This window comes from Cottoperca gobio, chromosome 16 (genome assembly GCF_900634415.1).
Source record: "Cottoperca gobio chromosome 16, fCotGob3.1, whole genome shotgun sequence".
NCBI classification, from domain to species: Eukaryota; Metazoa; Chordata; class Actinopteri; order Perciformes; family Bovichtidae; genus Cottoperca; species Cottoperca gobio.
This window is the reverse complement of record NC_041370.1, coordinates 23,205,854-23,277,942: the sequence shown is the minus strand read 5'-3', so window position 1 is coordinate 23,277,942 and position 72,089 is coordinate 23,205,854. Positions and strand designations below refer to the sequence as shown.

The following is a 72,089-nucleotide window of genomic DNA, read 5'->3' as shown; positions in this document are numbered from 1 at the left end:
TAGAAATAAACTTTGGTCCCACATATCCAGACTCACAGACTTATGGACTTGGAGGTACGCAGTCGCAAAGTCTGTGAGTGTTTAGGGCTGTCCCGCTGTCATCGTCAAGGGCTGGAGGACATTTTGAGCTATTTATTCTCACTTTCCTTAAGTCCACATTTCTGCAGACTTTGAATGAGAGAATTACCCAGAATGCACAGTGTGGTGATGTTAAACACAGGGTTAACAGAGGAAGCCCAGAGGCGTTAAAAAACAAAGATGAAACATATGTGTTCAGCCTGGCTTACAAAGAAACATTAACATTAGGCGAAGGAACATAAAAAGCATACCTCTCCAGGAACCATCATCTTACCGTGGTGGAGAGGTTTGTGTGTCCCTATGAACCTGAGAGCTGTGTTGTCTGGAGCCTTGTGCTCCTGGTAGGGTCTCCCAAGGCAAATTGGTCTCAGGAGAGGGGCTAGACTAAGAATGGTTCAAAACGACCTCGTGAAAAAAAGGGAAAGAGAAGGAGAGACTCACAAGCCCCCGGCTGAGCGCCGCTACATTGGAGTTCACCCCAGTGGATGAGAGGGTCGCCTCCCTATGCCTTCGGAAAAACTCTGACAGTTTTTTGTGCCTAAACCGCAGTTCGGAGTATTCAGCCTTCTTGGAGACCCTGAATGGTGCCCTGCAGGGGGCTCCAGTAAGGGACTCCGTAGTCTTGCTGGGAGACTTTAACACGCACATGGGAAACGATGGAGACACTTGGAGAGGCGTGATTGGGAGGAACGGCCTCCCTGATTTAAACCCGAACGGTCGTTTGTTGTTGGACTTCTGTGCTAGTCATGGAATGGCCATAACAAGCACCATGTTCGAACATAAGGATGCTCATAAGTGTATGTGGTACCAGAGCACACTAGGCCAAAGGTCAATGATCGATTTTGTGATCATATCATCTGATCTGAGGCCGCATGTTTTGGACACTCGGGTGAAGAGAGGGGCGGAGCTGTCAACTAATCACCATCTGGTGATGAGTTGGATCAAGGGGTGGGGGAAGACTCTGGACAGACCTGGTAAGCCCAAACGGGTAGTGCGGATGAACTGGGAACGTCTCGAGGAAGACCCTGTCCGGGAGATCTTCAACTCACACCTCCAGCAGAGCTTTTCAGACATCCCTGTGGAGATTGGGGGCATTGAACTTGAGTGGGCGATGTTCAAAACCTCTATTGCTGAAGCTGCGGTGAGGAGCTGTGGTCTCAAGGTTTTAGATGCCTCAAGGGGCGGTAACCCTCGAACACCGTGGTCAGGGAAGCCGTTCGACTGAAGAAGGAGTCCTTCCAGGTTATGTTATCTGGGAGTACTCCGGAAACATTTGCAGGGTACCGATGGACTCGAAGGACGGCAGCCTCTGCTGTGGCAGAGGGAAAGCAGCGGGTGTGGGAGAAGTTCGGAGAAGCTATGGAGAAGGATTTTTGGTCGGCACCAAGGTGCTTCTGGAACACCGTCCAGAACCTCAGGAGGAGGAAGCGAGGAACCATCCAAGCTGTGTACAGCAAGGGTGGGACCCTGCTGACTTTGACTGAGAAGGTTATCGGGCGGTGGAAGGAGCACTTTGAGGAACTCCTGAATCCGATTAACATGCCCTCTATGGTAGAGGCAGAGCTGGAAGCTGATGGGGGACCATCGTCAATTTCCCTGTTGGAAGTCACTGAGGTAGTCAAACAACTCCACAGTGGCAAAGTCGCAGGGGTTGATGAGATCCGTCCAGAAATGCTGAAGGCTTTGCGTGTGGAGGGGCTGTCTTGGTTGACACGCCTCGTCAACATTGAGTGGAAGTCTGGGATAGTGCCTAGGGAGTGGCAGACCGGGGTGGTGGTTCCCCTAATCAAAAAGGGGTATCACACTTCTCAGCCTCCCCGATAAAGTCTACTCCAAGGTGCAGGAAAGGAGGGTTCGGCCGATAGTCGAACCTCTGATTGAAGAGGAACAATGCGGATTCCGTCCTGGTCGTGGAACAACGGACCAACTCACTCTTGCAAGGATCCTGGAGGGGGCCTGGGAGTACGCCCAACCGGTCTACATGTGTTTTGTGGATCTGGAGAAGGCGTATGACCAGGTCCCCCGATTGATACTGTGGGAGTTGCTGCAGGAGCATGGGGTGAGGGGGTCACTTCTGAGGGCCATCCAATCCCTATACGCCCAAAGCGAGAGTTGTGTCCGGATACTCAGGAGTAAGTCGGACTCGTTCCCAGTGAATGTTGGCCTCCGCCAGGGCTGTGCTTTACCACCAATCCTGTTTGTCATTTTCATGGACAGGATATCGAGGCGTAGTCGTAGAAGGAGAGGGGTTGTAGTTCGGTGGCCAGAAGATCTCATCGCTGCTCTTTGCAGATGATGCGGTCCTGATGGCGACATCGGTCTGTGACCTTCAGCAGTCACTGGTTCGGTTCGCAGTTGAGTGTGAAGCGGTTGGGATGAGGATCAGCACCTCAAAATCTGAGGCCATGGCTCTCAGTAGGAAACCGATGGATTGCCTACTCCAGGTAGGGAATGAGCCCAAGTGAAGGAGTTCAAGTACCTCGGGGTCTTGTTCGCGAGAGATTGGCCGGAGAATCGGAGCAGCGGGGGCGGTATTACATTCGCTTTTCCGCACTGTTGTGGAAAGAGATCTGAGCCAGAAGGCAAAGCTCTCTATCTTTCGGGTGATCTTCGTTCCTACCCTCACCTATGGTCATGAAGGCTGCTATTTTATTTTTATGCGTTTTCCAGAAAACAACATAACCAAGGGTACCACTTAAATTACAAAATGCTAAAAGATTATTATAGAAGGTTTGGCCAATAATACCAAAAATAAACTGCCTCCCCCAGTTGTCTTGAATTATGTTATTATTCCATGAATGGACTAGAGTGAGCTTTTCCCTTAAAAAGCAAATGCCCCTGGTGGTTAGGGGGCCCATTGCTGTTGCTTATAATGCATGAAGTGAACAACGGCCCTGAATGTGCCACTCCACTGTGTGTGCTCTGACAATGCAGTAGGTTTTGCACATTGTTCCTGTTATTGGAGTTTACCAGTTATTACATTACATTACATTACAGGTAATTTGGTAGATACTCTTACCCAGAGAGACTTACAGTGAACTAACCACAGGGACAGTCTCCCTGGAGCAATTCAGGGTTAAATATCTTGCTCAGGGGTACAACGGTGGTATAGAACTCATAGTTCAATAATTCAACAGCTGTTTCAGAGTTATCAGAAAGGACTCAATGAAGTCTGGTGATACTCTATATTTCTCTTATTGTGAACAAATGCACAGACCTCATCCAGCCCAGGCAGCACCCCGCAGAGCAGTACACCTAGGGGAAACACTCAAGTAAATAAAAAATCATTCATAACCTTGTGTACAGTTAAATGCAATAGGCCTAATTGTTTCAAAATCCCACGGCACACCGGGATTTGTCAGTGCCGTGGCACACCATTTGGGAACCACTGGACTAGAGGAACCACTGGTATTACAAGACAGGACAGGCCGGGACCAGCTGCTGAGTGTGCTCATTTCAGTAGATATCTCTGCAACACAACACGTCTTTGACACACCATCACTGTTACCTCTTCACATTCTGTTGATGGTATAAGTTATTTTTTTGCATGTTATAAAGGAAGATTCTGGCCATATCTTACACATTGCAAATATAAAAGCAGGCACTTAATTCAGAATACACAAAAACAGTATCAAGATAAAATAAATGCATATAGTGATAATAAACTTCTTTTTTCTTCTCCATTATAATTAGACAGATACACTTGGAATATCACCAGGTGTTATTTAATCAAATGTAACAGAATGAGGGAGAAAAGGGAGAGAGTCTGAGAGCAGGTCATTGTCCTTGTGCTGATATCATAAATGAACTGCACTGACAAAAAAGTAAACACAAATAAATGGAGAAAATAACATGCGTCACAGCCTTGGTGAGGTAACCTTTCAAGGCTGCAACAACAGTGTTCCCGTCTTTCCAACACAAACCCAATCCACCGCATAAGAGCCTCTTGAGGTACTTCTGTAGAGATGCTCTGCAAAAATGATGACAGAAAAATGACAAATTATCTTCTAAAGGGCCTCTAAATCAGAAGGTTGTTTCAGAGATGGCAGCACCGTGAGGATCAAGTAAGGCTTTTACATGATTCTTCATTCAATTCAAGCTTTAACATTTACAATGTCTTATCAGGGAAACTCAAGCTAAATTTTTATCTATGTTTCTCTAGGGGTACAGAATTTAGGAGTGCATTATTGTAAGTGCATGCTCACATAGCTGCAAGTACCAGAAACCTGGTGTTCCGAGTGTTTAAAGCCTAATGTAACTTCATAATAAAGTGCTCAGATTAGTATGTCTGACCATGGCTAACTTGGAAGGTTAGAACAAACCAATAAAGGTTACATTTAGAGAATCTATTGCTAAGAAATCTTTCACCATAAATAAAGTACATGCCGAAAATAACAACTAAGATCTACTATAACTGTGTAATGAAAGGACGGCAACCAGAGGTGAATAGGGCTCACACTCCAAGCTTCATCCATTACCACTCTGCTAGCACTGTGTGCAGTTCTGGCTGATAAATGGCTTTAAACATCGTTCAATAGGAGCTCACTGTTGAGTGATGGCGCCTCCATCGACACAGCTCACTTAAGCAACTGTTCTAATAGAAACTAATATGAATTGTGATATATTTCAAGGAAATAGGGACAAAATAGACACATGCTTTTATACTTCAGCCCATTTCTGAGAACTGTACAATGATTCAATTATTTTTGTGCCAGCTGTGTGTTATGCCATATATGCACAGTCTTACCTTTCCCAGGAAATTAGATTCAGTGATTTAATCAAAATTGCTGCTGAGCCCAAAATATATAATTTAAATGCTACAGCTGTGTATACTAATGAATCTATTATTTCCCTCAGTGCGCAGGGTGGGAGGATTGACCATGTCATAAGGCATATCCAATTACATAACCATGTCAGTCCTTGTAAGACAAGCTGTTTGATCAACAGCACCTAAAAAAGAAGAAGGAGAAACTAGGTAGGCAATGAAGTGAAAGACATGTTTGATAAGAGAGAAGGAAGGCAGTGTAGATAAGATGTGTGTGTGTGTGTGTGTGTGTGTGTGTGTGTGTGTGTGTGTGTGTGTGTGTGTGTGTGTGTGTGTGTGTGTGTGTGTGTGTGTGTGTGTGTGTGTGTGTGTTTTGGCTTAGGGAAGAGGACGGGCAGAGAGATGTGGATAACTTGGATGAAGTTCAGAGTAATATCTTTGTAAGAATCAGTACGTATAAAATACTGGTTCTTATTAGTACTTAAATGTAGGTACAGAGGAACAAGGGAGAAACAATCTACAATTTTATAGGAAATAAGAAACAAGTTATACAGTAAGCATTTAAATAAGTACTGGGTACTTACTGGTATTAAATAGAACACCATAAAAGTACTGGGTACCTATGGGGTATTTCAGAGGAAAGAGGAAATTATTTATACTGTAATTATTTTGTAAGTATTGGGCACTTACAAGGCATTTTAGAGGAAAGGAGCAATGACTTATACTTGAAGTACTTTATGAGTACTGGGTACTTATGGAGTTTTGAAAGATATGTTATCCTAATGCCTTCTACTTCATTGTGATTCCAATCACTTAGTATAAAATGGTTTCCTCTTAAATACCTAGTAAGTGCCCAGTTCTAACAGACATATTTGCTGTATAAATAACTCCACCGCTGTTAGACGTAAGTCATGCACATTCAAGCCCCTGTCAGAGCTTTCCTTTGATTTTCAGATTATGTTTTTAACGTTGAAACATAACTATTTAAATTAAGAACTACAAAAAAGTCACCTTGGCAACTATAAAATATTCTTAACATATTTCAGCGGGACTGTGGTAAACAGCTTAGTAAGCATTTTAATAGTATTTAAATGAGGAATAGTTTTCCTCTTACCTGAGCAATCAGTTTGAGATATTTGTTGCAACTGTCTTAAACAAACTTCTCTCTCAGGCTCTCCAAAAACACGCTCACTTTCATGTGTCCACTGAGTGCAACACAATAAATGGCTTTGAGGAGTAATTAACTGAACATTTATTGAGCAAGTAGTCCAAATTGAGGGACAAAATATGTCCTTTGTCCATTCTTTCAAACAACACAATGCTGTTGAAAAATATATTTTTTATGACGTGAAAACACTGTTGTTAAGGCCATATATTTTAATATCTTACAAGTTAAGTATATAATAAGAATAAGCTCACTTTATTTTGCATTTAGCAGACAGTTCAGAGGAAGAAGATCTAGTAATGTGATAGGCTTTTTTGGTTTGTTACTACCAGCATTTCCATACTGAAGACTCAAGAGAGTACAAAGATGTAGATGATGCTTAAATGATTGCTGAGACAAGATTAGCCATTGCATTAGCAGAAGTTATACATGGAATGAAAATGTGTCCAATGCACACAGACTCTAATATGACACAGGCTAAAAGTGGATGTGCAGGAATACATAATAAGTTCAGTTTATTGATGAAGGAGCATACTGGCATGGATATGCAGAAACATGTTTGCAGATGTTTGCCAGTGTTAACAGTTAGAAGTATGACTCAAATGGCATCAATGCTTCCTTTCCTGCTGGGGGTCTCATCAAAATCATTTCATCATATAATCAATAACCTGCAGGGTCCCTGAACAATTTACCCATATCTTACCATAACTCTTAAATCAGTCCCCTAAACATGAACACTAGCACCTGGAAAAAGTCAACTTTATGATTTGTATTATTTATTTGTTTATGTGTCCTTCACTATCACAGAAGTACACACATGTATACAAGTACCCTTGACCAAGCACACACACACACACACACACACACCCCCCCCACACACACACACACACACCCCCCACACACACACACACAACACACACACACACACACACACACACACAACACACACACACACACACACACACACACACAAACACACACACACACACACAACACACACACACACACACACACACACACACACACACACACACACACACACACACACACACACACACACACACACACACACACACACACACACACACACACACACACACACTTTTACATTTCTGCTTTTGCACTCTTATTCCTATAATGGGAATTTAGTTAAAGCCCATGTCAAAGGTGGTGAGGAAATTGCAGAATCACAGAGTAGTTTAATACATCTATTGGATTACTACAGCATCTTTAATTATTCTGAAAACATTTAGACCGCTTTGGAATTTAGGGGTGGCAGGTTATGTCGGCTAAAGAAGACTAAAGCTGCCCTCACATGATCAGCAGTAAAATCGCTCTGCGCTGGCTGTGCCGTTGTTGAGAGCCACCCCACTAGGTGGAAGCTACCCTTGTTGTGGCGCACCGCTCGAAATTGCCACCGAGCGCTGCGCTTAAAGTTACATTTATTTCAACTTTGACCTTGATTGCCATTGACCTTAAAGCGCAACCAATGAGATAACAGCTGTATGAAACATAGCCAGACATGGCACAGGCAAGCACGGGAACCATAGAAACAAAACTAGCTGCCTTCACCGCAAGGCTCTGTGCCCGACCTCTCAGTGAGCACAGAGAACATTTCCTATCATGAGAAGGCATCTTAAGCCTTCCCTAAATTATTGTTCCATATTATTGTGCAACACATTCATTTAGACCAGTGGTGCCCAAAAGGTTGATCAAACGCAAGTGTAGTGCGGGTAGATCACACACCATTAAAAAAAATATATATATATATATATATATATATATATAGCTTACGTTACTGTGGAAACAGTCTGAAAGGAAAGAAGGGATCAGAGGAGTTTGGATAAAAAGTTATTATTATTAGTTATTATAATCATATTCAGTCTGCAGCCTTGCAGGAATTCTGAAACCCAGATCAAAGGGCATTTCCCTCAGTTTGATTGTGATTATGATGATGAGTAATTGTTCCTTTTTAAATGAGTTTCTTACCCCTAAGAACACTTTCCAATTACAAAGGTGGAACTAAACATGCTCAAGTTGAATGGCAGAATAGAATAAAGAGCTGTTCGACCTTGGATAAAAGGCCACAAAAATACAGGTTGACTCCAAACGTACATGAATACCTGTCACGATAGTGAAGCTTGAATTGGTTTCACCTTGTGAATCTGTGTGTGTGTGTGTGTGTGTGTGTGTGTGTGTGTGTGTGTGTGTGTGTGTGTGTGTGTGTGTGTGTGTGTGTGTGTGTGTGTGTGTGTGTGTGTGTGTGTAAACATGGTAAAGCAGGAACTACCACACTTTATGCGTTGCAGCTGGTGTGATCCCATCCCAATTAATTCCAAATTCAGTATGTGAAGCATCGGATGCATCACACATTTAACAGATGCAGGAAGACTATACTTGTGGATTTTAATGAATTTTAATTTGTCTTTCCACAGGTGACGCATCAAGCAAAAATTCTTACCAGGCTTTAAAAGAAAGCAGACAGGTTTCCATCGACACAGTTCAAAAGACCAGCAATCTAAACCACTGCACTGAAATCTAGTTTAACCACTTTGGCAATAATTGAGTGTCTGATTGTAACTCACTGTCTGAACAAAACACCTACAGAAAACAATCAATTGCATGTCCCTTGTGTAAACAGCTAAAGAGAGGCAGATGTGGCTTACAGATGTAGCTACATGGCTGTAGATTATGACTGAGCTGTGACAAAACCACCACCCCCCCCCCACCCCAGCTGAAAATAGGACATACAGTACGCCTATGTGAAAATGACATTTTGTGGAAAGTGACAAACTGGCTGCAGGGAGCAGCTCGTTGCCAGCATTCCTGTGTGTGTGATTACCCAGCGGAGGAAGTAGTCACTGTGCATCTGCTGGTGACATAACCTACACTGAGCACAGAGTAGAAGATTAAGGCAAGATTTAAAATACTTGAGAAGCTGTCATAGTCTACCCAAGCACATGACACCTTATATAATGAGCTGCAGTTTAATCTAGTCCAAAACTGAAGATACAGTAAGACTAAACATCCCATGAGATCATTTTTCTTCAAATGATTCCCCACATCTTGAGAACATAACATTAATATTAATGTCTATTTAGCTGTAGTTTCCATGTTGATCAACTTTTTAATATAGACAGAACACCATCTTGGCTAACTATGAACGCTACCACAGCGAATCAGTCGGACTGCCCTGAGGTGAAGGTCCCTGTCCCTTTCTTCTTTACCATCGGGGTGGTGAGCCTGGCGGAGAATCTGCTGGTTGTGGTGGCCGTCATACGGAACAGGAACCTCCACTCGCCCATGTACTGCTTCATCTGCAGCCTGGCGGCCTTCAACACCATTGCGAGCCTCACTAAAACCTGGGAGACCCTGATGATTGTGTTTACAAATGTGGGACAGCTGGAGAAGAAAGGTTCCTCTGAGATGAACCTGGACGATGTGATGGACTCCCTGCTGTGTATGTCGTTTGTGGGCTCCATTTTCAGTTTCCTGGCTATTGCTGTGGACCGGTATGTACAAAGGGCTTTGATTTGCACACAAAAATGTTTCAGATGAACATTTACAGTATTTCTAAACCATATATTTGACAGTGTGAGGGATGGATTTGAATCTGTGATGATATGAACGTATTTCCCCCCCAGCCCACTAATCCAAAATGATCCCCATTCCAACGCTATTGTTATGAACGTAACACAAAAGGTTGAACTCAAAAGCAACAACTCAAGACAAGGTTACAAAAGTAAAAAGGTCTTTACTCAAGAACGTGCAAGTACAACAAAAGAATCACTCAAACAAGGAAAAAACATGAACTAAACTAAAGGCAAAAATTCTACTATGGTTACTTGATTAAAAAACACTGGCTCTTTTGGTGGCAAAACACAAAACGAACTGTCACAGGACAAAGGGAGACAAGGACTATATACACATACACACACACACAAGGTAATGGAAAACAGGTGGCAACAATCAAAAAGGCGGGAAAAACTCAAACAGGAAGTGCTCTGAAACGAGAAGGAAAGGTAATTACAATATAAAACAGGAAATGTAATGACAGACAGTGCATGACGGGACTAGACATGAGTGACTGTAACTTAAGTGAACAATGAGACAAGACTAAACATATATCTAAACATAGACTATAAACTAAACATATAACATAAATACATTAACACACATGACGGGACGTTACAGCTATTTATTTCCATAGATCTGTTTACTGTTGTGCTGGCTGTTTTAGACTGTTTCTCTGTGGATTGTGCACCCTATAACCAATTAGCCTCTACTCATATTTAAATTCAAAGCAGCAGGTCTTACTAACTAGGACTCTGGGGACAATTTGGAAAAAGTCTGAACTTTTCTCTCTGAGCTCTAACTCATGGATCAGTTCATTAAAAGGCCCACTGCAGTGTTTTATGCCTGCTTTACCACAAGTCACATAGGCTACACTTTCCATTTGTGCCATGTTTACCATATTTCACCTATTATACACCTTCCAAGCAGCCACTAATTTTAGTTCATAACAATAGTACAATTTACCGGTAGAGTTCAGTCTCACGCTGCACGTTTGGCATTTCCTTCTGGTCACCGAGCTGGGAAAAAACACTTTTGGTGGAGTCAGGCCCTTGTACAAAAATATTGTGTAGTTTGCATTTGCCCTAGTTTTGTAGCCTGCCCGACCTACTGCCTGATCCATGTTTTGTTGATCATCTTGTTTGCCTGTTGCAACTGACCTGGTTTTGACCCTTGCCTATTTTCTGATTCAAGAAAACGTGAACTTTAATCTCAACCGGTCTGCCTATGAGTCGTGCTTTGGGGTTCAAGCTTGCTGTTTTTTATGAGCTGTTACAGTGCATGCTTGGGTCAGGTTTGGGTTGTACCAAATTTTTAAAACACTTTTTGTAAATGGCCTCATATTAACCTGTGCCTTTAACCTTATGGATATCAGGTTTTTGACAGCTGAAATGGAACTGCCATGGGCTTGTTTGTACTGCAAAGGTTGGAGGAGATAATAACATCAATACCAGTAAATCATTTAAAATGATATGATATTAATTTAATAATGGTATGGTATAGGTATCTTTATATTATAAACACAGATCAATGAAATAACCATAAGGTAAATGATGCTATATTTATGTATGCTATGTTGTCCTACAGACACATTACCTAACTGATATACTGTATTTCAGCTAGGATTTGATTTAATATGTTTTATTTGAGCAGCTGAAAGTGTATAGAGCCAAAGCTTAGAAAATGTTCCTGGCTACAGCCCTGGATATGCAACTCCATAGAGCAGAGTCGGGCTATAATTCTCTGTGGGTTTTAGTCATTGAATCCTTTGTTGAATTCCAACTGAAAGGAAAAAAGTTTTTATTTGCAATTTTATTTCTGCTCTTTAAATCCCTTGTCCTGTATTCTCCTTTTGCAGTTTTATCATGGCACCTCCTAATTTTGCATTAATTCAATGGAATATCATAGAAACATTATTTCAATATATTCAGAATATCAAATCTTGTGTAAAGCAGCTACATCAGTGTTAAATGTCAACAATACATTTTTAAAAACACACTGACATAATTTAACAAAAAGGTAAAAGTGAGTTCAGTGTAATCCAACACCAAAAGATAATGAAATGATTCGTTTTCACTTCCAGTTACATCACCATCTTCCATGCTCTTCGATACCACAACATCATGACTATGCAGCGCACAAGGATCATCTTGGGTGTCATCTGGATAACATGTGGGGTGTCAGCCGTGCTCATGGTGAGGTTCTTCGCCTCCAAGTTCATCATGATCTGCTTTGTTGTCTTCTTTGTCGTTTCCCTGGCAATTATCTGTTTCCTATACTTCTACATGTTCATGCTGGCACGCATCCATGCCAGGAAGATCGCTGCTCTGCCCACCAGCGGCAGGGGAAACTGTCGCCGTCAGCGGTGGTGGGGCAGCAGCATAAGAGGGGCCCTGACTCTCACCATCCTGTTTGGAGTATTCGTTGTGTGTTGGACGCCGTTTTTCCTCCACCTCATCATCATCATGGTGTGCCCCATGAACCCGTACTGTGAGTGTTATCGATCACTGTTCCAGCTGCATGTTGTGCTGCTGATGAGCCACGCCCTCATCGACCCTGCCATCTACGCTTTCCGCAGTGCCGAGCTTAGACACACCTTCAGAAGGATGCTGCTTTGTTCGGACTGGAAGTGGTGCTCGTAGAGAAAATCTATTTGCTCCTTTTAGTGTAACCTTTTATTTATCCACATTTAGTGCACAGCTGCTCTTTACCTGCAGACTGCTTTACATTCATTGGGTTGCATATATTCGGTGTTGGGGAAGCTACTTCTAATTACTTCTTACTAGAAGAAGTTGAGCTACAGCCAAGCTACACCCCAGGGACAAATGTAGTTTGATAAACTAAAGCGACCTTGAAATTATATTATAACAAAATATTATACAAAAAAGTAAAATGTCAGCAAAAAATGCCACTCAATTGAGTTTATCATAAAACGAGGCCACTTGTTCACAGGTCATACATGAACAAACAATACATACAGTATAGAAGGAAGGGTAAAAAAGAACAAACATTTTATGGCCCAAATGTTTTTGTAGTTTCAGTAGTTAATACAGAAATAATGTCAACATTTAAATGTAACTACTTGAATGACTATCCAAATATGAATGTATTTGAACTACCTATTGATATAAAACAATAGATGTGACGTTTCATAATGCCTTTTTACCTGGTTCCAGTGTTAAACTTGCTGTGATTAGAATCTGTGGTGAAAGAGGATTATGCTTCTTTATAATCCTTGTATTTTTCTACTAATAGATCGATATTGTTTTGTATTCAAAGTAATGAGCATAAGACTACTGTGCATGTCTAGAATGAACCAAAATAATAAATATTCTGGTTGAATTTTGATTAATATAGCTCCAAGACTTTACTCATACAAATAAATAAAAAAACAGAATCTTTGTTATTTTGGTATTCTGGAACAAATCATCAAGATAATCTCATAATTGTTATATATAGCAGACTTTTATTTTTTTATTTTGCCTGAACTTAATTTGTAAGAACTATCTTTGGTAGCCTATTCTGATTGGCTTTTATTCTACATTAAGCAATATCTGTTTTTGGTTCAGCTAGATCAGGGGTCGGGAACCTATGGCTCTTTCGATAACGCGATATGGCTCGCAGACAATTTTGAGCTGACATTTTTTAACTTAACAAGTAATAAATAATTATACTGTGCCATTTTAAAGTAAAACATTTAGCAGCGGATTTGTTTTTAGTTCTCCCCTCTCCTTTCCTCCGCTGTGTGTGTGTGTGTGTGCGTGTGTGTGTGTGTGTGTGTAGGGGGCGGAGCCCCGCCCGTCGCGAGACTGCGCAAAGCAAGCAGTAGACGGGGGGTCAAACTCATTCACAGAGGGCCAACATTAAAAACTGGGACTACGTCGAGGGCCAAACACGGTCCACATGTATTGAACAGGATAAACATAAAGTGCAAAAAGATATGGAACATATTTAAGTCAACTGCAAACGGATTGCTGAGCAGTTCAATTAAAATATCTGAGCTGCAAAGTCGGCAAATGGTCTCAGTTGATCAGCAGAATGCTGTCGGGAACACAGCGGTGGAGATGTTTGTCAGTGTTTGGAAACACATAGTGACCAAAGTTTCCTTCTGCATCAGAGTCTCCCACAGGCAGCTCGGCATCATACATGTCTGTGATCACACGGCCCTGAAGCTGCAGGTTTAACAGTGAGATGCTTCGTTATGTCGCACAAACAGGCCAGCTCACATCGTCACTTTCGTCCCAGAGATCTGTGGTGTCTTTCCCTTTGCTTTCCAAAAACTTTCATTCCATTCACATATTTAGATACTTCCTCAAATGTCTTTTCCCGTAGTTGTGCCATGCATTGATTTAATTACCAAAACTGGCGGGCCAGTTATGACAGACATATGACATTTTCTCGCGGGCCGGATATAATTGCCTTGAGTTTGACACCCGTGCAGTAAACACTGAAACGTGCACATAAATGAGATAAATAACGTAAGCGTTTAGTTTATTTAATAAAAGAGCTCCTGTTCAATGAAACACTGATACCTCTATTAGTACTCGGAGACGTGTTATTCTTAAAAAATGCACGCATAAAGTTGCATTCAAATTTATATATTTTTATATATGGCTCTCAAGGAAATACATAAAAAAAATATTTGGCTTTTATGGCTCTCCCAGCCAAAAAGGTTCCCGACCCCTGAGCTAGATGTTGTGAACATGTAACGCTAATTGCGACCCCTCTGCCTCGTATAACAATATGTTGGTTAGTGTTCAAAGTGTCTGTCACTGTGAGATGTGGTTAACAATACTGTTGTGTTGATTTGTGTGGGCTTCACTTTTTGTATAGATTGTAACGTAGCTGGGTTGCTGGGTTTGTCTTGAGATAATATGAAAAGGGATTTAGGAGTGAAGACGAGCACTTCTCCTTGCTGTTCAGCTGCTTAGTGGCCAAATGTTATGTAATGTTACCGTTAACGTTACCTTTTGAGCTAAGTTAGCGTAACTAACATTAAAACAATGTTTGCTGGTTGTAACTTATCTGTTTAACAAATATATAAGTTATGTTAAGCACTAAGCTCTAGAAAAGCTACTGCAAAACGTAGATAAACTACTAGTTTATTTACATGGAGCTCACTACTCCCCAACACTACATATATTTGCACCTGGGAGTCGACAATACACAGACCTGTCCTGCTAATGAGAATGTGGACGATCAAGGGCATACTGCAGAAAGCAGTAAAAAGTTCACGATATGTCACATTTTTACACCTGTTATTTACAGGTGACTAATTCAAGGCTACATTTAGTTTATGCCATGTTAAATGAGCATATGTGACCTCTTGAGTGTTTCTGTGTATGTTTTTTTTCATTAGATAACCATATTCTCTCCGCCTTGCCATTTAACCCCCCCCCCCCACGCATAGTTTTTCACATGGATCGTACATGGATAACCTTGTGATTTCCATCATTCACAGAAACACAGTGTACCACAGCTACTGATGCAACAACAATATGAAAACAGCTCAGCATTTTACCTTATGTTTTTATTCAGACGCACATAAATAAAATAAATAATTTCAAGCAACATGGCCAACACTGACATCGGTCGTTTCAATTGAAGCTCACATTTATATTTTTTGCATGCCATGAAGTTACCATTAACTAACATGAAATATGTCCCTACAGCTGTTACTGTAATATGGCTATATTACAGTTTATGTGCAATGAGACTTCATTGCACATAAACGTAGGACTGAGCATGCGGTTAGCATGTGTCACTTCCCATTCAGTTTTTGCTGCTGTATCTAAATGTTTTTCTTCTAAAAATAAACCTATAGAGAAAAGAATATTATTGGGTTTTAATAAAAGCACTTTTCTATGTAGGTATGTACATTTGTGTGCGTATTCATATACTCTGAATTCTCGTATACTTTGCAAAGCACTCACAATAAACATTAATAGGAAATACAGTAATACTGTTTTCTTTATGTTTGACCCAAAAACATCTCTTGTCCCACCGTCTATATGTATAAAAAATGTCATGGATCAATCGAAGACAATACAAATGACTTGCTATTTTGTGTAAAAAATATTACAATGTAACACAGGAAAACAAATGTTTAGTATCTACCACCAAGAAATTATGCATAACATTTGTCATGAAAAACAGTTCCAGCAGATGGTTGCATGTGGTGATTCGGTCAAGCTTCTTAGTTGGGAGGTATGCGCCACTAACACACACTTTGCACTGTGAAGCTTTTTTTACATTCATTATTACATTTCAAGCGTAAACTTATGGCATCTTTACATAGTTTAATACAGACCATGTCAGGGATGTGATATGAGGAGATCCCCAGTGGGCACATTGACAGACTAGAGCAGCTATAAATAATATAAAGATACAAGATATATACATCAGAGTGACTCTGTATTTAAATTATAGCAGAAATGGCTGTGCTACTGAGCGTTGGCCTTTTTGAGGAAGTTGCTCATTATCTGTTCACTAATGCAGCAGGCAGGGCATACCGCAGTGGCAGAAGATGAGCTGTTGACAGGTGATACCATCCTTACAGATGACAAACAAGGTTACACACATCTAAGGCCATATAGGCCAAAGTCATGTGTGGTTTGTTGTGTTGGTTGAGTTGTAAACACATAATGATGAAAATGATCTGCTCAAAAGTGAATTGAATAGAATTTAAATGAAATAGAATAGACACTTAATGCAGTTGGCGTAAAGCCACCACCAACCCTAACTCAGATGACATCACTTGAGGCCTCTTACTTACAATTTACAACTTACTTTTAGATATATCCTGCAAAACCTTCTTCCAATAGTGGTTGTCTTCATTCCCCCACCAATGCAAACAGTAGTTAAAAGCACAATAACATTTAAGGTTTACTAATGATAGTGATGGAAATTAAGATATAATTTCAACAAAGTTTGATAAGACCTTATTGATTTATAAAAAGAAGATTAAAGCAGTAGGATAAAATGCTAAAATGCTAAATGAAAGGCAGGACACTTTTAAATTAATCATAATTTCAAATGGTCCTGGCTTTGTGTTCAAATAATGTACCTAATAAACTAGTCACTTTGTGCACATGGTGGATACATTAGATCATAGGTCTTCAACAGGGGGTCCTGCAGGGGGGTCACAAAATAGTTTGTAGATAAAGCAATAAAAAAAAAGAAAAAAGATTTTTAAGTTTTCTTTTTTTTTATTACAATTTGTTTTTTTTGCTTTGCCATTCACATTCCCTCCTCCGCTGTATTTTGCGAAGGGCGGCGACACACACCTACAGTCAGAGACAGAGTGGAGGAAAGGAGAGAGGTAAACTAAAATAAATGCTGGTGCCATACCTGTCAACATTGGAATTTCAAAATAAGGGACATTTTCTATCCTCACTTAATCCCAACTGAGGGAACAGGGCCCCTAGCCTTGTCACTGTAAATAATGTAAACAATGTTGCTAACCATGCAATATTTATTGTTTGTGCTTTTTTGAGTTGTGTGGCTTTTGTTTTCCTCGACGAGGACTTCCTTGCAATGGCAAAGTTGGGAAACATGTCTGCGACACTGCGACTGAAATCATCGCAGAAGCTGAAGGCTACATTATTTTTGGCGCAAAGCATTGACATCTTTCCCTCAGCTTTGGTCACTTGGTCTGCCTCCGAAACAGTTCTTGTCACACATGAAGTCATTGACAGTGTATGTTTTTGTGCCTCTTGGGCGTGCTTGTGCTTGGACGATTTTTCATGCTGGCGAACATCGCTTTTTCCGCCGTGTGCGATGCTAACATCTGAATGGCACACTTTACAAAAAGCACGAGTTTGCCCAACTCTGCTTTTTATTAAATAAGGGAATGTCTCCTCCCATTTGGCCAGGTACTTACATAAAGTTTTAACTTTTTTGGTAGGTACAACATCTCCTGTTCACTGTGACTCTCATCCATATTGTTCCTGTTTTCTTCTTCTGTGTGTTTACTGGTGGATAACGTTTTTCAGCTAAATATAATACTGCCACCTGCTTTACCGGAGGCCACTTTACTACCGTACAAATTTTTAAATTAGGCCTAATTTTGAAACGTTAAAAATACGTGGGGGGTAGTTATAAGTACAGTACAAGTGCTGTCGGAGAAAATAAAGAAAAGAAAAAAAAGAAAAATAAGTTTAACACTAGTGGCACAGTGGTTGAAAATCACTGCAGTAGGGGGTCCCTGCACCACGCTACACCAGTTTGGGGGTCCTTGGCCCGAAAAACGTTGAAGACCCCTACATTAGATAGTAGTTTAACCTTCCTACATACTGTGAGGGTCCCCTCTCCAGTTCATACTGGACAAAAGACAAAAATGTGCTTGACCATACACTGTTCTGGTTAAAAATTGCAATGAACCAGTTCACAAACTGTGTAGTTTTGATAGAGTCTCTTGAGGTTATGCTCCAGTGTCAGATTCAGTCAGTTCATCCTACAAATCCTGTCATTGGTTTTCTTAGTCTGTGTCTCTCAGTACTTACCTGTTAGAGCACAGATGTTGGTGCAGGCGTTTTTCAGGCTGTAACAACAGATGATCTCCTTAAAAGTCTTCCTCATCTCTTGACTCCTAAAGGCATAGATCAGCGGGTCAATCACTGAGTTGCACATGATGAGGATGAGGTACATGTTGAAGTGGGACATGAAGCACACGCAGTAGAGGTTCCGTGGACATGAGATCATCAGGATCAGGTGGAGGAAGAAGGGAGCCCAGCAGACGATGAAGATCCCAAGCAGGATGGTGAGCGTAATGGCCCCCTTCATGCTGGCCCGCTGGTGGATGGAGTTGTAGCCGGGTAGGGCGGCGATGCGTTTGACGTGCGAACGCGCCAGCATGAACATGTGGCTGTAGAGGGAGGCCATGATGAGCAGCATAGCAAAGAACATGGAGACCAGGCAGATGATGACGGGGGTGGTGTCTGAGTAGATGATGAAGACGATCCCGCAGCCTGTGCAGAAGGTCCAGATTCCCCCGATTATACAGCCGGCTCTCCTCACTGTCATGATGTTGTGGTATCTCAGAGCATAGAAGATAGTGACGTACCTGTAGATAATAACATATAAACTAGTAACCTATGATTTTCTAGAAACCAATGAGGGCAGATTCTTTTACATGCTTTATGGTTAATCTGTGACACTTTATTTATGGGCCCTTTGAATTTATGAGCTTAAAAAAAGAAGGAATTGTCAAAATTGAAGCAGCAGAGGTTCACATATTCTGACTTTTAGTCCCTAAACTCAAAACAGGATCCCACATTTCCCATATTGCAACACTTAAAATGTTTTGTCTCCCAAAAGAAGCCAAGTTAACCCTGATGACATCACAATGATGACATCAGGGTTATTTTACTAGACAAAGCTTCTTCAGAGACACGGAAGACATTTTACAACAGTATCACAGGCTGAGTAGCCTAAACTAAACTTTTAGACCCCTTTCAGAAAGAAACAGGAATTTATATGGTAGTTACATATTGGACAGAGATTAGAGAGAGGTTGTTGATTTCCTGAGCATTTTCAGTGACAAAAAACATATCCTAAAATCAAATTACTGGAAAATGTATCCAGAGATCCATGCTGATGTTGTTAGCTAATTACACTGCACAGCTTCTATTGTTCAAAAACCTTAGGTAACCTTTTGTTTTTATGTAACATTTTCATTAGCTGAACTAAAAAAGAGACAGTGTCCCTTGTTTCAGGTCAAACAAAGCAATGTAATTATGCACACTGACTCTTTTGAGAGGATTCTTGTTATACATGAATTTTGGGATAGAGATAAAAGTGCTTGTATCCATCCATCCTTACCTGTCCACAGCGATGGCTAGCAGGCTGCACATTGATGCCACGACAGAGATGCAGATCATAGAGTCAAATACATTGTCCATCTGTCGGATGAAGTGATCTTCCACCACCAGCTGTCTGTTGTTGAGGAGGTAAATGATGATAGTCTCCCAGGCATTGGAAACACTCACCAGCATGTCTGCTACTGCCAGACTGCAACAACCAAACAAGTTAGGTTAAACTTTAATCATAAGCACAGATGTTCATAAATATGTATCAAATATGTTTCTCTTCATGTGATTTTTTTAACATGAATCCAGGAGCCCGCAGAGTAGCTGTCCAAGCCCTCCCACTGCATGGCGACACATTCATGTCATAGTGTAAAACAACAATTAAACTAGAAAATGCATTTACTGCAGAAAATTGCTTGAAAAATATTGAAGCCCAAATGCATTGCACTGACCTCGCGGTTCTCACAAGATGTGTGGACATGTGATCTATGCTCTAACCACGCTGACATGATCTCACAGATTGCATAACAATTGACTGAGCCAAAGAGTTGAATCTGTTCTTTAACAGATTTGATGATGGACCCCTCCCCAAGCTCTTCGATCACCCTTAATCCCCTCCTGTCCGACTGCCCCCCCTCCCCTACCTATTCTCTGCTTCCCTCTCCCCCCACATCAGCTCTCCCTAACAACACTACAGGACCCATCACACCCTGCATACCTGCCTTTACAGCGGAGCAGGTGAAACAGAGCTGTGCAGACTCCTCCCAGACAAGGCAGCTAGTCCTGAAGGTGCCAACCTCAATGGTACTCAAAGCATGTGCTGCCCAGCTGAACATTGGACATTGGGCAAGAGAGTTAGAGAGTTAGAGTTAGTGTGAACAGGTTTGCAATCCAGAGCCACCAATCAGCCTAACCTGTATGTTATTGGACTGTAACCGGGGTGAAACCCACATATGCAGGGGTAGAAGTCCACACAGAAAGGCCCCAGCTGCCCGGCAGAAAGTAACCCTGAAACTTTTCTCTCTAAGGAGACATACCACCCCGCGTTAGCATGCTAACATTTAATAATTTCTATAGGACTAGGAAAAGAAGTTTAGCTAAAAAAGACAGAAGAATGCCGAGGTTAGGATTCATCCATTCTCTGGGGGAAATTAATGTCTGACCTAAATTTAGTTCAAATTCATCCAATATGTGTTGACATATGATGATCTCTGGGAACCATCACCTTATCGTGTTGGAGAGGTTTGTGTGTCCCTATGGCCTGGTGGCCGGGTTTGCGCCGGAGCCCGGTCGGACACAGCCCAAAGAAGGCTGGGGTCGGGTGCGCTGTCACACGGGTGGCAGTGACGGTCACAGACCTCGACGGACCAGACCCAGGCAGCAGAGGCTGGCTCTGGAGACGTGGAACGTCACCTCTCTGTGGGGGAAGGAGCTGAAAGTAGTGCGGGAGGTGGAGCGCTACCAGTTGGATCTGGTGGGGCTTACATCTATGCACAGTCTTGGCTCTGGAACCGTACTCCTGGATAGGGGTTGGACCAGACCTGGGCATTGTACGGCCCGCGGGCCACATCCGGCCCTTTGGCCGGCCCTGTCCGGCCCGCGTGAGGACAATCATAAATTATAACATATATGAAAAAGTATATATATATTTTTTTAACAGCACCCTTTTCAAAATAAAAGCAACACCATTGTATTGCGTGCATGGTGTAAATAACTTTCTAACTGTGTTGCTATTATTTTGAAAAGGGTGCTGTTTTTCTTTATTTACGTATGCGCTCCGCGTGAGTGAACAGCTACAAGTGATGGTGACCGGCTAGCCCTCAAAATGTCCGATCACACCAAAATAAGAAAGATTGATACCGAATGCCGAGTTTTCAAGAAGACATGGACTGCTAAGTATTTATTTACAGAAGTCAAAGGTAAAGCCATGTGCTTAGTTTGTGGTGCGCATGTCGCTGTGTTCAAGGATTACAATTTGAGTCGCCGTTCAAGAACTTGTCTGATGAAGAGCGGGAAAAGGAGTCGGGTGCTTTGCTAGCTAAACGGCAAAACCAACAAAGACTTTTTACAAAACATTGCACATCCAGAGATGCAGCTGTCAAGACAAGATATGTCTTATCCGACAAAATCGCTAGAAAAAGTATACCGTTTTCTGACGGAGAGTTTATGAAGGAGTGCTTGGTGGATTCTGAAGAACTCATATGCCCGGAGAAAAAAGAGGCATTTGAGAATGTGCCCCTGACGCTCTGTAACGAGGACGATTGAGAAATCTGGAGCTTCAGCTGCAGAACAGAGCGGTCAACTTTTACTCTTTTTTTACAAGTTGGGACTGAAATGGGATAAGCTGGCAGGCTTGACAACGGATGGTTGTTCCAATCTGACGGGGAAAAATGTCGGACTTTTGAAGAGAATGCAGTATAAAGTGACAGAAATGAACCCTGAACAGAAATGGGTATTTTTGCATTGTATTATACATCAGGAAGTGTTGTGTAAGTCAGTTCTAAAAATGAACCATGTTGTTGATGTTGTAACTAAAATAGTTAACTTCATCAGGGCAAGAGCATTGAATCACAGACATTTTGTGGCACTTTTGGAGGAAAATGAGACTGAATATCGTGACATAGGCTACCACGCCGCTGTCAGGTGGCTCAGCCTGGGCAAATAGTATGGGAGCTGAGATTCAAGACTTCTGTGTGAAGAAAGGAAAAGACGTCCCACAGCTTTCAGATGCAGACTGGATGGCAGATCTTGGTTTTGCTGTAGATGTAAGATTCTGGTCCTCTTTGGATCTAGCTACATATGTGAACAGACATTCTCAGTGATGAAGTTCAACAAATCCAGATACAGATCCTCTATCACTGATGATCACCTGTCAGCTGTCCTGCACGTATCCACCTCAGACATTCAACTAGATTTCAGTGCACTTGTTCAAGCTCAAGACAGACTGGATCTTTCTCACTGAACAATTAAAGTGAACTGAAAAACATCAAAAGCACTTATTGCTTTTTGTATAAAGTTGATTCATTGCTTATCTTTAACATACTGTAAAACACCTTTTCAGTATTGGTTTGTGAAGATTAACATGTTAAAAATAAAATACTGATGTAATGATTGTTTTTACTGTTTATTACTTCTCTAGGAGTATTTTCCTATTTGACCCACTCCACAATTTCTTATATTTATTGGAAGAGATTATCCTTATTCTTTTGATTACCAGTAGCAACTAATCAAAATATATAATTTACTGATTTTTACAATGGGAGAAAATTAATGTTGAGCAGAATTAAGTTCAATTTATTGTTGATTTGGCCCTCCAACACAGCTCGGGTTTCTCATATGGGCCCTTGTAAAAATGAATTGCCCACCCTTGGGTTGGACTCTATTTTTCTCCGGAGTTGCCCACGGTGTGAGGCGTCGGGCAACTGATCACCATCTGGTGGTGAGTTGGATCAAGGGGTTGGGGAAGACTCTGGACAGACCTGGTAAGCCCAAAGGGGTAGTGAACTGAACCTCTGGCGGAGCTTTTGAGACATCCCTGTGGAGGTTGGGGGCATTGAACCTGAGTGGGTGATGTTCAAAACCTCTATTGCTGAAGCTGCGGTGATGAGCTGTGGTCTCAAGGTCTTAGGTGCCTCAAGGGGCGGTAACCCTCGAACACCGTGGTGGACCCCGGTGGTCAGGGAAGCCGTCCGACTGAAGAAGGAGTCCTTCCGGGTTATGTTATCCGGGAGTACTCCGTAAACATTTGCAGGGTACAGAAGGACTAGAAGAGCGGCACCCTCTGCCGTGTCAGAGACAAAGCAGCGGGTGTGGGAGAAGTTCGGAGAAGCTATGGAGAAGGACTTTCGGTCGGCACCAAGGTGCTTCTGGAAAACCATCTGGCACCTCAGGAGGGGGAAGCGGGGAACCATCCAAGCTGTGTACAGCAAGGGTGGGACCCTGCTGACTTTGACTGAGAAGGTTATCGGGCGGTGGAAGGAGCACTTTGAGGAACTTCTGAATCCGACTAACATGCCCTCTATGGTAGAGGCAGAGCTGGAAGCTGATGGGGGATCATCTTCAATTTCCCTGACGGAAGTCACTGAGGTAGTCAAACAACTCCACAGTGGCAAAGCCACAGGGGTTGATGAGATCCGTCCAGAAATACTGAAGGCTTTGGGTGTTGAGGGGCTGTCTTAATTGACATGCCTCGTCAACATTGCGTGGAAGTCTGGGACAGTGCCTAGGGGGTGGTAGACCGGTGTTGTGGGTCCCCTTATTTAAAAAGGTGGACCAGAGAGTGTGTGCCAACTACAGGGGTATCACACTTCTCAGCCTCCCTGGTAAAGTCTACTCCAAGGTACTGGAAGGAGGGTTCGGCTGATTGTCAAACCTCTGATTGAAGAGGAACAATGCGGATTCCGTCCTGGTCATGGAACAACGGACCAACTCTTCACACTCGCAAGGATCCTGGAGGGGGCCTGGGAGTATGCCCATCCGGTCTACATGTGTTTTGTGGATCTGGAGAAGGCGTATGACCGGGTCCCCCGGGTGATACTGTGGGAGGTGCTGCGGGAGTATGGGGTGAGGGGGTCACTTCTGAGGGCCATCTAATCTCTGTACGCCCAATGCGAGAGTTGTGTCCGAATACTCGCCAGTAAATCGGATTCGTTCCCAGTGAATGTTGGCCTCCGACAGGGCTGCGCTTTATCACCAATCCTGTTTGTGATTTTCATGGACAGGATATCGAGGCGTAGTCGTGGAGGAGAGGGGTTGCAGGTCGGTGGCCTGAGGATCTCATTGCTGCTCTTTGCAGAGGATGTGGTCCTTATGGCATCATCGGTCTGTGACCTTCAGCAGTCACTGGTTCGATTCGCAGCCGAGTGTGAAGCGGTTGGGATGAGGATCAGCACCTCAAAATCTGATGCCATGGCTCTCAGCAGGAAACCGGTGGATTGCCTACTCCAGGTAGGGAATGAGCCCTTACCCCAAGTGAAGGAGTTCAAGTACCTCAGGGTCTTGTTCGCGAGTGAGGGGACGAAGGAGCAAGAGATTGGCCGGAGAATCAGAGCATTGGGGGCGGTACTGCAGTCGCTTTAATGCACCGTTGTGACGAAAACAGAGCTGAGCCAGAAGGCAAAGCTTTCAATCTACCGGTCGATCTTCGTTCCTACCCTCACCTATGGTCATGAAGGCTGGGTCATGACCGAAAGAACGAGATCACGGGTACAAGCGGCCGAAATGGGTTTTCTTAGACAGGTGGCTGTTGTCTCCCTTAGAGATAGGGTGAGAAGCTCAGCCATCCGTGAGAGACTCGGAGTAGAGCCGCCGTTCCTTTACGTTGAAAGGAGCCAGTTGAGGTGGTTCGGGCCTCCCTAGGGAGGTGTTCCAGGCACGTCCAGCTGGGAGGAGACCCCGGGGAAGACCCAGGACTCGGTGGAGAGATTATATCTCTTCACTGGCCTGGGAACGCCTCGGGATCCCCCAGTCGGAGCTGGAGGATGTGGCCCGGAGAAGGGAAGTTTGGGGTTCCTTACTGGAGCTGCTGCCCCCGCGACCCGACCCCGGATAAGCGGTAGACGATGGATGGATGGATATGATGACATATCTCTAGAGCCACACTGCTAGCTTGGCTGAAAACAACAAAGCAAGTAGAGACTTATCTATTTTCCATTAAATAAAATGCATTTTCAAATAAAAGATAGCAATGCTCTCACCCCACAGTAACCCTCTCTGCCTCTCCTCTGTTCCTCCCACTAGAGATACATTCTAGACAAAATCATCACAGCAAGCGCTACCTTCTTATTGACCGATAACTTGTACAGTGACCTAAACTGCCTCTGATTATGCTACTGGCATCAGCTGAGACTCTTTTGCCCAAATATAGTCACAAATTCGTCAAGTTATGTAATCAGATTTGTGACCTTTGACACCATATCCATTTATGTCATATGTCATGAGTCCACATGTCTGCCGAAAGGAAGTGCAATCACATATAGAGTAGAACAAGTATAATCCCACAAAACAGTATCCCTCAACCCCCCTTCACCCCTCTCCTCAACCCTCATCACTCCACCAAACGCGATCCTTATACCATCTTTCCCGCATCCTCTAGGCCAGGGATGGGCAACTTTGAGGATAGGGAGGGCCACAAAAAAGTGTGTCCTCACTGTGAGGGCAAGGCCCTATGTGGGCCGCGGGCCGCCATTTGCCCATCCCTGCTCTAGCCATTCACAATAAAACTACTTTCATTAGTTTTGTAGTAAATTGGTAATAAATAAACGATGTTGGACACATTTGAATTTGACCTGTTGGTGGCGATAGAGGAAAAGCCAGTGGCTCACCAAAGTTATTAGTATAAATCCTATGTGGACTATGAATGTGAAAGACAATCTATCAAACAATTATTGAAACATTTCAGTCCTGACCAAAGTGATTGACTGACTTATAAACATTGCCATCCATATAGACATATAGCTAGATATACGTCCACTGGAAAGTAGTCACAATAAATTAAAAAGATGCACTTGCACAAACAGTTACCGTGTAAATAAAAGACAGTATATACTTCAACACCAACCAGGCAACTGACAAAAGGCCCCAGACCCTAAGAAAGGCTAAAGGCTCATGGGTTCAATGTGCTAAAGTTGTGGTTAAATAAATGACTGTATAACATAAACAATGCAAAAGGAGTGGGAGAAACAGGGGTTCACTCGGGGTCCACAGCTAATCTTTCTGCTTTGGCCCCAATCATGCCAGGCACCAGGATGAAATGAATGAGCTTTTTCATAACATAAAATTAATTGATAAAACCATGCAATAGCTTCTTAAAAGCTAAAAAACAACAACAAAAGGCTGCTGCTTCAAAATCAAAGAATACATGTAATAATCAGAGCACTCTCATAAAAATGTATCAGTGCAGAGTGCAGCGCTATCTCTGTCTCTCTTTCACTCTGTCTCTCTCTCACTCTTTTGCTATTTTTCTATAGATACAAAAAGCTTAAACTGAGGGGGCTAAAAATAAAAAATCAGGGGTCTAAACCTCCTTAAGACTGAGCCTGGTCCCAATCCAGCCCTGCATGTATTACTACAAGGTTGAGGATAAACACTTAAGAACGGCACACTCTTAATAAAATACTACTTTGCTTATTATGTTGTTGTGAGTCTATTATGATAACATCATATTTTATGGTCTGTGTTCAACAGCTGAACCATTCACCTGCAGACGAAGAAGTACATGGGTGAGTGGAGGTTCTTGTTCTTTACTATGGCTGTGATGACCAGTATGTTTTCCAGCAGGGAGATGATACCCAGAATCAGAAAGACCTGATGAGAGAAGAATACAGTGTGACAGAGAAGAATGGAAAAGCAAAGATGAGCAGAACAGTAGGTTGGTCTAAAATGAAGACAATGACAGGTAGTAAGACAGGAAAGAGGAAGAAACATTTCTACTACACAAAGTTTTTTTTTTTTTCCCTCTTAGAAATCCTGGGGAACCACCACAATAAAAATATTTTAAAACAGAATAATAGTTTAAATAGTTTAATTTACGGAAAAAAAAGAAAAAAAGAAAATGCATTTTGGTGTTCAGTGCCACACATAATGTTCATACCTCGATAGCGATGTGCACCTGCTCGCATGCTGCAGGTTTGAGATTGCTGGTCTTGTCTGGTAGAAGCGGAGGGGGCAGGGTGTAGTTCTGGGGATAGTAGTTGTAAGCCCAGGTGGAGTTACCCAACAGCTCCTTCTCTTGGTAGGAGGACTCATCAGACAGATTCATCCCTGCTGTGGCTCTGCTCCAAATCATTGCTGCTCTTTTGTGGGGGCCATTTTTCAAGCAGGCTGCAAAGGAAAACAGATGTCGAAGTGAGACGGTGTCATAATTCACATTATATTCAACTCCAACTTCAATTAACCTTTTTTTGTGATAAAAGGCCAAAACACCTAGTGAAGTCGAGGTACACAACTGAAGATGTGTCAGGGAAGCAACATTATCGAGAGGTCATCTCCAAGATCAACCTCAATTGTAATTCAGAAACTTCAGGGACTAACACCCAGTCCTACTAATCAATCAAATACACATACAGGATACAAACTTTATTCACACCAAGATTGGGGACTTCCATAAAACTTTACTGGTTACCAAATCAAATGACTGTTAACACAGAAAAACAGCCGGTGATGAGTTATGATCCCATTTAATGATGATTGGATACCCGTGTACAATGACTATTCCGAGGATGACACATTTTCTTAATTTCATTGTTTTCCTGCTTAAGCTAATCACACATGAAATGTCAATGTTTCACAAAAATATAGACTGATTTATCAATTCATGATGTATTTACATAAAGCTTTTGGATAGTATTCACTGATGGTATGATAAATTGGATTGGATTGGATTTTTATTCATGGCCATAGTATGGCTAAAGGGGGAATTGTTATAGCAATTTATCTTATTTAGTCTCATTGAACAATTTTTATGAAAGCCTCGACTTTGTGTATTTTGACCCTGTAGTGAATTTCCACTGTGAGGCAGTAAATTTCCATGACAACTTTACTTCTTTGTTACTTGTTCTCTGTCTGTTGTTTTTCGTTGTTTTACTTGACCTTTTACTTGACCTCTCCTACTACATATACTTGCATCTTCATGTCTGTGAGAATGCCTCTTGTTTATATATGTTGACTGTTCACTTCCCTTCCATACCTGTTCAGATAGAGCCATGGGAAGAATATGCACAGAACTAAGTGTGCCTAGCACGCGCACATTCCTTGTGTGTGTATAAGTAATATTTATTTTCTATTGTTCCTGGTCTGACTTGGCAGCACTTGCTGCTGTGAGAACTCTATAGTTTGACTCTCTTTGACAATTGATTAATAAACTATCAAAGACAATTTGGTTGTAACTTCATTATTTACTGTTCTCTCACTGAGAGATTCACGTTGAATTTCCACCACATTAATTAGCGTGCTTCAGAGGTGCTAGTGGTCAGATTTTGTTGCTGTCAAACAGAGCCAGGCTAGCTATTTCCCACTGCTTCCAGTCTTTCATGCTAAGCTAAGCTAAACTACTGCTGTTGGTACATTTACCATACAGACCTGTCTAGTTTTAAAGGAATAGACCAATAGGCAAGAGGTCAATCTTCTCATCTGCTGCTCACCTATAGTAGATAAGTCCTGTTATAAAAATATTCTTAATAACGCCACGAAGTCAGGATCCAAATCAAATAAAAGGTTTAATCAATATTCTTGCAAGAAGGAACAAGTTTATACATACGAAGATGATCAAACTCACACACATACAGGTTTGTAAGATCTGCTGTGTTGCTCAGAGAAACAACTGTCTCTGCTTCTACATATATACACAAACATCAAATGACAAATTTATTCAGATTGGAGGGGTCAAAAGGAATGAATTTACAGAGATCAAAAGGAACACATCTATTCAGAGAGATCATATTTGATGTTTATTACTTGTTTACAGTAAATAACAGATGTACTGATCCATCACCTGATGACTGTTCTTGTATGGCTCTACAGTTCCTCAGCAGTTTGTCTCCTGTCCCCTACTGTGCTTAGCCCCCAGTTTCACCTCTTGCCTTTTGCTGTGTTAATTACTTAGTTACTGGATTTTTCCCATCAGTCCTGTGTTACTTTTACGTTGATTTACAATAGTTTACTGTAATTAATCAGAATGTTGTTCGGGATTAGCTCAGTGAGTTTCATTACCAGTGGTTAGTGGTTTGGGTGGTGACCTGGGGAAAAAAAATTATTCTGGGTAAATCACTTCATAGAATTATGTCAAACAGTCACAATCATCAAAAGACTGCATTCATATTATATCCCATTATACATCAGTTAGACACATTTTGTCTGAAATTTCCCATTTGGTTATGAAAGAAAAGAGATGATGTCCCCTGATAAAACACTGTGAATGGGACACAAGAAAGCCTCAGTGTTAAGATCCTGTTCTCAGCTGATGATAAGTAATGAGATCAGACTGGAAAGCTTAAACTCTCCCCTGCAGGCAAGTCCCCCCCCCTGTTTGAACAGCATGACTAATGGACCCTACGGTGATGTCAAATGAAAGTATTAGAGTTGCTTATACATTTGTACTATGGCAGGGGTCGGGAACCTATGGCTCGCGAGCCATATATGGCTCTTTCGATAACGCAATATGGCTCGCAGACAATTTTGAGCTGACATTTTTTAACTTAACAAGTAATAAATAATTATACTGTGTCATTTTAAAGTAAAACATTTAGCAGCGGATTTGTTTTTAGTTCTCCCCTCTCCTTTCCTCCGCTGTGTGTGTGTGTGTGTGTGTGTGTGTGTGTGTGTGTGTGTGTGTGTGTGTGTGTGTGTGTGTGTGTGTAGGGGCCCGTCGCGAGACTGCGCAAAGCAAGCAGTAGACCGGGGGGGTCAAACTCATTCACAGAGGGCCAACATTAAAAACTGGGACTACGTCGAGGGCCAAACACGGTCCACATGAATTGAACAGGATACACATAAAGTGCAAAAAGATATGGAACATATTTAAGTCAACTGCAAACGGATTGCTGAGCAGTTCAATTAAAATATCTGAGCAGCAAAGTCGGCAAATGGTCTCAGTTGATCAGCAGAATGCTGTCGAGAACACAGCGGTGGAGATGTTTGTCAGTGTTTGGAAACACGTAGTGACCAAAGTTTCCTTCTGCATCCGAGTCTCCCACAGGCAGCTCGGCTTGGAAAGCTCTCACTGCATCACACATGTCTGTGATCACACGGCCCTGAAGCTGCAGGTTTAACAGTGAGATGCTTCGTTATGTCGCACAAACAGTCCAGCTCACATCGTCCCAGAGATCTGTGGTGTCTTTCCCTTTGCTTTCCAAAAACTTTCATTCCATTCACATATTTAGATACTTCCTCAAATGTATTTTCCCGTGGTTGTGCCATGCATTGATTTAATTACCAAAACCTGGCGGGCCAGTTATGACACACATATGATATTTTCTCGCGGGCCGGATATAATTGCCTTGAGTTTGACACCCGTGCAGTAAACACTGAAACGTGCACATAAATTAGATAAATAACGTAAGCGTTTAGTTTATTTAATAAAAGAGCTCCTGTTCAATGCAACACTGATACCTCTATTAGTACTACGAGACGTGTTATTCTTAAAAAATGCACGCATAAAGTTGCATTCAAATTTATATATTTTTATATATGGCTCTCAAGGAAATACATAAAAAAAATATTTGGCTTTTATGGCTCTCCCAGCCAAAAAGGTTCCCGACCCCTGCAATAATTGAAGGAAATGTGAATTTTATCAGCATTATTGGAATAAAATGTTTCCAGTACTAATTGACACGGAAGTTATATTAAGCTGTTCAAAGAGGAAAAGCAATTAATGTGACTAAAAGGATCAGGATCAGAATTTGGTTAATTGCCAATTAGGTTTTCACAAACAATGATGTGATGTATAATGGTTCATACATAAAGACAGAAAGAGAAATCAAAATGTAAAATAATCAAATATAAAAATATTCTAAAAACTATTCTAAAATAAACAAATGAAGAAATATGAATATACAAAACAGAGAATATGACAAATAGTATATCTGAATTATAAAGTGGAAGAACTGTGCAGTTTTGAAAGTGGAAGTATTGAACAGAAATGTGCAAAGGTTCACAGTACTGAGTGTGTTGTTTATATAGTACAGATATATGAAGATCACAAAGATGTGCGTTAATGTAACACATAGTGTCTATTAGAGGAGAACAGTCTGTGTCAGTCAGTCCAGTAGCAGACGGGAAGAAATAGATTTTGTGATGTGAGGTTTTGGACCTGAAATTATATTTCATAATAGTTTACAGTTTCTCACGATTTTTTATTATCTATTAATACCAATATCATATGATATTCTTACCAACTATGCCGAACATGTAATAAGATCTGTCTATCCTGATTTCATGACTAAAAATATATATTTAATATCCAGCTTGTTGTTGTTTCCCATATATGATCCTGCATGACATAAGGAAATAATGTTAATGACCGTTTGTCAAGCATAGAAATTAAAATCATTTCATACTTTTTGTTTCACAAAAAGGTGAAAATGAAAGAAGTGTTAACATTGTGCTGTAGTTCGGACTGGATTAGATACCTACTGAGACGTTAAACACAAGTTCAAAACTACTTTGGAAAATTGAGATCAAATGTTTCTTTGTGTGTTAAAAACTACTCTGTTTGTTTTGTTTACTGTGAGCTTTGAACTAACAAACAGGTTAATTATTATGTTTATTAATATTACTATTATTATGTATTTTATACAGATGTTTGTATTGTCCAAATTGCTTTTAGGAGTAGAAAGATTTGTTCAAACGCTACCTTAGTATATCAGTATACCTCAATATATCCTCTTTCGGTTAAGTATTTTTTTTAAAAACCTTTCAAGAGATTCTTCTAAATATCATAATAAAGACTAATTGTCAGCCTGAGATGGAGCTATATGTAGCATATGTAGCATATGTAGCAGAGAACGTGTTGCATTAACAGCACTGTATGTGACTGTATGTGATGGATGTGAAATTCTAGGGGCATGGATTAAAGAAAGGGCCTGAGTTCCAGGGGAGACCTTTGTTTTTATTTTAATTTTTTTTGAGAGACCGGTATTAGCATTTCTTTTTAGAATGTCACAGCGCTCGGTCAAACTTAAAGAACCCTCTATCCCTTATTTTTTGATCCTGGGCTTCCTATAATATTTTGCATAGTACCCTATAGCAGTAATTTCCAATCACACGTTACATTTTCTATCAATATAATGAGGAAATGTTGTGAATTAAGGTTAATTTTGTAAGCTGCAGAATGTTGATACTGAACCATTGGCTGTATAAATAGTACTGAACATATCTGTATATAAATATTCACTCACAACTAATTTACGACAAAATACACAATCTTGAAATAGCCTACAATCTGCTCAAAAGTACTACAGCATTATTACATTGTTTTAAAGGTTTAGACACACAGCACTGGGGAAGCATTGTGGTCTTAATTTAATACAGAAACAATTCTGTAGTGCACAAGACGTGACGTGGTCACACACATATATATATATATATATATATATATATATATATATATAGGTATATATAGGTTAAATAACTTTTACTTAAAAATGCATTCAAAAGAACAAATAGAAAATTATGGGTGCTGTCCATGAAGAAGTACTCTTACTCCTATGGAAAGAAAGGGTCAGTGTGGATCTGTGGTGGCAGCAAGCTTTAGTGAGTCTTTAGACAGCCTCTCTTCGTCTCAAGCATTGAAAAAATATATACAAGTTTACGTGTAATACTTGCAAAATCTTAAAAATAATGATGAGAACTAACCAAGAGCAACATAGCTCTGCCTGCGGGAGGCCTTTGCTGTCTTTTATGCATCTGTACCCAGGGTCCCATTGTCCTATGGTTCATCCATGCTTGGTTGATGCAAAAAATAGAAGCAATGCCTGCAAGTAATGACACTATAAAGCCCACTCTCTGAAGTAGCAACTGTGACAAACTGTAGGGACATCAGCTAAAAAGAAAATATATAAAGGACACTTTTTTCTTCAATGGACTGCTTTGTTTTTTGTCAGTGTAAATCCATGAACCCCCTCCAGTAACATTATAAAGCATTTCACTTGCACATGATTTAACACATCATGGTGGCAGATGTCAAAGCCATTTTTATAAAAGAAATGTTTTCCACACCAGATCAAAGTTCTGCAAGCAAACATCTTGACGAAACCAATGATAGATTTTGTAATGTTTTGTTTCAAATGTTGTTTGTTTGCTCCCGAATGCACAGCCATAGGTGTGTGAGTGTGTGTGAATGTGCATCATATTTAATGATGAGCTGGTCGACACCTTGTACAGCAGCCCTGCCATCAGAGTATGAATGTGTGTGTGAATGGGTAGATGTTGTCATGTAGTGTAAAAACGTGTAAAAAAAAGTGCTATATAAATGCAAGCCCATTTACCATTACTGTAAAAATTACGCTCTCAGTTATGATGAATGCACAATTATGTACCTAACCACCCTGCACTCTAGTACTAGTCACAATTTCTAGTGCTCATTTGAAAGAAAAGATATATCTTCTATATCTTGTGTGACTCATTGTGTGTTCGTGTCAACACACCTCCTGCTATAATCCCACCTCCTCTGTGAATTCAGATGCTGTAATTCATCAATCCCTTTGTTTTTTCTCAGGTCCATTCCAACCTGTTTTGATCCCTCCTCTCTCTGAAGTGATAGTCCCAGGGGGTTGGTTATTGACAGGGATTTTGGGCCACTGCCACGAAAAATAATGTAATACCCACACCTTGATCACAACATCAAGAGAGACATTTTGAAGCTAAATCACACCATGGGTGCTCACTACCAACACGCTTTCTAAAAGGAACACGTGAACATGGTTTTCAGTTCTTAACTGTTGAATTGTGAGACCAAATGAAGCTTATTTGGATGTAAAAGCGAATATAAACGCATTCTCAACTCAAACTTTTTCTTACTGTGAATGGAAAGGTTCACATTGTGGGATACAATAGAACACATGAATGGCTATTACATTTCTTTGCATATTTTGGGTTTGAAAGTTATTTCAATATTCATATGGGAAATGTTGTATCTCAAGTGGAAGTTTAAGTAACTTTAGATGTGCTCTACATTATTAATCAAGAGAGCAGGACAACATCAATTATCCACAGTGCAACACTTGTAATTAAATCTGATCACTTGGAAAACAGCAACCTTTGAGCCTGCACTGTCTCTATATATCACAATACAGTATATGAAAGGAAATAATGTAATTGCTGTATATTTCCACGACAATCAGGCTGGTTAGCACAGTTAACATGTGTAGTTCAAATTAGCCATTAAACATCATATCATAATGATGTTAGTAATGTGTCCTAGTTTACCTAAAACTTATATTCAAAATATCATTAATCATATGAATTACAATGAGTGAATGATCTATCTTCTCATGATATTGTTATGTTGTGACATACAGTACAGTACATACATACAGTACAGTACATACAGTACTCTGATGGACCCCCAACCTGACAAAATGTAATAATAGGTTATCAGATAAGTCAAACATATAACTGAAAGAAATATACATAACAGCTATATTTATAAGCTATTTAAAGATATAGCTTTATTTTTTAACATTATCAACAGAATGTGAAGAGGTAACAGTGTGGACGTTATGTGTTGTGTTGCAGAGATATCTACTGAAGTTAGCATTCTAACTGACTAGCCCCGGCACGTCCAGTATGTAATACCACTTGTTCCTCTAGAGGCGATATAGAATCAATGTAGTGCCAGTCTGACCTCAAACCACAGGAAGAAGAAGAATTGCGGCGCCGACTGGCTTGTCAATAATACAGCCATGGTTTGTGTCTGTTTTATAGTTGTTTATTGAATTACATTCAAAGTGGCAGAAACAAGAAAACGACCTGCATCCTTGCCTCATCCTAACAGCCACTGAGCGGCTGTTTTGCCTGGTGTAGAGCAGTCGGCAGCCCTTGTAGACGCGACATTAGCAGTTAGCAATTAGCTCGAGTTCAGCCACAACACCGATGGTCTCGGGGAACTGAAAACTTTTTGTTGCTGCCGTTACACATGTTAGACCCAGTGCTCCATCAGCCTGCTGTTACTCCCGGTGATCGTTTTTTCGCAATCCGAATCCGAACTGAAGTTCCTTCCACCGGAGCCACTGCACACTCCCCTCCCGGCAAACTCAAAACTGCACAAAACCTTCTATTTTCCCCATGCAGGATATATAATTTTCCTCACCATATTTCCTGCTATTTGCTGATATGATAAGGAGCTGGGCATAACCTTGAATGGCCAGGGTAACGATTGGTCCAGGGTTGGAGTGTGTATTTGTATGTGTTAGTGGAGCAATCAACAAGACTGAGGCTATAGGCTTAACTGAAAAAATATACACTGACCACCAGCCTTTTCAGCTAGCTACAATGTTGATCATATCAATGTTGTGGAAAAGAGACATATGACAGACATGTACAAAGTGTCAAGAACGTCACAATAACGTCCAAGTCGTATTTCTTCAGCACTCAGAAATTCAAATAATGCTCTGAAGATTAATGCATATAGGTTTGTCAACATTTAAAGTCGGCTAAGTAAGTAAGCTAAATTCGTTAATGTTAGCTTGCAGACTTTTGCTACTGTTACAATACTTTATTCAGTGATGCTACAACAATATGCAGGATGTTTCATTTTAACAAACTAGCTAGCCACACATTCCCCTCAATCACTCCACTGATGTTACACACACAGACGCAGGTTTTAATTTACTGGTGCGGTGCCCATTCAAAATGTACCTGTTTGGAACGGGCTAATTGCTTGTCCTAGCCGAGAGTGAACTGTACCCAGCATGCCGTTTATATTGAGTTAATAGTGGTTCCCTCTGAATACACTACACAATGTGTACATAATGCACTACCAATAAATATGTTCTTTAGATCTTACTACGCAGATGCACTTCCCACACCCAAGTGTAAAATCGTTTGGAATGTCAAGAAAATTTAAGAACAGACATACATTTGGGTGGAACGGTACGTATATTCGCCCCGAACCGCTCAGTTCTACAGGCCATTCCATTAGTTTTGGTATCCAACGAAAGAGTCTATTAATGTCTATTACTCCCAGAATTATTTTTTCAAGAGTGTGAGTTTGACTGGGAAAGTTTTGAAAGAGCACCCGTTGATGTCTATCAGCTGTAGCATGCTAGTTGGCTTAGCCCGGTCAGCCCAGTTAGTCAAGCTCAATGGACAACAACTTTTGTCAAACTGTATGCCGACATTGTTCAACTGAAGTCAGGTATATCTGTGGATATACTTCAAACATTTAATTTACGATGGCATGTATATGTCTATTACTCCAACAAGACAAAAACAGACTGGAGGGCAACACATTCTCCCCACAGCATTCAGACAGCCTCCCAAAGCAATGACTAATGCTACAAGAGTGTGAAAATGTGACCACACTCAATCATACACAATACAGAATTAAAGCATAAGTTTTGAGCCCCGCTACAATGTGCCTTCATATGTGCATTTCACTCTGTTTTGCCTGCCCTGTGTAAACGCGCGCAAGCCGCAATTCAGGAATTTTCTTCAGGGCAGAGTTTTACGGTTAAGCATTACATTTACATTTCAGACATTTGTGATATTGATTTTTGTTTTTAATGTTTTCTTATTGCCAATATGCCAGTATTTCAGTCAATGACCAATGATTGTATACAGTTTCACCCCTAACATAAATACATACATACATACATACATACATACATACATACATACATACATATATACATACATACATACATACATACTCACAAACATACATACAAACAAACACCCTCACGACCTACTTACCATTCAAACTCTTCTCTCTTCTTTCTCTTCTTCCATTTCAGAAGTGAATAGCACTTTCTTCCAACAAAAAATTAAATCCTCTTTCTCCAATCCCAAAAAACTTTTCTCTATCTTCTCCACCCTCCTTGACCCTGCCAGTCCCCCACCTGCTTCTTCCCTCCTACCGTCCCACTTTGTCAACTACTTTGTAAAAAAGATAGATGACTTCGAATGAAGCTCTATCTCTCATTACCTTTGCCCGTCCTACCACCTGCCCTCTGGACCCTATCCCCTCTCACCTTCTCCAGTCTATTGCTCCTGATCTCCTTCCTTTTCTCACCCATCTCATCAACACCTCCTTAACATCTGGTTGCTTTCCTAACAATCTTAAGGAGGCAAGAGTGAACCCTCTCTTAAAGAAACCCTCACTCGATCCTTCTAAAGTCAACAACTACAGACCAGTCTCTCTTCTTTCTTTTCTTTCCAAAACACTTGAGCGTGCAGTCTTTAATCAACTCTCGTCTTACCTTCACCAGAACAACCTTCTTGATCCGCACCAATCTGGTTTCAAGGCAGGCCACTCAACTGAGACTGCCCTCCTCGCTGTCACTGAGGAACTTCACGCTGCTAGAGTTGCCTCCCTCTCCTCTGTTGTCATCCTTCTGGACCTCTCTGCTGCGTTTGACACAGTGAACCACCAGATCCTCCTCTACACCCTCCAAGAACTTGGAGTCTCAGGCTCTGCTTTCTCCCTGCTCGAATCCTACCTAAAGGACCGCACCTATAGGGTAACTTGGAGAGGGGCTCTGTCGGACCCTTGTCAATTCACCACCGGGGTACCTCAGGGCTCCGTCCTGGGTCCCCTCCTCTTTTCACTGTACACCAACTCAATTGGCTCTGTCATTCACTCTCACGGTTTCTCCTACCACAGCTACGCAGATGACACTCAACTGATTCTGTCTTTTCCCAGATCTGAAACCAAGGTGGAGGCACGGATCTCGGCTTGTCTGGCTGATATCTCTCGGTGGATGGCCGCACATCACTTAAAACTCAACCTTGATAAGACTGAGATCCTTTTCCTTCCGGGTAAGGGCTGTCCCATCCAAGACCTTACCATCAACATCGGCACCTCTGTTGTTTCCCCGACTCCGACTGCAAGGAATCTGGGTGTGACGCTGAACGACCAACTGTCCTTTGGTCCCAACATCGCTGCAACAACTCGCTCCTGCAGATACACTCTGTACAACATCAGGAGTATACGTCCCCTACTGACTCAGAAGGCGACGCAGGTTCTTGTTCAGGCTCTAGTCATCTCACGCCTTGACTACTGCAACTCCCTCCTCACTGGACTGCCTGCATGTGCCATTCGACCTCTACAGCTGATCCAGAATGCAGCAGCCCAACTGGTCTTCAATCTAACCAAGTTCTCCCACACTACACCGCTTCTCCGCTCCCTTCACTGGCTACCAGTGGCGGCCCGAATCTGCTTCAAGACTCTGGTGCTGGCCTACCGTGCTGTGAATGGATCAGTCCCTTCCTACATCCAGGCCATGGTCGAACCATACACCCCAGCGCGTTCACTTCGCTCTGCATCGACCAATCGGCTCGCCACTCCTTCACTACGAGTGGAACCCAGATTCCCCTCAAACAAAACCCGCCTGTTTGCTTTCCTGGCTCCAAATTGGTGGAACGACCTTTAATGTACTTACATACATACAAACATACATACTTACTTACATACTTACTTACTTACTTACTTACATACATATATACATACGTATGTACGTACATACATACATACATACATACATACATACATACATACATACATACATACATACATACAAACATGCATACATACGTACGTACGTACATACATACATACATACATACACACAAACATACATACATACAAACATACATACATACATACATACATACATACATACATACATACATACGTACGTACGTACATACATACATACATACATACAAACATACATACATACATACATACATACATACATACATACATACAAACATACATACTTACTTACATACTTACTTACTTACTTACATACGTATGTACGTACATACATACATACATACATACATACAAACATACATACATACGTACGTACATACATACACACAAACATACATACATACGTACGTACATACATACATACATACATACATACATACATACATACATACATACATACATACATACATACATACATACATACATACATACACTCCCTGTAAAAATCTTTAGATTTCTAATTACACTCCTTTTTACTTGTTTAACTAATAGTTTTATTTGCTGTATTCAGTTATATTATTATAATCTTTGATACATTTTGTCAGTTTCAGGGTCTACTACATCCATAAAAACCTGTATAATTTCAGATTCATTTAATTGCGACATTCTACTCTACAATTTACAGACCTGTTGAATGCTTCGTCTGTCAGGACTTGAATGCCAACAGCAGAGCAGAGAATACTCCTGCTGAGCCTCCTCTCACTCTTATCTGTGCCCATCAGATCTCAATCTGCAGCTGATCTCATGATGTGACTGACTCCAATGAAATGACATGGACGATAGCAAAACATTGTGGTCATTAGCGCCTCTTCAAAGGTTGCCTTGACTACACTATCACAAAAACAGTGATAGATGGCATTTTCTTTTTCTCCCAGACGTCACCAAAAACAACACCATTATCATCATTTAAGTCATGGTTAAGCCTTTCTTGGCTTGTGATAGTTTGCAATATTTCACTGGAAAATCATTATACCAGCTTTTGATATTGTTATGACTTGTAGTAGGCCTATGTCTGTGATACTCAACCATCAAATAATGCAATCAGGCATGAAACAGAAATATTTTAATAATTTTATAATAGCTACATTTTAGCTTATGATTTATATACATATATTGTACATAGAGATGTATATGAACATGATCACATTCATTCTTTTTGACACGGGTGGGACATTAAAAAACTGAGACAGGCTGCTGGACATTTAAAGACATGACTATTTCAAATCAGATTTAAATATCCGATATTAAACAACTTGAATTGTAAATCTAGCAGCAAATATTATATATAGATATACTGTCCAAATTTCAACAAAAATAAATCCACTAGAGACGAGGAGTCCACAATATTGACACTTTTTATGTAATCTTATGTCATGATATTTATATATATATATATATATATATATATATATATATATATATATATATATATACATATCGTGATATAGTGGGACTGTATATTGATGAACAGATGTCAGATCCATTCAATTAAATACCTGACAAATTAAAGGTGCTGGGGACCCACACATAGAACGAATGTTGTTGTGTGTGGAACCTGCATGAAATATTGTGCAGCTGTTCTTCAATTATGTTCTGTTAAAGCAGAAACAGATGACTTTTTCCGTCTAGTATTTCCAAGTGGTATTATTGTTGGTGCCTGTCGGATAGCTTTTTGTTTTCCTCAGAGCAACCAACAACACGGGACATATTGCGGTTCTTTCCAAACAAACTGCGCAACAGAGACAACAATCTGTCTGTTGATGTTCTTATGAACATGAAGATCAATCTACTTGTAGAGCTTCCACAGTTCACATTACTTGTTGTTCCGCTACCCTGGGAAAACTACTATAAGCTCATTGTTGAGTTGTAAAACATTTCCCCTTAGTGAAATTCTCTTTGTTAGGCAGTGATGCAGCGTACATATCTAAGGCTTTTATCGTGAAAGAGGCTTATAGGGATCCAATCTAAATGCTGATGGTGTCATTATTCTACAGCTATAACAGTGTGCAGTCAACTTCTTAATCAAGCAAAATGTTGTCTATTGCCACTTTAATGTTCCCCAGCAGGTGGTGTGTTTACCAGGAACCAGATTCAGGTCAGTCTGTAACAAGGCTGCTCCTCATCTCACAATGAATGGAAATGGAGGACTTGAATCCTCTTTAATGGTCATACACACAGTGAATTTTAGACTCTGCATTTAACCCCTCCAAGTATCAGCTATTATATTATCAGCACCCAGGGAACAGTGTCCAGTACATTGCTCATGGGCACCTCGGCAGTGCCCAGGCAGTGTCCATACTTGGTCCGTTCAGGGACTTGAACCGGCAACCGTCCGGTTCCCAAGCACAAGGGACTAATGCTACAATGCTACAATGCTACTGCCGCCCACTGCTGTTGCTATGCCACTGTGGTGACTAATCCAGGCAATTATTACATTACATTATTAGTGACAATTAGACTGAACATGAAGAGCATTTTCTGCACAACTAGGCTGACATCTATCAAATATGTGATCTCTCAGCTTTCACTGTGTTGCTTTTTGCTCCGTTTTTGTGCCACATAGTGTGCAAAATGAAACATGCAGCATCTGGAATTCTCTGTGTTTGTGTTTCCATAGGAAGTAGCAGAGCAGCTCAAAGGGAGTCTTTATCTGATTGGGTCTCTATCTGCACTGTGAAATCATAGCTACAGTACAGTAAATCATAGCTACAGAAATATAATGGATGCATATTACCATGGTGACCTAATTTCTCAACAGACATCAGGACTGTTGACAAAGTTGATTGGAGGATAATGTATTAATTAATTTTTAATACACAGCTTTGAGTCAATAATAGACAAGGGTTATCAAAACAGTTTGATACCACAAGGGAAATATCCTTTCATTGTGTGTGGCCATTATTAGTTATGAGTTATGTTTAGAATAAAAGTAATATTAATATAATATGATTTAGACTTTTATATGAAGCTGTTTGTAGTTGAATCTTCACATATTATTATGGTCAACCAGATTCCCCCTTACAAAAAGTAGAAAATACCACCTAAATATCACCAAAAAAACATATCATGCAGCTGCAACATATTCAGTCATGTAACTCTGACACTCTGTTAATTCACTGCAATATAATACCAGAAACAAACATGAAGTTTCAATACAAATATCATGGTGACAAAAATAATAATCAAGTATGTTAATGTCACTATAAAATCACACACACTTGAAGTCTAGCCATGGTAATTCCATCTTTTCTATAAATTACAAATTAAACAATGAATGTATAAAGTGCAAAGAGGTGCTAACATTCTGATATTCAGCATGAGTGGGGAGACAGAGATAAAGAATGACTCACCTCTTGCAGGAGGTGTGACTCAAATTCTCTCGACAAGTGGCTCACATGGACTGGATGGTGCCTCTGTGGAGCATTAGACTAGTACATTCACGCATCTTGAGAGAGAGAGAGAGAGAGAGAGAGAGAGAGAGAGAGAGAGAGAGCTACAGAGGGTGAGAGAGGGAGAGGGAGAGACAGAGAGAGGGATAGAGGGAGGGAGGGAGAGGAACTCCCCCTTCAGACATGACAGTATGGACACGACATGCAGCTACTGCGAGCAATTTTTAACCACCCCCTCGTAGGGGTTTGAAGGAAGCAGCAGCCAAAAGCACAGAGCTTCCTCCATGTTGAAAACATTCCTTCTGCGAGCAGCTCCATCTTATAAAATGAATTCTCAGATGTGACATTTGTGCAGAATTCCAACCTGCAGGAGCCTACAGTGAACAATAGACTGAGCAGCAATAGGAATAACTGATATTTTAATACAACTTTACTCCCTTTAGTGTGTTTGTTTGCTTTAACTCTAACATTCTAAAATGGCATACTTATACATTTGTTCAAGTAGAATTGCACTGATAGACACGTATTGGACACGTATTGACTGGCTGTTATCGCTGTCATTGGGATTGTGTAACCACACATATCCTGCAGTAACACACCAAAACTGCAGCTAAGCTACATGACTGAAGACAACATGACCCGTCATAGTACTTTGCATCATCATGGTATCAAAGACTGATTTGGAAGAGAATAAAAACTAATAAATACATCTTTAGAATTTTTGGACATTCACTAACAATCGTAAAGTAATGCTGTTGTTCATTGCATGTTTTTTCTTTTTTTTTAAACCAGCTCTTCTCTCAATACGGAGCTCAGAGCCAAGGGATTACTTTAGGGATGACTTTAAACAAAATCAATTTCAGCTCGATGAATGGGATTATGTTGATTCAACTAGAAAACATTGAGTGGGAACCATTAGTTGAGTCAATGTTAAAAATGTTTCTGTATACCTGGTCAGCCATATTTTACAAATAAGCCAAACCAATATAAGTGCAACATACATAGGTTTTTTTTTTTCTCTCTCTCTCTTCGTCGAGGTGCAGCCGAAACAGGTGAGGTGAGGTGTGCAGACTGTCTGCTGTCCTGACATCAATGGGGAGGTCGTTCCACCATTTTGGAGCCAGGATAGCAAACAGGCGGGTTTTGTTTGAGAGGTATCTGGGTCCCACTCGCAGTGAGGCAGTAGCGAGCCGATTGGCCGATGCAGAGTGAAGTGAATGTCCTGTGGTGTATGGTTTGACCATGGCTTGGATGCAGGAAGGGGCTGATCCATTCACAGCACCAGAGTCTTGAAGCAGATTCGGGCCGCCACTGGTAGCCAGTGAAGGGAGCAGAGAAGCGGTGTAGTGTGGGAGAACTTGGGTAGATTGAAGAGCATTATTATTATTAAAATGATTATGTATATATTATACAATTCCTGTGATGCAATTTGATAGCATCTTTCAATTCAACCCTCCCTCCATATTAACCACTCTGTCTATCAAACTGCACACACTCAGTTTGTGATTTATAAATGTGTAGTCTCTAAACCCAAGCCAAGATCTGATGAAATCACTATGACATCACTCAGGTTATTTTCTCAGCTCCGACACAGCCAATGAGGACATTTTGCAACTGCTGAGGCTGAGTAGTACTTCTTGTGACTAGTAAAATAACTCTCGTGTTTAAAACAAATGGAGTAACCCTTTAATACAAAATCAGAGCAGCAGTGTTTTGTGCTATCTTAATACAACACGTACATAACCAGCATGTTTTCCATGTTTTTGTTGCCTGTTTTTCTATGAGCTTGTGCGTGATCAACAGGAACAAGAAATATTCCAACAGTAATTCAAGGTGGCAAAACTATACTATATGTCCCTATCTAAATACACAAGAGACCTGTTACCCTTTTAAAGATTGTGGAATAATTAGCTAATCTTAACATGTTGTATTTCACAGCGATAATATCTTCTCTCCCCTGAGAACTGATCTTCTGTACAGATACGGTCAATACTTAAATTGAAGAAAATTTATATTTAAGAGAAATATCTTTTTTAGTGTTTTGCACTACAAACAATTGAACCGAAAAATGCATGTCGCAGAGGCAATTGGCTTGATTGTGGTTTTGCTTTTTTTACCGTCCACACACACTAAAGAGGGAGCCTATTTTTTAATCTTCTATGTGCAGCAAAGGAGGCGTTAAATATAAGCACAAAGAGGCAAGGATGTTAATTACGAGTCTGCACAAATACGGTTCTATACGTGCTGCCTTTATTGTGCACAATTTTCTAACTTTGTCCACTGAAAGTGAAGCAAAACAGTTTTGTTCTTTACCAGTCCAGAACACTGAGTTCCTTTAGAAGCTCAATATATCATGTTTTTTTCTGCTTCTCCTTCCTCTTTGTTTCCTTCAATCTTTGATCCATTTGTGCTAGCTATAATTGCTTAAAACGTGACAGTCAGGGTCTGAAGTACATGTTTGCATTGCCGGGAGGATGACCTGTTGGACACAGACTTTATAGTGAGATGAAAAAATGCTCTGTCCTCAGATTGAAAACAGTTCCTACACACATATCTTTAAAGAGCAGCCTGAGGTTGGCTTTAAGTCAGAATATGCAGTCTTATTTTCTTTAACAAAAAGTCCCTTGAAGATGTACAAATGTCACACTGTTACAGAAAAAAACCAAGAAGAATTTCCCGGTGGCTTGCGGGATGCTAAGTAGCAGGATGATAAAGGATGACATTGACTTTTTAATAGCGTGTGTTGCTTAATCGCTTTGAGTGCTCTCTTCATAATGACTTCCCCTACATTGACTTTAGAGACATTGTTCATTGTATCTAGGTGAAATTTACTCAAATTTTGCTCCCTTTTGTTTTCACACCAGTAAATGTATTTCTATTTCCACCCATAAAAATAGTATTTATGGCAAGACATCGATTTCTCTTGGAATTATGTGCAAAATGTCTGTTGAACAACAGAATCCATTGAAAAAGAAAGTGGCTGCACCCACACGCTCCTTTCTTTTTGTATTCACAGTTTTAGCAAGAGACGAGGCGGGCCAACTGTATAGTGTGCACTTAGATAAGAACCCTCCAGTGACATAACAAGCCAAAATGATGTTTAACAGTTGGTCAATAATAGTGTAATATTATGTGAGTTTTCTTTCTCAATCTCTTCGATTCATTACACCAAATGAAAGATGCATTTAAGAGGTTCTCTTTGGATGCTACATTAACCACGTCTAAGCGTCCTGAGTGACAATTAGAGACAGGAAATGTGAAAGCAATCTCCAGCTAAACCTCCCACTAATCTGTTTATTTTTCAAATTACTATGCTCCAAAGAACCACTGGAGCAATTGCATAATCTATTAGCAGAGGAGACATGTTTATGTTTATTTTCTTCTGGCGTTTTAGGAAGTGGTCAAAAATATAAAAGAAATTTATAGCAACAAAGCTAATGTCAGCACCTCTGCCATGTGTTGCAGTTACCAGTAATGAAAAGTTCAATCTTATTTATCCTTCTTTCAAATGTTCTCTTTACTTCCTTTTCATCCTTGAAATTCTTTTCTTGCTTCACTTCTAATAGAAAATCCTTCTTCCTCATGCTGTTGCCCGTCTTCAGCTCCAAAGCACAGATGAAAGCATTGCTTTTCTATAAACAATGGCTGAGCAGTGAATAGGTAGCAGAGAAAAGGTTCATTCAGCTATTAGACAATTCTATTGATATTTTCCATTGTGAAAACTTCTCTCTATTATAATCACAGCTTTCTGTGAAGAGGTCTTTTAAAAGGCAAGCTTGGGGAGAACTGTTCGATATTTAGACAGAAAATGAATTTAAAGATATCGTTCAACATTTTGTAATATGCTTATTTTTCTTTATTTCCCAGAGTTACGAGAAGAGGTTGATTCCACTGTATTTGAAAATGGTGCACAGAATCTACCAGAGGCATTTCCCTGCTAAAACAGCTCAACGCACTCAAAATGTGCAGGAATGGGAGGCTCAGTTAACAGCACATCAGTCCATTTTTACCAGGCCCAATACAAAGGCTAAGGCTGCAACGATAGCATCTTTTCATGTCAATGTAGCTAATGAGAAACTTAATAGATGACACATTAAGAGCAGAGCTGTCAGCCAGCAATGTACAACAAACTAAGCTTTTAATGATACATCCATGGCAACCAACAAATAAACCACTTACTTACAGTAGTACGGGTAAAACACTAGAAATGTACAGAGGGTTATGATCCCTTATACTATCACTAATTAAAGGGATAAAAGAGACAACACCTGAGGCTTACCAATGATAAGTTGATAGCCAGATATGATTATCCTATATGCTTACTGATGGATCACTGTTTCCCGCTATGGTTAAATACAGAACGCTCTTCATCAGTGTCTCTCCCAAGCACTGCGTCTATGCCCAAAGTCATTCATGTGGGCCATCAAATGAGGCTTAAAATCAGGCCTCTGCAGCACAGCATATGAATGAACACAGATGTTGCTGAGGTTCTACAAAAGCCCTCGCAAATTCCCCTTCACAGGACTGCTGGTCAGCTTCCCTTTGAAGTTGGTAAAACGAGCTCTGTGAAAACCGAGGACAGAAGCTGTGATAGAATCCACCTGAGCCAAAGAAAGACTTCACCTTAGTCTTGGAATGAAGACTGCGGCTGTTTAGGATGTTTTCCACCTTGTCCACTCAAGGCTTCACCTTTCCTTAGTTGGTATTCCAGTGGTCCCATGTCTCCCACTCAATTCAGTGTGACTCTTCAGGACAACGCTTGGCTGAGCACTTACTCCTCCAGCCTTTGGCTGTAAATGACCACACTGACTATAAGTTCCTTTGGCAGTTTTACAGTTCTAAACGGTGATCGGTATGGAAAATATTCTGAAATCTGATGTCCTAATCACAAACAGCACGTATCTATTGGTAACCTGGACTGCATTTCTTAATTAGGCCTTATTGCAATCTGATTAATTATGGTAATAATTACTAATATTGACTGTAGAGGCACTCGGGTTGACTGGCTGACAGTGCTGTTTATCTGACATGTTCTATATAACATTTAGATTCTCCGGAAAATCAAAAGGAGGAGAACCTGCATGTTCCTCCAAACACTGCTGTAAACATGCAGGACTACAGAGGAGAGGAGCATTAGTAGTATTCAGGGATTTAATGCTCCAGGGCATCATTTACTGAAGTCAAAGTTTATGAGGTCAGGATAACTCATGACTGTGTTTGCCTTAGGTCACCGGCTCACTATGTGTACTATCATCCTCCAAAATAACCAGTGTATACTTTAGAGCCTTCAGCATTCATGGATGCCACGAGTTTCGGACTTTCCCAGATAGGGATGTCAGAAACTAGTGGCCTCCCGCTTAATCCAGTTTGATTATGCTAGCACATCCAGGTACGGTCGTCTTCGTCAGTGTAGCAAATTTGACATTGGTAAGAATCAATAGCCTGATGGGTTAAAGTTATTTCAGATACTTGGATGCACATTAATGGAATAAGGTACCTAATAGCATTAAACAGACTACACACCCAATTACGTTTAAGGCAAGACTTAAACACTGGCTTTTAGATAACAAACCACTATAAAACAGTTGTGTAGGCAGAGTGCATTTAATGGACCAGTTTCAGTATAATAGTACAAGGTACGCACACACACACTTCGTCAACATCTATTTACATCAAGGATTACAATGGAAATAAGTCGAGAGACATCCTTGATGTTCTTTTTAACATGTATATGTACGTGCATGTACATTGGTGTAGTGTAATTTAAAATGAATTGTCAAATAAACAAAATCAAAACTCCTAGAATCCACTGAATGCTGATTGCTTAGTTGCACTAATACAGTCTTGCTTTTTTCCAGAGGTTTGCCTTTAGGTGGTCATGAGTTTCTAGTAAGTACATCACATGAACTGAAAGCCACTGTATGATGTACATAATGGAAAACTAGGCAGTTGTACATGAGATGTGAGTGGTCCCAACTTGTGCTTCAAATTGAATTGAACTTAAGTCGATTGAGGACCATTTGTTGTTGTTGACTCAGCCAGCAGCGCCTCCTCCCGTGTTTTCTCCACCTGCTTCCGCACACACGGCCATCATTTGTTTTGCTCTCTATGAGGCAGGAAAACACAGGGAGACTAATGAGCAAGAGACTGACAGAGGAAGACAGAGAGAGCTGGAGCCAGAGACTCAGCTGTGACAACTAGATGTTTGCATGTCACATCCATATCCAAGAGGCTTTAGTTAGAAAACCGCTCTATGCATCTTTTAAATAAATGTTTCATTCATTGCATCACTCAGCAAAATAACCATGAAAACAAAAAACTTTCAAGGGGATTCAGTAATTGGTGCTACATCCTTCTGTTTCCCCTCAGTTTCTAAACTGGATGTCAACTTGGTTATCTAAAAAAGATTACCTTTCCATTCACATTGAATTTTACTACAGGATGAAAAGGCGTAACAGCTGCAGTCTTTACTGGCAACGAGTTTAGAGACAAAGAAGAACAGAGGACAGTGTGTGGGAAAGAAAACAGTAATTACCGCACACTACTGCTCTTCTTACACTAAATAAAGCCTTTCACCTTTCACCTTTCAGAGCCTGGCTGACTGGTCACTTTCATAGTGTGAAGAAATAAATCAGAGTAGTTGGGGTTCTGGTATGAGCAAGTCTGGTTATTAACAAATATTAATATTGATAAAATTATTAATAATAGGGGTTGATAACTGACACTGCAATAAAGTTGGTGTATTTACAGAGAAGGGCATTAAAATGGCTATCAGTAAATAACATTAAACAAAGTAAAATAACATTAACTATAATATTTATAAATGATATCAATTAATATGACTTAATTTACAGAACAGAGCATAAAGAGAGAAAACACATGAAAGGAAAACTACGTATTTTTTTGAAAGGGATGGTAAGGCCTTCTTCATCTTACAAAATAAAAATTGCTGAATTAATTAACAAAATGTGCACAATTAATATAATTAATCAACCTTACTTGCCCATATTTTAAACAACAAGAATTCATAGTGGTGCTCAGAGAATAATTCCCTGCTCAACTTTCACTTTTATTTGTTGCTTTCATCAATTCATTTGAATATACATTTAATGCAAGTAAATAGTTTTTAGCCTATTTGCCACTTAATACTAACTGAATAGAACTAAGTTGTATCAGTATTGTTCAAATAATAAAATAAAATATATCAAATTTGGACATTTCGTTTTTATTTTTCTTAGTGTTTGTGTTTTATGTTATTTTACTATTCATATGTGGCTCATCTGCCTATTATCATAAAAACAATGGTTCACTTGTTTAATCTAAGACATGATGACCTCTAGTGGAAGTATATGTGATTTCTAAAAGAAACACAACTGGGTTCACAGCAGCTCATTGCACACCAGTCTCTGAGGATGTCCCAGTTTTAAACTCGCCTTAACTGCATCTAAACCATGCACAGTAACAGTCCCTCATTATTTGGGCCTTATTTAAGCCAAGCCCACCTTTTGCCATACATTACTTAACCTTTTATTGTTTCTCTTTTCAGTAAAACAAAGTTATAATATAATTAATTTGTGTTTCAGCATGACATGGCGTTTGCCAGATCAATTTACTGAAAAGATAAATCATCAAAATATGCTACTGAATAGAGATAAGACACATAAACAACACATCGTGGGTAAAAAACTATAATGGAACCAAATAAATTACAAATTACAACATGAGAAGTGATCCAGTTTCATTAGTTGCATCAGAAATATGATATTCATTAAATGGCATGCATAATGCATAATAGCTCTTGTGACTAAATAGAAACCAGAGAAGAAACAAGGAAGCATTGAGTCTTTTTTTCACAGAACAATTTGTTACACTGTGAAATGACTCATCTGTTTTCAGCTGACATGAGAAACTAATGAACATGAAATGAAAATTATGCTCCCATGATGCATGATGATTTGTGTGTGTGAAAAAAACTGCAATCGCCCTCATATCACAAGGTTTTTAAAAGGACACAAGGGTAATTTATTGTTATTGTATGACACAGTGTATGACAGAATGCAGTCATAGTCCCATTCTGGTACGTAAGGAAAAAAGGGATGAGGTCAGGATTTTCAAAGCCTGGGGCAAGAAGCTGCCCTGAAGTCTGGTGGTACGACAACGGATACATTTGTATCGCTTGCCAGATGGCAGCAATGTGAATAGTCTGTGGCTAGGTTGGGTATTGTCCTTTTGCACCTTTTCTTAACAATATCACTGATTCTCTGTAGATGGTCACCAATGATGTTCCTTGACTTTATGCAAGCTTTCTTTCGGCTTGATTTATGTACGTATTATGGTTTTTGTTTGAAACAAGCTATACTAAATGGTTTTTGAGTCCGTTTATTGCTTGGTTTTGGGGTTTTGTTTCGGGTGCTTGGTTATCACTGCTTTGTATTAGTTATTTCAGACAGTTTGTCCCCCTTGTGTTGCCGTAGAATTGTTCAGCCTAATTTTCACTTGCACACCTGTCTTGTATTAGTCTTGTTTGCGCTGGCCTAGTGTTTTTGCCTGCCGCACCCTCGTTGTCCTAATCGTTAGCCAATCCTTGTGTTTCCCTCCTATACCTGAACCTAGCACAAGAGAGAATTGTAACCTGAGCCGCTGCGTTACTGAGTCTTAGTACATGGGCTGCCTGCACTACCAGGTGAGCTACCGAGGGACCAATATGTCCATATTTTATACAGTCTATGAGTGACCCTCTAAAGGTAGAATAGAGAAGAGGGCAGAGCATAGCTCTGGAGCAGCCTTCCTGTGTTTCTTTTTGTGTTACCACTTTTGCACCTCATGAACTGAAGGACGCCCACTTCTGTCAAAGGGAAAGAGTTCTGCTCAGGAGTGGATAGGCTCCCTAGCAATATCGCACAGGCAGTGGAAGCGTTAAACCAGACAAATTGTTCAAGTCTCCAGTGAACAAGGTGGGGTCAGTGGGTGTAGGATTGTTTCTTTTTAAGGTGGACCCGGTGGGCGTTCTCACCTTCTGAAGGGTCTGCCTTGTATTTAGTGGTACTAATAACTGTGAGTAGACTGAAGGCAGGAGCCTGGTGCAGAAGGAAATCAAGCAAACTGAATATAATTGCAAAAGTTGACACTTTTAGTCTCGTCGCTGCATGGGGCATCAGCGAATACCATGAATTCTAAAGGTACATATTAGCAATCAAGCCATCTTCATTGCTGAATGTCACCACTTCAGAGCAAACGGTGCACCTGAGTGGCACTTAAAGCTTGCTGGAGTGTGTATTAAAGGAGGTGAAGAACACCTCACAGACTCATTTTGATCCTATTGTGCATCGCTTTCTGCATGCTGCTGCCTGAACCTCGACAGCAATGTGCAACATGCGCACACAAAATGCGTCATCAAACGCTTGTCTGAGTTTGTTTAGATACTGTCACTTCACATAGGCCATTTTCACTTTTTAGATTGTATACCACTCTGAGTTCTTCAGCCATCACCTGCCTCACTGACAGCTTCAGGAAAATGTGGCTGTTGGCATCGCCAACAGTCTAAGTTTGCTTTACTGCTTCCTGATCCCAGACATTGCTCTGCCCAACTATGTTCTCCGGCTCTCCCTGCAGGATATCAAGGCGTTCCCAGGCCGAATGGGATATATAATCCGTAAAGCATGCAAAGATAAATATATATACACATTTAACCCATTATCATCACAATTCAAATTCATAAAAAAATTATTGTAGTATCACTACCCCTCTAAGGCAGTGGTTCCCAAATGGTGTGCCGCGACATGCCGGGGGATTTTGAAACAATTAGTCCTATTGCATTTAACTGTACACAAGGTTATGAATGATTTGTAATTTACTTCAGTGTTTTCCCTGGGTGTACTGCTCTGCGGGGTGCTGTCTGGGCTGGATGAGGTCCGTGCGTGGCGCAGATTATTTAAGTTCTCTCCTTACCTTTCCTCCGCTCTGTCTCTGACTGTAGGTGTGTGCGCACCTGTGTGTGTGTGTGTGTGCAGATTCGGAAGCGGAGCTCTGCCCTTCGCGAAGCAGAGCAGAGAATGTAAATACGCAAAGCAACTGAAACGTGCACATAAATTAGATAAATAACATAAGCGTTTAGTTTACTTAATAAAATACCACCTGTTGAATGTGAAAAGTGAGTTGTGAATATAAAGAAAAAAATAAACCTTCTTGAATTTCAGGGGGGGTGGGCGCAGAGTTCCGTTGGGAGGGCAGCGCAGGAAAACACTGTACTTTAACAGTACTTTGTCCTACACACTTATTTCACAATATAGAAACAATAGGTCTTATATGCTTTGTCCTAAATATAAATAAAACAATCATTTTAGCCATTTGCGCATGGTGGGAAATAGTGTTTAAAACAATAAATACGGTCTAACCTGGCTGAGGAAATCGTATTTTCTCTAACGTGGGACCATGTATATTATCTATCATCTGTGTGCATCCTCTGCCACACATCCACCAGGCAATGGGAGTGGACCAGCTGCCTCTTGCCATTCTGGGACGCTACGTGGTTACAATCTAAAGATGCATTTTCTGTACAGTTAAAATACCCTCCCAAGAATACAAAATCCTCCGAGGCACAATCATTTAAAACATCTTTAACTTTTTGTAAAAACAGCTTCCTCTCTAAACCGATTGTTCAGTTGCGGGCCCTACATTTCACACCTAGGCCTTCAGTGATGTCCTACACAGTCCTACCTGAATTATTCCACCTCTTAATACCATCATTATGATGCCATGGCTCTAGAAACTATTCATTTAGACAGAAACGCAGTATAACCGGGCATAACCTTAACATTGTCAAGTACAAGAGAGTTATATTAATATTTCCGAAGCATTTATAATCAATAAATCCACATTTACAATTAAGATTGTTAAACTACTAGCTTTAAGATCGCTTGGATACTCTCAAAATTTAAAAATAAAAGGTGTTTTTAAGGGATTAGTCTACAAAGTATTATTAAGTCCACCAAAAGTATGTGAGCTTAAACAAGTTTGTTCACTAAACAGCGCATTGTCGCACCCAAAGCAGTTTCATTTAAGAAACGTGACGATAAAGAATAAAGACACTGTTAGGCTGACCATGAGCGGTCCAGACCATAAGCAAGGAGGCAGAGGCAGGAGAACAAGCAAACCACAAACGTGGGCATTTATTTACAAGATATGTATATATATATATATATATATATATATATACAGTGTCACAAACCAGTGGTCACAATTGACTGCATTCATGCCTGAGGCCATCCTACTCCCCCTCTATTTCCCAAAGAGCAGCCTTATATAGTTTTTACAGTTAGGCTGTGCCAAACCCAGGGGTGTTAAACACAGAACAAATCGAGAAATGATAAACATGAACTCTAAATATTCAACATAAATTCACTAATATAAAGATAATTATTATGTAAAAAAAACTACTATGTGGCTACAAAATGTACTACGCATACATTTACCACCCCCCCACTTCATCCGGCGCTGTGGAACCCTCCCGGAACAATAAAAATGTGTTGTTTCCACAGGGACTCTTTTAGCCGCGGACCTTGGGAGTTGGAGACAGGAGAGAACAGGTAAGTGTCTTCCTTAAACAAATTAATACATGTGTCTGTGCATAATATGAACAACAAGTATATGGTTGTGAGCTACACAAACGTAACGGAGACTAAGACCAGACGGCTACTGGGATCACCTTCGTTACATTTCCTTTTCCCTCTCCCCTGGAATCACAGCACCTCAACAGATGGGACTCCGGGACAAACAATCGGCTACCAGGTTGGACTTCCCTGGCTTAACAGTGAAGTTGTACGGCTGCAAGGCAAGGTACCATCCAGCGGTACGCATGTTTGCATATTTCATTTTGTGCAGCCACTGGAGAGCTCGATGAACCATCTCCAGGGTGAACTGCCGCCCCAGCAGGTAGTATCTCAGGGAATTGATGGCCCACTTCATCACCAGGCACTCCTTTTCAATCGTAGAGTTCCGAGTCTCCCTGTCTAGCAGCTTCCGACTGAGGAACACAACAGGTTTCAGCTCACCTTCAACCTCCTGCAACAGCACAGCTCAGAGGCCTACCCCAGAGGCATCTGTCTGAAGGGTGAACGGCTGATCAAAATCGGGGCTCTGAAGAACTGACTTGCTTCCAATCGCTTGCTTCAAGTCCTTGAAGGCTCCGTCACAGTCCTCATTCCAGCGGACTTTTGCTGGTGCGGATGCCTTTGTGAGGTCGGTCAAGACAGCTGCTCGTGGACTTCCGGTTGGGTAAACATGTGAGGGCAGCGTTGTCTCGTTCTCCCACGACTCTACTTTATGAACATTTCATTTATAAGCACCGAATTTGAGCTAAAACAGTATTTGTGAACATAATTTGGACTCTAAATTAGTACAGGCCGATGTAATGTCGAAAACTGCATCGAAAAAAGGGCGACGAATAAGGCAAAAAAGGTCGAAACTGCTGTCTCAGCTGCGAGTACAGTAGCTGGCCCGGACATGGCTAGCATAATTAGCCTGCTTGAAGAGCACAGAGCTAGCATTTCAGCTGATTTTAAAGCTGCCTTTGCGGTACTGGAGGTGAAACTGAACATAACGCAGACCACGGTAACGGAACATGGTGAACGAATTGACTCTCTTGAGTCCAATGCCAACCTGCAAAAATTCACTTGAGGAGAAGTGTGCATTGCTAGCAGATAGCAATGCCAAGCTAGCTGCGAAGACCGCAGATCTGGAAGGTCGGAGCCGCAGAAATAATATCAGAATCATTGCACTTCCTGAGTCTATTGAGGGACCCCGGCCTACAACCTTCTTTTCAGAACTTTTGGTCGAGGTGCTAGGCGCTGAGACTCTCCAATCCCCTCCCGAGCTGGACCGTGCCACAGAGCGGCCGCTGCTAAGCCGCAGCCAGGGATGAGGCCGCGACCTGTGATAATGCGTTTGCATCGCTACCAGGTCAAGGATCTGATTGTCCGGGAGGCCCGCAAGAGACGAGGGGATCTCCGCTACTGTGGGACATCAGTGCAGATCTACGAAGACTTCACACAGGAGGTCCTCGAACAATGGGTTAAGACATCATGTCAAAGCTGTACAACCTAGGCCTCAGACCGGCTCTTCTGTTCCCTGCTCGCCTGCAGATCACACTGGGAAACGGGGCTAAGAAAAGGTTTCCCTCGCCCGTGGAGGCTGTAGACTTTGCAGCTAGCCATGAACGTAGCCAGCTAGCTAACCACTGATGTTGTGCTAGGCTAGTGGTGGCTGGGCATTGATAGTGGACTGGGTACGTTACAACCGTTATGTTGGGACACAATTTATTTTATAATTCTAACGTTACTTAGTCAAGACAGCGCATAATGACATGTTGTTTACATTTATTTTTTGTACAATTATATTTTTATATTACCATGTTAACATATGCTGTTCATAATTGTTTCTGGGCACATTGCAACCGTTGTTCTGTTGGGATGTAATCTCCTTTATAACTAACGTTACCCAGCCAAAACAGCACGTAGTGTGCACCTTTGCAATGTTCTTGTTAACACATGCTGTTCACAATTATCCACACTTATTAAGGAGGTTGTATTAGCATGATGTGGGTACTGAGACACTTTGAAGAAGGAGAGCTGATTCAGGTAGGGAAGTCATTGCCAATGTTATTGGCAGGCACGTTTTTGGATGGAGCTGGGGGGTGGGGAGAGAGGGGTTCTGGGGCATGGGAGGAGGTGAGAGAGAGGGGGAGTAGGGGATGGGAGGGAGAGGGTGGGAAAGGGTGGAACATTTATCTTGATGGGGCTATGGGTTTCCATTTGTTGGAGGCAGCTATTTCATTTACATTCTGTTTTGTCAATTTTTTTGTACACTGTTCTCTCCATTTTTAGTTATGGATGACCTGACACTTTCGATGCTATACGTGGTGTCATAGCTAATGTAACTGGTACAGGGACTGGTGGTGTAGTATTCAGGATACTATCTCTGAATACTGGTGGGTTGAATGCTCCGGTGAAACGCACAAAGATTATGACACATCTTAAAAACTTGAATGTGGATATAATGTTTATACAGGAGACACATCTTTGTAACTCTGATCAGCGAAAGCTGAATAGGCCGTGGATTGGACAAATGTTTCATTCGCAATTTATACTAAAGACAAGGGGCATAGCCATTTTAATTAGGAAAAATGTAAATTTCACCCCTACTAAAACAATTTTAGATCCAAATAGATGTTATGTCATCATTTCTGGCACACTCTATCAGCCGGTCATTTTAGTATCTGTGTATGCTCCCAATTGGGATGATCATAATTTTGTGAAATCGCTATTCTCCACTATTCCGGATTTGAATTCCCATCTATTAATATTGGGAGGAGATATGAATTGTGTTATAGACCCAACACTAGACAGATCTAGTTCCAGATCCGTTGCGCCCTCTAAAACAGCACAGACACTCTCTGCTTTTATGGATCACTAATTTTTTACACCCCTCGGTTAGGCAATACTCTTTCTTTTCCCATGCACATCGTTCATACTCGCGCATAGATTATTTCATTGTCGATAAAACATTTATTTCGTCGATTGTCTCAGTTCATTACTCACCGATATCTGTATCAGATCATTCATCTGTGATCTTGGACCTTCACTTTGATCATAAGCCTAAGGAATTTAGATTCTGGCATCTTGACCCTCTTTTACTATCTGATGCAGGCTTTTGTGAGTGTATTTTGGAATCAATTGCATTCTTCTGTGAGACCAACCAAAATGAAGAGACCTCTGCGTCCCTACTCTGGGAAACCCTTAAAGCTTTTCTTAGGGGTAAGATCATCTCGCATACGTCTCATGTTAATAAAATTTGTAGAGCACGCCAAAGAGAGCTGGAGGAGGCTATCATTAATCTAGACAACCAACTCTTTTCCACTCAAACATCTGATATATTTAAAGAACGGATGGGGCTCCAAACAGAACTTGACCTTTTCCTAACAAGAGAGGCTGAACGACTCCTTCTACATTCACGAGGGTCTATATATGAACATGGAGATAAGGCTGGCCGTCTCCTGGCCCACCAATTAAAGGCTAGGGTGGCCTCGAATCAAATCACCCAGATTTGGGATGAGTTGGGCTCTGAGTTGTCTCTACACGTCTGAATCCCCTGATAGCGAAGATCAGCTACTTACATTGTTTTATAAACTAGATATACCCAAGATTTCGACTAATGACCAACAGATACTAGATGCCCCCCTGCAGCTCGCTGAGATTAAAGAGGCAATACAGTCCATGAATAGTGACAAATCACCGGGTCCTGACGGATACCAGGTAGAATTTTATAAAAAAAATCTTAAATCAACTGGCCCCATTACTATTAGATATGTTTAATTCGTCGTACGACCTAGGCTCACTGCCACCCACCCTTATGCAAGCCTCTATCTCTCTGATCTTTAAGAAGGGCAAGGACCCGTTGAACTGTGCATCATATCGGCCAATCTCGCTCCTGTCTGTAGATGTGAAAATACTCACGAAGATTTTTGCTCGTCGATTGGAATCTATTATACCTTCCATTATCTTGGAAGATCAGACGGGATTTATAAGGGGGAGGTACTCCTTCACAAATGTCCGAAAACTTCTCAGCGTCATCCACAGTCCGCCTTCTCCTGCCGAACCGGAGGTTGTCATATCTCTTGATGCTGAGAAGGCCTTCGACAGGGTTGAGTGGGCCTATCTGTTTTCTGTCCTTCGACATCTGGGCTTCGGTCCTGGCCTTATCTCTTGGGTTAGACTTCTGTACTCTTCTCCTCACTCCTCTGTATGTACGAACACCCAGCGCTCCAAATTCTTCCCTCTTTTCCGCGGGACTATTATTCGCAATTGCTATCGAGCCATTGTCAATTGCTCTAAAGGCAGAGAGAGGAATTAAGGGGATTCAGAGGGGGGATATCGAACATAGGGTCTCGTTATATGCGACCTGCTTCTGTATGTGCGCGATCCTATAGCTAGTAATCCACACATACTCTCACTTTTGACTACTTTTGGTTCATTTTCAGGATACAAATTATACATCCAAAAGAGTGAATGTTTCCCTATCAACCAATCGGCTACAGAGTTACCTTCGTTGTCGTTGCCTTTTAGAATATCCAACTCAGGGTTTAGATATCTAGGCATTGCGATCACGCAGTCTTTTAGTGCGTTACGAGAACAAAATCTTACTGTCCTGACGGCAACAGTCAAATCTGACCTACAAAGGTGGGGTCACCTGTCACTCTCTTTAGCAGGAAGAGTTCAGACGATAAAAATTAACATACTGCCCAGATACCTATACATCTTCCAATGCCTATCTATTTTTTTGCCTAAATCATTTTTCACTGCTATTGATAATATTATTTCCTCATTTATTTGGGCTGGTAAACATGCTAGAGCTAGTAGACCATTATTGCAGAGGGAGAGCTAGGTGGGCTTGGTTTACCTAACTTTATGAGCTAATACTGGGCCACAAACACACATAAGATCATGCTCTGGTTCACTTCGCCCCAGAGTGACTGGTGTCTTGTGGAGGCCAACTCGATCCACGTCACTTCAAGCCCTCGCGTGTAGCACTCTCCCCCTTTCCCCCTTACAGTTCACATCTAACCCTGTTGTAATTAACACTCTAAAGATCTGGGCACAAGTTAGACATCACTTTGGTTGGCTCACTCTTCCTCAAGCAAATCCTGTCTGTAATAACCATCTATTTTTACCAGCCACAATTGACCCCCGATTCTCTTACTTGGAGAGGAAAGGCCTCTGCTGCATAGGGGAGTTATACATTGATGGCCTGTTTGCCAGTTTTGACCAACTACGGATTGCCTTTCATTTAAAAGGATCTAATTTTTTCAGATTCTTTCAACAAAGGGATTTTGTTAAGACCCACTCTCCACAATTCCCCCAAACTCCGCCTCCCAGTGGAGTGAATCTGGTACTTAAAGCAAGAACTTTATCTAGGCGCCATGTTTCTTATTTTTATGATCTTTTATCTCCGGTTGATGAATCTGCCATTAATAAGATTAGAACTAATTGGGAAAAGGAACTACAGATCACCCTCTCTGATGACTTTTGGAGGGAGGCCCTGAGAGCCGTCAACTCATCCTCTAGTTGTGCTAGACTTAGCCTAATACAGTTTAAAGTTCTCCATAGACTACATTATAGCAAGGCTAAGCTCTCCAGGATTTATCCAGATAGATTGGATGACAGGTGTGATAGATGCTCTCAGGCCCCCTGTGACCTGACTCACATATTCTGGTTGTGCCCTAAATTATCTACCTTGTAGAAATCTTTCTTCGAATGTATTTCTGAAATTGTAGGTCTAAAAATCTCTCCATCCCCTCATGTAGCTATTTTCGGTAGGCCCCCAGATGGAACCAACTTGACAAACATCCAAACCAATATCATTGCCTTTACCTCCTTGATTGCTCGTAGGAAAATCCTTCTCTTGTGGAAATCTCCTTTACCACCCTCTTTTAAAATGTGGCTGAGCGATACTATGTCTCTCCTAAAGTTGGAAACAATTAAGTTTACTCTCCTGGGTTCTTCAAATAAGTTTTATGCTCATTGGAGACCACTGATCAGTAATGTAGACCGTCTTCCCCCTTGATAGAGTGTCGCTGTAGGGACTCTCCCTGTATCTTCCTATAATTCCAATATTTTTACTCCCCTGTCCACCACACATGCAGCCCATGTGACATCCCTTGATATATGTGTTAGTATGTATACGTTTACATGTGTACATGTATGCAGGTATTTGTATATATGTGCATGTATATTATTGTATCTATCATTTGGTATGTAATTGATGTACTGTTGCCTTATTGCTCTGGGAGAGGGGTAATCCATAAGGTGTGGTAAAGGCGGTCAGCTGCTCGGCCTCCGGTTCTAATGCCACCTGCCAGTACCCTTTGCTTAGATCCAAAGTACTGATGAACTTTGCTCTTCCGACCCTCTCCAGCAATTCGTCAATTCTTGGCATCGGATATGGATCAAATTTCGAGATGCTGTTGAGGTACCTGAAGTCAATGCAGAATCTTAAGGAGTCATCTTTCTTTGGCACGAACACAACTGGACTACACCATTCACTTTTGGACACCTCAATGATTCCCATATCCAGCATCAAGTCAATCTCTTTCTTCAAGGCCAGCACTAACCACTCAGGAATGCGGTAGCTCCTCTTCCGGCTGGGCACTGCTTCTTTGAGGTATATTTGATGCTGGACAAGATTGGTGAAACCTGGCCTCTCTTGAAACAGCTCTGGGTCCATGAGAGCTTTCATCTCCTCCTGCTGTACAGATTGGAGGTGAGTTACATCCACTGGACATGGCCCTGCTATGCTGGTCGGGAAAAACTGCTCCTCCACCTCCTTCACTTCCACTGGTTGGACGAAAAGCTGATGGGAAATAGGCTCCGGAGGAACCTGAAACTCCTTCAGCAGGTTAAGGTGGAATGTCTGATGTTTCTTACCCCGATCTGGCATATGGATCTCAAACGTGACCGCTCCGATCCGTTTTGTGATTTCATAAGGGCCCTGCCATTTTGCCAGCAGCTTGCTTTCACTGGAATGAAGAAGCAACAGCACCTTCTGCCTGGGTTGGAACAATCTTTCTCTCGCCTTCTGGTCGTACCATGTTTTCTGTCTTTTGAGCGGTGGCCATGTTCTCTTTTGCAAGGGCAGCCATCTTCTCCAAACGCTCTCTCATCTTCACCACATATGCCATAATGTTTTCACCTGATGGCTTTGGATCCTCCCAGTAGTCTCTCAGAAGATCCAGGGGCCCTCTCACCTGCCGTCCATAAAGCAGTTCAAAAGGCGAGAACCCAGTTGAAGCTTGTGGCACCTCCCGATAGGCAAAGACAAGGTACGGCAACCACTGGTCCCAGTCGGAGCCTGACTGAGACACGAACTTGCGCAGCATGCTCTTTAGAGTTTGATTATAACGCTCTACGAGTCCGTCCATTTGGGGATGATAAGGGGTGGTTTTAATGCCCTTTACTCCTAGTAGCTGATACACCTGTTGCAATAGTTTGGACAGGAAGTTAGTCCCGCAGTCAGTGAGTATCTCTCTGGCTATTCCTACCAGGGAAAACAACTGAAGTAGGCAACTTGCCACATGCCTGGCTTTAACTGATCTTAGGGGGAAAACTTCAGGGTACTGGGTGGCGTTGTCGCAGATAACTAGAATGTAGCGATTACCAGAAGCACTTTTCTCTAACGGCCCCACTACATCCATTCCTATCCTCTCAAAAGGGTTTGCAATAATTGGCAAGGGCTGTAACAGGGCTTTGGCTACTCTCTTCCTTGAAGTTACCTGACAGATTTCACAAGTGTTGCAAAACTCGGAAAGTTGTGTGTACATGCCTGGCCAAGCAAAACGGTTACCAACTCTTCGCAATGTTTTAAGAAATGCCATGTGTCCTGCCCATGGAACTGAATGGCCTAGTTCCATAACTGCATTTCTGAGTGTCTGTGGTAACACTAAGGCCTCAATGTCACCCTGACGTCGATACAGGATACCCCTTTTTAGGAGGTAAGTAGCATCTTCTAAAAACCCTGTATTAGTCCTTTTTACCCCATCAACCTCAGACACCTTCTCAAACCACTGCTGAAGCGTAGGATCTTTTAGCTGCATCTCCCCTACATCCGGAGGAATGTCAATGTCCAGAGGGTGACTGGGTTTGGGAAGCTCAACAATTTCCCTAGGGCCAGCCAAAAAGTTGTCGCTTCGCTTCTGGTCCTTGGACATTCGTGGCTTCTCTGGACCTGCCTTCAGCTCCGCCTCAAAAAATGGTAACTCAGCAAGGGTCTCCTTCGCACTCTGAGCCCTTGTAACCACGTTACACTGCTTTGACTCCGTCCCTGCGTCCTCCACCAACTCAACTTTAAGGGGTTCTAACTCCCTGCGAGTTCCTTCTACACATTGAGGTTCAGGGGGCATCACTGTTGGGAGACAGGACATGGGACTATGTGGCTGTGGGTCTTGCACAAAATCCAATTAGGTGGGGATATCAAGTCCTAAAATGACAGGGTATAGTCGCTAAGGGACTAGTACCACTGGGAGAAGAAAAGTCTGCCCACCTACTATCAAATAGACCTCAGTAGTGGGGTAAGGTGTTTCATCTCCGTGGACACAGCTGATTCTAGCCCTGCCTTCGGCCCACTAATTCCGGAGAACTAGACTGGACCTCACTACGGTCTGACAACTGCCCGTGTCTACCAGTCCTTCTGTACACTGACCATTTATGAGCACCGGCACTATACGGGTTTTCCCCTGTTTTACTGGGTTCAGCCTGACGGGTCTAGGAACCGTACACAGGAGCGATGGCCTATTTGGCCTTTCCCCTGGACAGGTGTACTGAGTATGGCCAAACTCATTGCACTGATAGCACCTCACCCCTGACTGATCTGGCATTTTGGCATAGGTGGGTCTACTAGTAGTGTACGGCCTGCTGCTTGTGTTTCTACCCTGGGCATGAAGATACCCCCTCTCACCCCCTTGGGACATACTCTTACTGCCTGTGTAGCTGTTCTGGCTTGTGGCAAAGCTTCAGCGGCCCTTCCTGGCTGACTGGAAAACCTCAGCAAGACAAGCAGCCTCCTCAGCAGTCTTTGGATCATACTCCCTAATCCAAACTTCCATCTTTGGATTAAACATTCGTAGGAACTGTTCTAGAATCAGTTTCTCAGAGATTTATTTGATGGTAGCCGTCTCCGTTCTTACCCACTTGCAGAACAGGTCCTTCAGACAGACATACAGCTCATGGGGTGTCTCACCGGGGTGGATGTCCAGGGCACGAAATTGTTGCCTATAAGTGTCAACGGTAATTTCATACTTACAACTTTGGTTGCGGGTTGCATGAGTGGCAACACTTGCACAAACAAATCGTTCACCACGATACCTGTCTCGATGACGCGGTTCACCTTCTCCAGCTGGTCCAGGAAAATGACAACAGCGCCGTTCATCCGCGCCAGTGACTTAATACTGCTGTGTCCGACCTTTTCCCACACAGCTAAACCAATATCTTCTACGCTACACGGGAAACTGGCAGAAATCTTAATACCATGTTTCCTCGTGAGCTTGGCTAATTCCTCATTTACCATGGCGTCAGACGCCGACCGGCGAGACACCGGCAAGAGAAAACCCCACACACCTCAAACACCACACCAAAACTCACTGAAAGTCAACTAAATCAAACTATCACCAGTGAATTAAGTTAAATTAACCCATAAGAATCTGGACCCATTTCTACTTTAGGGAAAGTTAAAGGGAACATAACACAAACTAAATAGACCACATAGAACATATTACTGACATTGTTTTCAAAATATCCCACCCTAGTGTCAGAGATCTGAAAAGTTACATATATGTCACATTGGGCGTTAATGGTAACGTTATTCTTCATTTGAAAATATATCAGCCTAAGAGTTTCTTTATGTTTGGTAACAAAGATTAGTCTTTTTATTTGTATTTTTACAAAATTGTAACTTTACAATTTCAGATTTGTTTACAACGCAACAATTTGCAAACTGAAAAAAATAAGTAAGACTGCCTCATATTGGAGGTCTTTTAAACAACTTACTGTGCCTTTAGAAAACTGAGCAAAAGACTTACGTAGTAAACCTGATAAAAACACTTTTTTTTAAGTGTAGAAACAAAAACATATTGTACATGTAATACATGTAATACATGTATTATCAGAACCATGTTTGAACCATTGTTTCCAGCATGTGTGGCAGTTTAGCTTAGGCCAAATGGAAACATTTGAAGCAGTTTCTTTCCTCAGTGAAGCAAAGACTCACATCACATTTCTGAGTTTGGTGGTTGCATTGCTTTGCAGAATTTGCAACGGTCACACTTGTCACGTTTCACAGGCCAGTGTGCAACCTGGTCCGCGCAAACATCATCTCGAACTCCAGCATGAACCCTCTTGGGAGGTGGTGGTGGAGATGTAGCATTGAGTGATGGGCGGCCCCTTTGTTAATGCAGAAGAATAAGGCTAGTTGCGATCTCTGCCTGGAAGCTCCTTTGTTTCAGTGGCTTGTGGTTACCAAGTAGTTTACGATCACGGCGGTAGATCAGCCATGCGTTAACAAGGCCCATCATTATGGTTTGCCAGAACAGGTAGAGCATGCATCTAGGAGGTCTATCCCCCCCATGAATGTGTTGTACTCTTTGACAATGTGTGGCCTGTGGACTTCCACAAATGCTTTGTCTGACTTGCTCCAGCGTCGAGCTTTGTCTTGAGGTTCAACTGCACAGTAGGATGAGATCAGGGTAACAGATCTGTTGTCATACCACTTGACAATGGCCATGCATTCCTCTTTCTCCACCCTGGCATCAATAGATCCTCTGCCTCTCTTGGTAAGACTTTTCTCATCTTCCAGCTGACAACCAGCTAAGCGATTGTTGCAGAGTGTTCCTACAAAGTAGATATGTCGTTGAAGAAGCTCAATCACCAGTGGTGCTGAAGAAAATAAGTTGTCTGCAAACCCTTTGTAGTTTTTGGTTTGATGGTAGAGTTTCACACAGCTTGACCACAATGTCACCTCCCATGCCAAGTGAGGTTTTTTTTCCCAGTGACACCTTCATAGACCACAAAAAAGACCACAAAAAAGAGGATTCCAGAGGGTGGGGCTTGCCCTTGACATGCTGCCTTATTGGGCTGTGAGTCCCTCTGAAAGACACCATTTGCTCATCAATGGAGTTGTGCTCCTCTGGGGTGATGTCTAGGCATTGTTTGTGAAACATATCAAGTCATGGATGGATCTTCCAGCACTTGTCATTTTCTTGCCTGTTTGACAAATCAATGTTATCAATGAAATGTAGAGATGCCAGCAGGGTCTGAAAACGGTTGTGTGACATGTTTTCAGCCACTATGGCACACCTTGTATCATACAGTGTGCATCCTGAACACTGTATTGCTTCTTCTTATGTATACTACAGAAAATAAATTAAATGACATTGAAATATGACCGTTACAGTGTAGAAAATATTGTTTGTCTGTTTTAATATTCTTTGAATTGAACAATATAAAATGTATTAACTAAATATCTTTGAATCAGCTAAATGAATTGAGCAGATCATAATCATATTTCTTATTGTGGCTAATGTGTCACATTAGATTTTCTGAGAAAGTTTAAGGTTAAAGTCCCGATGTGATATTTATGTCATTATGTGTCATTTAGGGACTTCATGAGTTAAAATCAAGGGTAAAGCTGTATATGGTACTTTCCAGAACATTTAAAGGTTGTGTGACATCTGTGTCACCGTTGGTTCTTATGGATTAACACCCATTATTATCAAAAAGAATCAAAAAGAAGAATCGAAAAGCACACAAACTCCCAGTATGCACTCAGAGAGAGAGAGAGAGAGAGAGAGAGAGAGAGAGAGAGAGAGAGAGAGAGAGAGAGAGAGAGAGAGACACAGAGAGAGACACAGAGAGACCGAATGAGAAAAGTGTGTGTGGCGGCGAGTGGAGGGAGAGAAAGAGCGAGGGAGTGAGCATGTGTGTACAATGAGTATGAAGCCAGCTGCAGCGTTAATTTGTCTGTGAATAAATGCTACAACTCCTCAAGCCCACCTGCTGATGAAGGTGAAGGGTCTCTGGTTGGCCCTATAGACGGAATCGGAGTTGTTTACATTGTATTTGGCTAGTTTTTTAGTGTGAAATCATCGCTCTTCTAGTTATGGGATTTGGACACCGAAAATATGTGGTGAAGGGATGTTCAAACAGTGGGAAAAAGCTAAATACATGGGCAGAATCTCATTGTGAGCTTCACGATTGCAAAAATTGCGACTGCAACCCCCGAACTATTACCTACCTATTACTATTACCATTTCCAACAGCACTAAAGAACAATAATAGAAGGCTAGCATGGACCAAAGTTGTAAAGAGACAGGATTACAATGGGAAGTCTTGGGAGCCCAAGACATCTTCGCGGATTTGCAGTGAGCATTTCATGCAAGGAAAACCAACAAATGAATTCCCTGATCCTGAACTCGACCTAGGGTATGTAGTCTATCTACTTGATTTATATATTGACAAATGTACTTTCTATGTATTGAGTTTTATAATAACTAACAAACACAAGTTAGGTATATATTTATAATAGCTTACCCTGCAACACAACTGCAATAAGCACTTATGATATTGCCAGTTTTCTTGACTGCGCAGATCCATGCCGAATGTGGCGTATGGGAAACTTTCATTGAATGAGTACATTTTGCTTTCAAAAAGCAATACTCAGAATCTGCGAGAGGATTGAAAGATATGTTTCAACCAGCCAGAGTCAAACAGTCTAAATGCTTTGCCTTCTTTGTATTCATTCAAAGTTCGTTTATGAAACTCGACATCGTTCCCTGGGTGGTCAGACATTAAAAATAATGTTATATCGCTGAGGCCCTATGACCTCCCATGTATAGAGCTGCCTTGGCTCATTTGAGCGCCGCTCGCACTGGCTTATTAGGCCCCCTGGGGTTTTATTGGTCGCCAAGACTCATTTGGCCTGCCCTGGTGTGTGGTGTCTGGCCGCCCTGGTGCTTGGTGCTTTCTGCTTTGTGCTTGCTGCTCTGAGTTAGCTGTTAGCGCTGCTCCTAGCTGGCTGTTAGCGTTGCTCCTAGCAAAACATATTTTTCCACTTTGGGATCTTCCTCACTGTATACTGTTTGAGAATCATTCCTCTCAATCAAACACTACTAAGACTAAGGCCTTGGGTTTCCAGTAATTCTATATCATTTATCAATGGTTCCAGTATGGCTTCTGGCTGCTGGGATACAAATTCTGACACATGAAACCGGTCAGTATTGTTTTAGCCTCTTACTCAGAGAGTGAGACCGGTACTAGCTGGTCAAGCAGTCTGGCTCTCAAGTCTCTGACTCTGGGTGACTCCTTCATTTTCCCCACATCAATGTTATACACTGTTGTCTGCAAGAATGTGTAAAAATTCAGTAACGCAGCATCGTACGACAAATTAAACACAAAAACAACAGTCTGCTTGAACATTAGACATTACAACTATAAGCTGATATGTTAGTGTTGTGTTAACAGCTTGTTGCGCTGTATAATGACTGGATTTTATTTTCTTAAATATGCTAATGAAAAACGTACAATCTCCCACTCTCTAAAGCAGGGGTCGGGAACCTATGGCTCGCGAGCCATATATGGCTCTTTCGATAACGCGATATGGCTCGCAGACAATTTTGAGCTGACATTTTTTTACTTAACAAGTAATAAATAATTATACTGTGCCATTTTAAAGTAAAACATTTAGCAGCGGATTTGTTTTTAGTTCTCCCCTCTCCTTTCCTCCGCTGTGTGTGTGTGTGTGTGCGTGTGCGTGTGTGTGTGTGTAGGGGGCGGAGCCCCGCCCGTCGCGAGACTGCGCAAAGCAAGCAGTAGACGGGGGGGGGTCAAACTCATTCACAGAGGGCCAACATTAAAAACTGGGACTACGTCGAGGGCCAAACACGGTCCACATGAATTGAACAGGGTACACATAAAGTGCAAAAAGATATGGAACATATTTAAGTCAACTGCAAACGGATTGCTGAGCAGTTCAATTAAAATTTCTGAGCTGCAAAGTCGGCAAATGCTCTCAGTTGATCAGCAGAATGCTGTCGGGAACACAGCGGTGGAGATGTTTGTCAGTGTTTGGAAAGACGTAGTGACCAAAGTTTCCTGTTGCATCCGAGTCTCCCACAGGCAGCTCGGCTTGGAACGCTCTCACTGCATCACACATGTCTGTGATCACACGGCCCTGAAGCTGCAGGTTTAACAGTGAGATGCTTCGTTATGTCGCACAAACAGTCCAGCTCACATCGTCCCAGAGATCTGTGGTGTCTTTCCCTTTGCTTTCCAAAAACTTTCATTCCATTCACATATTTAGATACTTCCTCAAATGTCTTTTCCCCGTGGTTGTGCCATGCATTGATTTAATTACCAAAACTGGCGGGCCAGTTATGACAGACATATGACATTTTCTCGCGGGCCGGATATAATTGCCTTGAGTTTGACACCCGTGCAGTAAACACTGAAACGTGCACATAAATGAGATAAATAACGTAAGCGTTTAGTTTATTTAATAAAAGAGCTCCTGTTCAATGCAACACTGATACCTCTATTAGTACTAGGAGACGTGTTATTCTTAAAAAATGCACGCATAAAGTTGCATTCAAATTTATATATTTTTATATATGGCTCTCAAGGAAATACATAAAAAAAATATTTGGCTTTTATGGCTCTCCCAGCCAAAAAGGTTCCCGACCCCTGCTCTAAAGGCTGCCGAGTGCTGGAGAAATGTTCCACTTTAGGATTAGGCTCAGCCCTTTTTTGGACGCCTCCTGAGTATGGTTTATTTAGGTATAAAATTGTGTTTGGCAAAATAAAAAGCCAAAAATAAATTATAAAAAGCTACACAGTTCTAAAAATGATGGAGGTTTGAGTTCTTTGTGGAAGCCATCTTGTGCTGGTACTTAAAGAGGAAGCACGCCTCAGCTGCAGTCTGCCTGTTTATCAAGCAAACCTCTTTGCCAGCGTAATGTTTTCTTTTCCTCACGCATGATCATGCTACCCTGCACCTCAACTTACAACACCAAGACGAACTTGGTCCCAGAAGAGACTGCTCACATTTATTATGGGCCTGTCAAAAATATGCAGGGATGCTGGGAAGATGTTTAAAAGTGAACAGAATATTTGAATATTATTCGTTTTATTTGGCATCCTCATATGAACATGAAGAAGAACATGAAACACTGCGTTCTTTTGCAGCTAAATGCATCACTATGCCACCAGATAGTCACTCACTTAGTCTGCTGTTTGGTGTTGAGCTGGAAGATTACAGAGGGTTCTTGGAGATTTTTATTTTTATTCAACTGAACGACACTGATGATGCGGGCTGTAAAACCAAAACAATGAGCCAAAAGACACTAAAATGCTAAGTAATGTTGAAGGGAACTGCAGTCTAGTGATAATTCTTCATGGATTTATCACAACGAGCAATACCTTTCACAGTACACATGGTCAGTTAATTGATTGTTAACATAAAAATAGTTATATGAGCAGCTTTAAATATGTCAGATAAAGAGAGAAAGTTGTTAAGTGTTCTTTAAAGCAGTCACTTTATGGAACGACTGATCCTCCTGCCAGCAACAAACATCATAGAGTGCGTTTACATGCGCACTACTATACTGGTTAAGACCAGATTTTTGGAGTATCCTGATTATGTTTTGAAAGCACGTGATATGCTCCATGGAGTATGCTACGCTGATAGAACCTGGATACTGTTCATGTTTACAGGGATATGAATAATTAGGTTTCTCCATGGAAACATCATATCTCAAATAAGATCAAAACCAGGATAAGGCTCAAAACCGGAATACCAATTTGTCTCATAGATGGAATTCAGTTTTAAAACAGGGCTGATGTTTGCGGAGTCCCAGGTGTGCTTTGAGCTCACTCACAGATTCATACTCATACAAGTGTGTAGACACAAACATAGAGAGAAAATGGCTGCACAGGGTGTCAGGGATGTTTAGTTGTGAGAGACTCTTTTTCGACTGGAGGATTTGGTTCAAACCCCTCTGTCAGCAAGCATCTGCTGAGTATCCAATAAACGTGACCTAGAATCTCAATCAACTTATCAGCTTCAGGGACAATCTGTGTTACGCTAAATTTCATATTTACCTCAGGTGGTCATTTAAAAAAAAGCTGGAATTTAATATAACTTTAATTAAAGATAGAATTACTTAAACCATAACATAGAGATGAGACATACATTAGTAGTTAGCAATTTTTTGAATATAAATAAATATGTTTTGCTTTTTTAACTGGATGGCAATACAAATCTAGTCTTGCTGAAAGAATGAGAGCAGATCGCCCTCTGCTGATGGAATTCATGTACTGCACATGTTTGGGCACATGGGTGGTATGCGTGGATGTAACGAGAACGGTGGCAGGCCTAAAGTATTTTGTGTATAGGTGTTATGAGAATGGTATTGCACAGGCCATGTTAGTGTTTTAAAAAAAAACATCTATCCATCTATCTATCTATCTATCTATCTATCTATAATATATATATATATATATATATATATATATATATATATATATATATTTCATAAATATATTATATATATATATATTTCATAAATATATTATATATAATAAAAAAAACATCTATCTATCTATCTATCTATAATATATATATTTAATATAAATATATATATTTAATATATATATATTATATATATATATATATATATATATATATATATATATATATATATATATATTTAATATATATATACATATATATATATTTAATATATATATTATATATTATATATAATAAAATAAAAAGAACATCTATCTATCTATCTATAATATATATATATATATATATATATTATATATCTATATCTATATAACATATATATAATATATATATTTAATATAAATATATATATAAATAAATATAGATATAAATATATATAATATATTAATTTATGTTTAATTTACACATAAGCCAGGCAACAGGCATGGCACATTTGGCCTTTGTGGTTAAGGGAATCTGACAATTGTATTTAACAGCTAAAAAATGTTTTGAAGTATGTTTAATAGTTATTTGTCCAATGAACAGACATGTTTAATGGTTAAAAACAGACCCCAAGAAGGTGACTTTGCGCTAGGCAGTCTGGGAAATGAGTTTCTAGCTCGTCAGTCAGACCAATTCAAACTACATTTCCCATGGCTCTCTGCGTTGTTGGGGTTACATGCTGCTCTCCACCCATGCTCTCCATAAATGTGGTCCTTGAACGACACATAGCCCAGGCACTATCGCATTGCCCTCAGGATTAAGGGGTACAGTTTTGTCTTGACCTCAACACGTTGCTTCCAACGTAAGTGTTGACTGCTTTCTGTCCTCTACTTTAGTATGTTTCACTTCTATAGTGATAACTTGTGTTCCTGTCCGTGAGGGTTAGCAGTGCAGCTAACAGCTAACAGCTAACTAGCCAGAGTCAGGCGTCAGAAGCCAAAGTTGGCAGCAGTTCAGAGTCTGGCCTTAACAAGGCCGCCTCAAGCCTGTCTCTAAAGAAGAAACACTGTCTGCTTTAATTAGATAAAAGGCTATTTACTTCGCCTCCCGCTGGAAAGTACCCTAGCAATCTAGGAACTGCTTCCTCCTTGTCCTCCAGACAACACTAACCAATGTCAAGCCTGAAATAGATGCCTGTGTAAAGCTAACATGAATTTAGCTTTAGACATCCGATCGGAACGTCTAAAATAAGCCAGAACAAATTCCTACTGCCTTTGTTTCTACTTTCTATTTGAGTCCTTTATTGTGAGGATAAAAATACTCAAATCATGAGTAGTTTGGCTAACGTTAGCTGCTTACAGATTTCCCGGAAGTTTTGTAACGTAGTAATCCTTTCCCTGTTGTGTGTCGTTTGTAAGCTAACGTTAACTTTCAAAACGTAATTTTGGGTCAGTGTTAGGTTTTTGAGACGGACATTCTTGGACTTTGTACAATAAACTCACCCTGGCGTTTTGCTTTTCTTCAGGTGGTTGTGCAACCATAACACAAGGTATGTTCAGGACCTCTAATCTGTCATATAACCTGTGAAATCAGTTAATTCAAAGGATATAACCGTATAGCTAACGCAATAAGGAATTAGGGTTATGGTTGGTTAGCACAGTGAATTGTAAAATATTAGAGTTTGCTTGGCTGTTTCAGTACTACTTATAATATATATTTACTATACAGTACTACTACTACTACTACTACTACTACTACTACTACTACTATTATTATTATTATTATACAATATAATATACTTTACTATTACATAGTAACACATGTATAGTATATAACTAGTTAAAAAACATCGATCTGCGCCTGCGTGAGGGGAAATAACTCGTAATGACAGTAGTCGTCATTAGAAAAAGTAAACCGGAAGACATAACTGTAAATATATAAGCCGTTGTTAAGATACACACATTAAAACAAAACGACATTTGCCCACCATTTTCTTTTAGTCACGCGTGCTACCCACTCAGCTTCATTCCAGATGGCCATGTCATTGAGAAAA

The 72,089-nt window shown here is 41.0% G+C and overlaps 3 protein-coding genes across 4 annotated transcripts in view; 2 read left to right on the top strand and 1 right to left on the bottom strand.

The window, feature by feature from the left end:
* Positions 1-9,167: 9,167 nt before the first annotated feature.
* mc2r (melanocortin 2 receptor) lies at positions 9,168-12,223 on the top strand. Its single transcript, XM_029451897.1, has 2 exons — positions 9,168-9,520; positions 11,665-12,223. Exons 1-2 carry the CDS (start codon positions 9,168-9,170, stop codon positions 12,221-12,223), a joined length of 912 nt encoding a protein of 303 aa, XP_029307757.1.
* A 5,330-nt stretch (positions 12,224-17,553) lies between these two features.
* LOC115021679 (melanocortin receptor 5-like) lies at positions 17,554-42,075 on the bottom strand. The gene is made up of 5 exons (XM_029452273.1): positions 41,954-42,075; positions 26,982-27,211; positions 26,589-26,695; positions 19,404-19,592; positions 17,554-18,645 (listed from the first exon to the last, which is right to left on the bottom strand). Exons 2-5 carry the CDS (start codon positions 27,174-27,176, stop codon positions 18,075-18,077), a joined length of 1,062 nt encoding a protein of 353 aa, XP_029308133.1. The 5' UTR covers positions 27,177-27,211; positions 41,954-42,075; the 3' UTR covers positions 17,554-18,074.
* Positions 42,076-70,750: 28,675 nt separating this feature from the next.
* fam210ab (family with sequence similarity 210 member Ab) overlaps positions 70,751-72,089 on the top strand; it is a 3,791-nt gene continuing 2,452 nt past the window's right edge. Inside the window, exons 1-2 of one of the 2 annotated variants that reach the window (XM_029452542.1) lie at positions 70,762-70,898; positions 71,562-71,585. The gene's annotated coding sequence lies outside the window, so the exon portion shown is untranslated. Of the gene's footprint in view, positions 70,899-71,561; positions 71,586-72,089 lie in introns of both variants that reach the window. The other variant, XM_029452543.1, reaches the window with a different exon arrangement.

Bases quoted from the DNA above. Each gene is read 5' to 3' on its own strand.
- mc2r (XM_029451897.1), top strand. From the start codon at position 9,168: ATGAACGCTACCACAGCGAATCAGTCGGACTGCCCTGAGGTGAAGGTC. The intron at 9,521-11,664 runs GTATGTACAAAG...TTTCACTTCCAG, and splicing joins CTGGCTATTGCTGTGGACCG to TTACATCACCATCTTCCATG.
- LOC115021679 (XM_029452273.1), bottom strand. From the start codon at position 27,176: ATGATTTGGAGCAGAGCCACAGCAGGGATGAATCTGTCTGATGAGTCC. The intron at 19,593-26,588 runs GTGAATGGTTCA...TGGTTGTTGCAG, and splicing joins ATGTACTTCTTCGTCTGCAG to TCTGGCAGTAGCAGACATGC. The intron at 18,646-19,403 runs GTAAGGATGGAT...TATTATCTACAG, and splicing joins CTAGCCATCGCTGTGGACAG to GTACGTCACTATCTTCTATG.